The sequence below is a fragment of the Talpa europaea genome (genome assembly GCF_964194135.1).
Source record: "Talpa europaea genome assembly, chromosome: 4".
Lineage (NCBI taxonomy): Eukaryota > Metazoa > Chordata > Mammalia > Eulipotyphla > Talpidae > Talpa > Talpa europaea.
Window position 1 is genome coordinate 92,027,164 of NC_140070.1, and position 72,089 is coordinate 92,099,252.

General features: G+C 37.7%; 1 protein-coding gene across 1 annotated transcript; it reads right to left on the reverse strand.

Moving 5' to 3' along the window:
• Positions 1 to 11,993: 11,993 nt before the first annotated feature.
• Positions 11,994 to 57,386, reverse strand: CD47 (CD47 molecule; the record flags this gene model as incomplete). The annotated part of the gene is made up of 8 exons (XM_084231904.1): positions 11,994 to 12,296; positions 17,929 to 18,021; positions 19,367 to 19,459; positions 20,461 to 20,553; positions 22,072 to 22,179; positions 34,849 to 34,938; positions 45,351 to 45,698; positions 57,341 to 57,386. The coding sequence occupies 8 exons, from the start codon at positions 57,384 to 57,386 to the stop codon at positions 12,232 to 12,234; spliced, it is 936 nt and encodes a 311-aa protein (XP_084088030.1). The 3' UTR covers positions 11,994 to 12,231.
• Positions 57,387 to 72,089: the final 14,703 nt, after the last annotated feature.

Genomic DNA, 72,089 nt, shown 5'->3' on the forward strand with positions numbered 1-72,089 from the left:
CAAATGGTGTCACTCTGAGAACATACAACGAAGAAAGTAGAATGGAGGAATAAACCACAAAAGTTGGGATCAGTGAGAAAAAAGCAGATGTGGGGGAGGGGGTGCAGATAGATGATGCTCACACATCATTAGCAATTTTAATTTGCTGTGGCAGAAAACTGGGAACCATTACAAGTCTAATTTAAAGAGAATGAACTGGCCCAATGATGCCCAAGCAAGAGGACTCCTGCTGCTATGGTCCCTTTTCCAGAGAATCTGACAACTAGTGAGAGCAGGAGTTGATTTCATCTGGAATTTCTCCTGCTACCTCTGAGAGTTGTTAGGGCAGTGAATGCCTCAAAGGTAGGCAGCATTAAGAGAACACAAAGGATGGGGAAGTCTCAAGACTGAACCCCAAATAAATGAGAATTGACTACATATTAAAAGGTAAACTTTAGTTTATAAAAGAGTTTACTATAAAGATCGTCATACCTTTTTCTTGAGAGAATAAGAATTTAAATTTTTTTCAAGGTCAACTGTTTTTTTCCTCCTTTCATCAAAGCTGGTTTCTCAAGTAACAAATAATATTAGTAAAGTATAAATATTTTCAGAAGGAAAAAGAGCAACAGGAGTCATCTGGTTTTTATAAAGGAATATTGCCCATTCTACACATGCTATTATTTTGGCCAGCAACAGAATTAGGGAAGACTTTTTTTTTCAAGAAGAGCTGTCTTTTGTGTGTTCAGTTTTCTGAGTAACATCAACAGGTCATAAATTCAGGTTTGCCATGAGCAAACCACCTGGACCCATCATGAGATATGACAGTTAAATTTGGCGTAAAAGAGGCACATGGGAACACTCAGTGGACTAACAAGTAACTACTAGTAATGCAACTACAAATATGAATGTCTTATTATTACACAAATAGGAAGAATAATTAGTAGTTTTAGAGGGTATTGGTGAGCAGTCAAAAAACTGGGCAAATTACCTAGAAGTTTTTAATGATCAAATATAATTCCACCCAATAAAGATCTTTGTTTTTAAATGTTTTTACTAAAAGCATAAATTAACATTTGCTCTCCTGTAGGTACCCCACTTTTGTCCATACAGAAGATGCCTGTGCCTATCTTGTACATGAGCACATACGAACACACACCCACAAAGGAGGAAACGAGTGCTAATAATCTAAAAGTACTCCAGGCGATCACAACTGTCAGAATGTTAATTTTCTTCTAAAAGGGGTAGGAAACGTGGGGGTTTTGTTTTACCTTTCAATCTTAGAGTAAGGGGAGTACGAGGCAGGACTACAGGAGGAAAGTGATGAGTGTTTATCATGCAACATAGATACAACAGTAAGAAAACCACCCTTGCAAGGGCTGGCCCATTGGCCTGACGGTGACACACATTATGTTGCCATGCAGAAGACTCATAGTTCAAATCTCAATCTTGGTTTTTCATGCCCCAGATCAGAAAAGAAGTGAAGAAACATTATAGATTGTGCCTTCAAATCAGAGGAAGGGAATACATATGTTACAACCATTGCTACTTTTGCTGAAAAGTGAACATAGTTCTTTGAGAACAAGTCTGGCTCCTTTCTGCAATGATGCTACTGTGTCACTGGACCATGTTCAAAGAGGAGAAAAGGTTCTACGTCTTGTACAGCAGAAGCAAATAACAGGAGGACAAGACCGGCTTTACAGGGTTGTGCGAATAAAAGAAAAACACATCCATCGATAAAATTATCCTAAAAATCTGCAAAGGATCTGTTACACTGCAAGGTAAAGGAAGAATGGGAAAGGCAACCCCCAGGAAGGAAGACCACGACCTCCACATTGGTATCACATCACACAAAGGTGACGTACAAGATGTTCCAAACCAAATTCCTGTCCATGCTTAAGAGGCTATTGACCCAGAAGTGGCAGACACATTACTCAGTCAGCACCACAAGTGTCAAAGCTATTGCAAATCTGAGTCTGCTCAGGTTCACTGGAAGCCACTGTTTTCCATGGATATCTCGGTGTTACTGATCGGTCAGGTAATTCTCACCTTGAACCAATTTACACTTGTGGCCCAGAGTCAAGGGACCCTAGGATCTGAGAGACATCATTCTTGGGAGTTGCCCACTCTAATTTTTGCCCCTAATTGAGTAAAAATAACAACAAAAAAACTGGATCTCAATTGGGCATACACCACAGTCTTAATTCTTTTATTAACTAAATTACAGATGTTTTGAATAAAAACTTAACTGGAACAATCATTTAAGGGTCAATGATTTATATTATCTCACAGATGAATACCAATTATTTGTCTTCTTTTTTTCTCTTTAACAGTGAATCAAGGCCATGGTGCTTAAACACAAGAACTTTGATGTCTTACTGATCTCCATTGGGAGTCCATCACTTCAGTTACTCTGGAAAATTGAAAAAGGAACACATAATCATAATTTGTTTCTATTTTCTATGCATTAACAGGTTGATTCATTTTTGAGTTTTGGAATTGTCTCAGATATACAGTATCCAAAATTACAAAAGGTATTTACTCTTATATTTACAAGTCATTAGTCTTTTTTAGTTACAGTCAGTAGAAAACAATCCCAAATGAAAATGCAAATTGATTAAGTCTGATAATTTCCATTTCCTGGGTTAGCTGAGGAAAAATCAAGAAAGGCTGATTTTTCAAAGCAAAAGATATTGACCCTAGAATATTCTATCACATTTACTTTAGATACATCATTCATTTAATGTAGGTGAAATAAATATGTCATTAGGTGTGGTCCTGGGGTGGGGGGATGCTTTGAACCTTACTGACTGACAAAGCAGATACACTATGAACATCAAGCTGTTGTCAATAGGGAGACTTATTTTTAAAAAAAAAAATCAACAAATTCTGAACAGCTAAATATTAGCAAAATTAAGATAATTTGAAAGGTCCACATAGATTTCATATGCTATGAACACACAAAGACTGCCTTATAAAGTGTCTCCATATAGAAGGATTCAAAAAAAGTTACATCTTCAGGGACATGAATAAAGGAAACGACACTCAAGGTTTTTACACTGGTTTTCTGACAATGGAGGAAAGGAGTTTAGTTTCTTCATAGAAGTACAGAAGAATGATACCACGATAGGAAAAGCAAAGAACAAAGAAATAAAAAAAAATAGAACACCAGACTGTAAACATGGACAAACCACACCACAATTCCAGGTACCAATTACTTTATTAATGTCATGTAATTTGTTCCTACCAACTATGATTTTTTTTCCCAGAGGGCAGCAACAAGTTTAACGAAAATGCATTTTTGCAATAAAGGCTGTGATAAAAGCTTATGAAAGGATTTGTTTTGTGACCTCTGTTGAACACAAGCCTAAACATGTTTTAAGCACAGTTCACCAACTTAAACATGCTTTAAACTTAGTTCACCAACACACAATTGGCATGTTTTTAATCTTATGCAAAAAGTAATTGTACTCAGGGGACTATGGCCTCTTGGGCTAAAGGCTGCTCTTTACCATAAAGGAAAGCAGGTAGGTCACAGACTTTAAAACAGAAAAATAGAAAGCAAACTATTTACATGATAAGGAATGACTGTACATATTAAAGGTATGAAGACATGAGGAAAAAACTCATAATGCGGACAGAACTGAAGAATCACAAAGTTAAAATCAAAGTGAATACCCATGGCACTCAATATCTCTGATTGCCTTAACTTTCAGAAATAACAAATGTATGTCTTTGGAATATTCAATAAAAATTAAGAGTTAAAACCTTAGTGTTCCACCAAATAGAAAATCCAGAAATAAACCCACAGATTTATGGTCAACTAATCTTTGTCAAAGGAGCAAAGAATATGCACTGGAGCAAAGAAAGTTTGTTCAATAAATGGTGCTGGGAAAACTGGGTCGCTACGTGCAAAAGAATGAAGCTTGACTACTACCTCACACCATGCACAAAAACCAACTCAAAATGGATTAAAGAACTAGACATAAGACCTGAAACCATAAAATACATAGAAGAAAATATAGGCAAAACACTACATGACATGCACCTCAAAGACATCTTTACAGACATCGCCCAAAGCAGTGACAGTGAAGGCAAAGATAAACAGCTGGGACTACATCAAATTAAAGAGCTTCTGCACAGTAAAGAGACAATAACCAAAACAAAGAGAAACCCCACCGACTGGGAGAACATTTTTGCACACAACACTAATGATAAAGGACTGATCACAAAAATCTACAAAGAGCTGATGAGACTCAACAAAAACAAAGAAAATAATCCAGTCAAAAAATGGGCAGAAGAGCTAAAAAGAAACTTCACCAAAGAGGAAATTCAAATGGCCAAAGGGCATATGAAAAAATGTTCAATGTCACTTGTAATCAGGGAAATGCAAATCAAAACTACCATGAGATACCATCTTACACCAGTGAGAATGGCACATATTAAAAAAACTAGCAACAACAAATGTTGGTGAGGTTGTGGAGAAAAACGAACTCTCCTGCATTGTTGGTGGGAGTGCAAACTGGTCCAACCACTATGGAGAGCTGCGTGGAGATTTCTTGACCTACTAAACATAGAGCTTCCATATGATCCAGCAATTCTCCTAGGTATTTACCCAAATGACACAGAAACATTAATTCCAAAGGGAACCTGCATGCCCATGTTCATAGCAGCACTGTTTACAATAGGTAAGCTATGGAAGCAACCCAAATGCCCAAAAATAGATGACTGGATCAAGAAGATGTGGTACATATACACAATGGAATATTACTCACCAATCAAAAAAGATAAACACATGTAGTTTGCAGCAACATGGATGGCGCTGGAAGGGATCATGCTCAGTGAAATAAGCCAGAAAGAAAAAGAAAAATACCGGATGGTCTCACTCATAGCAGGAATTTAGAAAATTTAAATAAGAGACCAGGAAAAAAGACTAATGAATACAAAATCAAAATCAACAAGCAACTATAAACCAGACACACTACACTACGGGGAGGGGGGTTCAGGGGAGAGAGGGGCAGGGAGAGGAAGGACTAGAGTCAAAATAAGGAGGGGGTGCAATTGTATGGGGAATATAACCAAAATGAAAATGTATACATTGTCCAAAGATGAAAACTGATGTAAGAATTATATAAAATAAAATATTTTTAAAAAACCTTAGTGTTACAAACAAAAAGGTGAAAATTTGAATTGTTGAACATTTTTCTTTCTTTTCTAAAAAAAACTTCCCAAAATGTTAGAAGCAATTTTTGCTTGGCAAAGCAGAGACATTAAGTCCCCATGGTTTGAAAGCAAAAAAATCAACAACATCAGCACAAAAGAAATTGTGAACATGATAAAGATTTGGGCCAGCAAACCTATGTGTCTTATAAAAGGGATTTGAAAATTATAGTCACCTGGCACTGCCTCTAGAAAATGTTTTTTGGTTTTTTTTTTTTTACAAAGTGTGATTGCTCTTTGCTATGAGCAGCATGACTAGAAAGTCTAATTAGTGATGCTCTACAGTTTTTATATGACTAGTTTTGCAATTTTTAACAGAAAATTTCAATTTTATAAATTTAGAAATGTGGATGATTTGACAAAATCCCTTTGATTTAAAAGGGATTTTTATTGAAAATCCTTTTTATTCAAGAAACTGATTTCATTCTTTTTCATTGTCCATACTTCAATCAATTTATAACTAACTGTAGGTACATTTTGTACTTACCATCATTCATCATTCCTTTTGGTTCTTTAAATGCTAAGAATTAGTAACAAGCCAAGTAGACAGTTAGTAGGAGCACACAATTAGAAATCATTTCTAAATAAATAAATATGCACTAAGATCATGCCAACTATTTCACAGCTACAGAGCCAAATTAAGTTTAAGGCTTCTTTTGATTACAAAAGCATTTCTGTGAATCATATCCACAGCATCCACAAAGGAAACAAATTCAGTTGGGAATATAAATCCAAATTTAGGGAAAAAGAAAGTAAGATGTTTTGGTCTCACTTCATGCTAAGACCCTGTTTCTTTCTGAAATTTGTAAATCAGAAACTAAAATTAATTGAGATGCTTCTCTGTGGGATGTTACTGTTCATGTTGACCAATATAAAAAAGGCAATGGTCCTCTTGCCCAAGTATTACTTGACTAGTACAAGCCATGTGGGCAACACAGAACAGTGAGTGCATTTTGTTCCAGAGGTGAGAACATTATAAAAGTACTCCTCTTAATTCTTGATGAGTAATCAAGAAAAGATTGATCAAGATAAAAAAAATTAGATTTTTTCCCAAGGCATAGATGGAATCTTTTTACTTCTTGGGCCAGTTCAAATTATGATCTGGTAATGGATCAAGAAGAATACAAGTTTATAATAACCACATACCATTAAGGGGTTCCTCTACAGCTTTCTGGAAAATATTTAAAATATATTTACATAATAGAATCTTATTTCAAGTCCTTTTATACTAAAATTTATATATGCTAACATTTAAACTATATATCAAGTATGAATCCTATAGTCTAAAAATAAAATAAGACAGCAAAGGTCAAAAAAGCAAGCTTGCCAAGTCTACTTAATAGCTTAATAATAACTGTATTATTCTGTTAGTATTCTTTATGCAGAATTTCCCATCCCGCCCTACCTATGTTCAAGAAATTCTAACTTCTCAAATTATTAAAGTGCAAACATAAATAGCAATACAATAAATGAAAAATATAGTTAAGCAATAGATGAGAGCAAAGTAGAATCATTTGCAAGTCATGCAAATTGAACTTAGTTACAGGGAAAGAAAATGTGTTTAGGATTTAAAGGTCTAATGGTTGAATTATCTTTAACACAACCATGTTAAAAACTGCTGGCTGGCTGTGACCAATGTAGCTATGGCACCAGTCTTTTCTGAATAAACATCTGTAACAAGGCACACATCATTTGACTTTTAGTTGTGTCTGCTGAGGCTTGTTGGATTTAGGGGCACATGTAATCCTCAATTCCTACTACAGAGTCTTGCTTTGGCTTTCCAGATAGACCCATCATTAATCCTTTATAGTGAAATGAGTTCAATATTGTCCTTTGAAGATCTTTTCATCAAATAACTCTTGAATCTGTCCCATGACGAGTCTCACTTATAACATTTTTTTTCCACCTACCTCCCATTTATTCCTCTCAGTTTACCACCTAATTTTTCTTTTTTCCTTAGGATTTTCTCAGATAGCTTTTAAAGTTTCCAAGATACAGTAGTTCCCCCTTATATGATGTTAATGCTTTCTATGGTCTCAGTTATCTGTGATCACCATGGTAGAAAAGATTACATATAAAAAGATATTTTTGAGAGCGAGACTACAGTCACATAAAATTATTTCTTATTATAAATGCAAACTTTCATTATAGCGTATTTTTTATAATTGTTCTGTTTTATGAATCTTTTACTGTGCCTAATTTATAAATTAAACTTTAGTATAGATATGTATGTACAGGTGAAAACACTGTGTATATAGGGTTCAGTACTATCTGTACTTTTAGATCTCCATTGAGGGTATGCAAAGTATCTCCATGTATTAAGGAAAGCAATCAAGGCATCACGCTTGAGGCACACAATTAGAGGCTCCTCACTACCTTACTTTTTCAGGAATATACATTTTACTTGCCTTCCCTGCTCCCAGAATCTGGTAAAGGACAGATCCTGGAGAAAAAATGTATTGCAAACACCATATGGATTCACCATCCGGTGAATATGAGTAAAATCAATTAAATTTTTTGTATAAACTTTTAAGATTGGGAGGGGCATGGAAAACAATCCTATCTATCTATCTATCTATCTATCTATCTAGCTAGCTAGCTAGCTAGCTAGCTAGCTAGCTATGTATGTATCCAACATAGAGTATGTATGTATGTATGTATGTATGTGTATGTTGTATATGTATGTATGCATAACAAATATTAACAGATCTAAAGGGAGAAGTTGATAGTAACACAATAATAGTAGGGACTTTAACACCTTACTCACATCAATAGATGTATCTTCTAGGCAGAAAATCATTAATGAAACATCAGTTTTAAATGATACATTACACAAGTCAGACATAAAAGATATAAATACAGAACATCCCACACAAAAGCAGCAGAATATACATTCTTCTCATTTTACATAGTTCATTCTCAAGGAGAGATGACATGAACAAATCTCAATAAATTTAAGAAAATCAAAATAGCATTAAACATTTTTTCTGAACACAACCAGCTGTATGCCAACAAATTGGACAATCGAGAAGAAATTAATAAATTCTTTGAATTGTACAACCTCCCAATGCTGAAACATAAAGAAACAAAAGATCTGAACAGACTGTTCACAGGTAAGAAATAAAACAAACCTTCCCTGAAACAAAATTCCAGGGCCAGATGGCTTCATTGGTGAATACTACCAAATATTCAAAGAAGATCTAATACCCATTCTTCTCAAACTCTTCCAAAAACTCAAAGCTAGTGTCACTCTGATGCCAAAGCCTGACAAGGACATCATAAAAAAAATTATAGGCCAATATTTCTGATGAATATAGATGCAAAAATCCTCAAGAAAATACTGGCAAAATGAATTCAACAATAAATTGTGTTTGGCTTTTGATATTAAAAATCAAATACCAAAAGAAAACCACAAATATGTGGAAATTAAGCATCATGTTACTACTGAATAACTGTTGGGTCACTAAAGAAATCAAGGGCAAAATACCTACAGACAAATGGAAAATACTGTATACCAAAATCTTTGGTATGCAGCAAAAGCAGTATTAAGAGGAGTTATATGGCAATATAGGCTTATCTTCAGAAAAAGAAAAATCTCAATTAAATAATCTAATTATACAGCTAAAGGAATTAGAAAAAGAAAACCAAATGACTGCCAAAGTCAGTAGACAGAGGGAGATAGTAAAATTCAGAGCAGAAACTAAAAAAAAAAAATAGAAACCAAAACAAAATCAATGAAATGAAGAAATGGCTTTTTGAAAAAAAATTTTAAAATTGACAACCTCTGGCTAGACTCATTAAGAAAAAGAGAAAAAACTCAAATTAATAATGTCATAAATGAAAGAGAAGTTATAAGAGATACCAGAGAAGTACAAAGATTGTAAAGACTACTATGACCAGCTGTATGCCAACAAATTGAACAATCTAGAAGAAATTAATAAATTTGAATTGTACAACCTCCCAATGCTGAAACATAAAGAAACAAAAGATTTGAAGACTGTTCATTGGTAAAGAAATAAAAAAACTTTCCCCGAAACAAAAGTCCAGGGCCAGATGGCTTCATTGGTGAATACTACCAAATATTCAAAGAAGATCTAATACCCATTCTTCTCAAACTCTTCCAAAAACTCAAAGCTAGTGTCACTCTGATGCCAAAGCCTGACAAGGACATCATAAAAAAAATTATAGGCCAATATTTCTGATGAATATAGATGCAAAAATCCTCAAGAAAATACTGGCAAAATGAATTCAACAATAAATTAAGAGATCATATACCAGCATCATGTAGAATTTATTCCAGGGATGAATATATGTTTCAACATGTGCAAAGCCATCAATGTGACACATTACATCAACAAAATGAAAACGAAGGATTAAATATCATATGATTATTGAAATAGATGCAGAAAGAGTATCTGGTAAGACCAAACATACATTTATGAAATAAACTGTTAATAAAATGGGTTTAGAAGGAACAGACTTAAATGTAATACAGGCCATAGATGACATCATACTCAATGGTGAAAAATTTAAGGCCTTTTCTCTGATATCAGGAACAAGACACAGATGAGTACTATCACCAGCATCATTTAACAGAGTACTGGAAGTCCTGGTCAGAGAAATTAGGCAAAATTATAAAAGAATGAAATGTAACTACATTGGAAGGAAGACGTAGAACTGCCATTATATTCAGATGACATATTATACACAGAAAGCCCTAAAGACCTCTACACAACTATTAGAAATAATGAATACAGTAAAGTTGTAGATAACAAAACCAAAATACAAAAAATGTGTTGCATTTCTATATGCCTACAAGGTACTAGCAGACAAAGAAAAGAAAAATAAATCCCATTTAAAGTCACATCAAAAAGAATAAAATATTTAGGCATGTATTTAACCAAGGAAGTGAAAGAGTTATACACTGAAAACTATGAAAGTGTTGGGAGAAACTGAAGAAACCACAAAGAAATGGAAAGTCATTCCATGCTTATCGATCAAAAGAATTAACCGTGTCGAAATAGCCCTTTTACTTAAAGTAATATTCAAATTCAATGTAACACTATTACATTGACATTCTTTACAGAAATACAAAAAAATCCTGAAATTTGTAATGAACCATAAAAATCTTTGAATAACAAAACAATCTTGAGAAAAAAAGTACAAAAATGGAAGCATCGTGTTCTCTGATTTCTAAGTATAATATACAACTCTAGTAATCAAAAGTTTGATAATGAAATAAAAATGGGCACATGGATCAATGGAATAGAATAAAGAGCCCAGAAATAATCCCACACTACATAGACACCCGATTCATAACAAAGAGCCAGAAGCTTGCAATAGAGAAAGGAAAATATCTTCAATAAATGATGCTAGGAAAAGTACATAGTCACATGTAAAAGAGTGAAATCAGACTACTACTTTATACCATATAAAAAGTTAATTCCTATTGGTTAAGGACTTGAATAAAAGATCTGAAAACAAAACACACAGAAAGAAACACAAATGATAAGTTCTTGGACATTGACAATAACGATGTCTTTTTGGATTTGTCTCCAAAAGCAAGGGAAACAAAACATAAACAAATGAGACTATATAGAACTAACAGGCTTCTGCACAGCAAAAGAAACCATCATTAAAACAAAAAGGTAACTGAATGGAAGAAAATATCAGCAAAACATGTATCAGACGAGGGATTAAGATCTAAAAATAAAAAAGCAACTCAATAACAAAAATACAACCTGATTAAAAAATGGGCAGAAAATCCAAATGGCATTTCACCAAAGAAGACATACAGATGGTCAACAGACACATAAAAGGAGTTCATCTCTTAGCACTAGGAAAATGCAAACTGAAATCACAGTGAGATTTTACATTACACCTATTAGAACAGATAAAGAAGATGCGGTACATATATACAATGGAATACTGTGCAGTTATTATTAAAAAAACGATGAACTCTCGTCATTTGTGAGAACATGGATGGAGCCTAAGGAGATTATGTTAGGTGAAATCAATTAGAAGGAGAAAGACAAATACCAGATGACTTCACTAATATGTAGACAAAAAGGAAAAAAGCAAACCTGCAAACAAAAGGAACCCTTAGACACTGACAACTGAATGGTGGTTCCCAGAGGGGAAGGGGTGGGGGGGGTGGTAGAACATGTAGAGGGACTTGACTGATTGGAGGTGAATGGTAAGTGGACATGTGGTGAGGCACATACAGTTGACGAGGTGTGCAGTCTGAAACTTATACAGTGTTGTAAGCCAAAATTACCTCTAAAATAACAAATAAAAAGAAAGATAGTTAAGACTTTTATATAATTTTTAAGATTTGTGAGGTGGGTGTGGAAAACTATTTGTCTCGTGGCCATACTAGCAAAGCCTCTATGTAAGTTTCCTTGGCTCTATAAAACCATCACCTACCAACATGGAGTGGTGTGCTTTATTTCTTAGGTCTCCTCTTGCCCTCCACATATAATAGCCAAAGTCAGATTATCCCTGAGTTGTGGCCCAATACCCTGGATAAGGAGGGACTACTGTATTGTGAAAACCATAATGTAACTGGGAGGAAGAAAAATGCTTATAAAATGGGGGAATGATCATAATTCAGTACAGGTATTTTTAGCAATATTTACATTTGCTTAGTATATTATTATTTTGATAGACTCCATTAATGTAAATCAATTTAATATAAATTTCTCCTCATTTTCAAGTGTAACATATTTTGTATATGCACATCAAGTGGAACAACAGGTAAGGCAACATCATTATTAGCTTCCTTCAGCAGAGATAATGTCTCTGGGCAACAGACTTTCCAGCTCTGGGCAATAGAAGTCAGCACAATATTAAGGAATCATTCATTCTGTCTCAATGCCACTAAATGAACAAACACAGGTTTTAAAATAGAATTGTATCCATTCATGCAAAGGCCATGAAATGACTTCAATATGCTCTTAATTTGACATTACACTAAATTGATAGCTGAAACGTTCAATATCCCAATTACCACTTCTCAGTCTACACATCAAATGATCATCTCCAATTCATTAAGAAATTTGAACTTACCCTAGGAGGTTGTATAGATTTCTGATTGGAAGCTGATGAAATTAAAAAATAAGAAAGTGAATTAATAAATAAGAAAAATTAAGGCAATGTTAATATATAAGATAAAATGATCAGGGTTAAAACTCCATTTCAAGAGTTCCAGCTTAGACTATTTAAAAATACATAACATTCATGATTATATGCATTTATAGTATAAAATGCAAATAATATGCCTATATCAAATAACAAATATACATGGTCTCTCACTTGTGCATGCACATCCACATATCTACCCCTCACCCTCACCACCCCCTTACCCCCCTCCAATCAACACTTGATAATAGTTCTTGAGGGGAATAGGTCATTATTTACGGACCCCCATGGTAAAATCTACATCCCTCCTTATTTTACCCAGTTAGAATGTGGAGAGAATGTGCCAATAACCAATATCCACCCATACTTTGTTGTTGCCCACCCTTAGCTCATTGCTCTTGCTTTTTGTGACCCATTCTTTTCCCCCCTTCTTCCAACCTTCCAGTTTTTAAAAATTTCAAACTGCTAACAACCTAAAGAAAATATTCAGATCCCTTTGAGTTTGCAGAATTATTCTAGGTGGGTGGCTAGTTTTAGTTTCAATCATGTCCTTTTCTGTGTATGCCTTCTTAGTTTTCCAATTTACCCCTTTTATTGCTTCTGACTGAATTGGTTAATAAAGATAAAGGAATACAGGGTCAAAAGAAAGTGATGAAAGAGAAAAGACGTGCTCTAGTTGTACAGGGAAGGAGGAAGAAATTCCTTATAAAAATCAATGAGAAGGGCCCAGGGCAGCTAAAACTAGTTCTAAACACAGAATCAGAGTTCTACAGATACAAAAGCAGCCATGAGCAACATCCCCTGAAATACTTTGTAGGAGGGTGATGCTACTGGATAGAGCAGTCAAGCTCACTTCTATGGACTGGATGCTAGCACTGGATTCACACATTAGCATCTTGAGGCATGCCCCCAGAACTGCTCTAATGTGTTCTGGCATTTACTTACTACATTTGTCCATATTTGCTTTATCAAGATTCCAAAGTTAATGAGAAATGGGGTTAAATCTGAACCAAGGACTCTCTGATAGAAAATGACAACTGGCTGGCCTGGAAATCATTTCCCTTCCACTGGAATATGAAGAGGAATAATAGAAAGAAGACTAGAAAGTCTTCTTCCATGAGGACATAAAAGAGAGGACAAACTAATTAGCTAGTAAGTAAAGCACCAAAGAGAGAGGAACTAAATAACCATAACCCTCTTGTTATCAAGAGGGCAACATAATGACTTGGGTTTTAAGAGATGTATTAAATCACCCCAATTCCTAAACCACTTTCTGGGAGGTCCAGTTCTGTATTTGCTTTCATAAGATTCCTTTCTCCCTTAAGTGGCATGCATTGCTTTAAAGTAAATCTTCCCTACTGAAGGCACTTGGGCCATCATTTGGTGCTTGGAACCAAACCAGAAGGAAACCTCTTTTTAAGGAACTATGGAAATAGTGTGGGAATATGAGTGAGTGAAATTTAGCAGACTCCCAAATAAACCAAGCTAAATTACAGAACTTTATTAGTGACCATCACGATAGTCACTTGTGTATACGACTTCAACTACACTGTGCTGTACAGCAATGTTCTATCAAGGAAAAGAGAACTGATTTGCTATCTTAATGGTTAGTGAAAAGTCAGAGGTAAGATTTGAGTTAAAATTTTCAGCTCATAAATTTATTTATTAGAATTAGTATGAAGACTTGTCAATTCACTTCTTTTCTGCCCTAATGATGTGTAAAGAACAGTTTCTGAGTTCCAAATCTCAGGTCCAAGGAATGTCACATATGGCTAGTTCATTAAAAAATAGCTACAAAGGACCCAAAGCGGCCATATGTGAGCTCAGTTGCAATGCTTCTTCTTGATTTGTTCTTTTCTTTTTGAAATACTTAACCATGTGCCATAAATATACTTGTGTGTTTTGAATTTTCAGAAATACTTCTAGATGCTGATGCCAAATTAATCTCTCCCCAATAATAGGCAAGAAAGCATTGCTGAATTACATGCACATATACACACACATGCCTTGTCACCCTGCGATGACATGGCAAATACAGCTTCTGACTGCTTCTAGGTTGATTTGTATTAAAACACGATTCAATACCATTATACTGAACTAACTGGTAATGGCTTTAAATATATGAAAAAGTACTAACCTTCATAAAAACCCTATATAAATAGCAAGCCCAACTAGAGTGAGTTTTAGTAAGTTCCCTTAATCTTCTGTATTTTTGCATTGTTATTGTTCCTAGCCCCTATTTCATTTTACAAAATTTAAATGTGTTCAGTAAGAAGCAAATAAAGAAAATCCAACACAGTTAAAAAAGAAAACCATAGAAAAATGAAAGTTAAAATCTTACTTTTTAAAGTAACAATTAAGGTTACAAATTTAAACTTAGAAATAATGGAATATATAAAAGTTAAAATTCTTTTTGGAATGTTAACTTATTCTTAAAAAGACAGCTTAGTTTTAAAAGAAAAAAGTATCTGAGGATTTTATTGCATTTAAGTCAAGCCATATTCATTAGGCTTTCCTAAAACAGAGCATCGTCAATGGGTAAAAATTATTTTGGAAACATTTTCAATTTTTACAACCTACACAGTCAAAACTTGTAACCTTAATGTTACATATACTCAGATTTATACATTCAGGTTATATAAGAAAAACACATCAATTTTCCTAGTCTACCACATTATCTAAAGAGCAACTTTCCTGTACCTTTTCTCTTCTTGCCCTTCAACTGACCGAAGGTGTGCCTCTGAATTCTGACAAGTTGATTTGAAAAGTTAATTTAGAATATTCTTAAAATGTCAATAAAATTGGACTAAATTCTTATCTTACATAGTCTATTCTTACATGTTAAATTATAAATAAAGAAAAATAATTTTGGGAACTTTTCATGATTTCATTTTCACTTTGTTTTAATGTGAGAATAGCAGTTTGCAATTACACTTGTGTCACGGGTTTGGTAGACAGATAAGCAGTGGAGAAGACAGGAGGATATGGTCAAAGGGGTGGCAGCGAGACAATGCCTGTTTCACTTTAGTCAGCATCTCCAGACCTGTTGGTGACTATGCTAACATTTTGTTAAATGTAGTAGGCATGGGGAAGGAAGGAGAAAGAGAGACCATTAAGATAATAAGGGGGGGAAAAAGAACAAAGAACTGACCATCAGTCAAAGACACCTAGCACTACCTGGCACTGTGTGGGTACTGAAGGTCATGTGCTGCTGTCAAGCGCTGGTAGGGAGCAACATAATCAGCAGCGTCATCTCCAGGAATCAGACAAATGGTGATTAGAAGACTCAACAAAAATAGAATATGTATCAACATTTATAATGTGATGCTTATGATAGCTACCAAATGAATGCCATTTTGCTTTTAAAATCTTAATTGTGTTTCATGGATTTATGAGGCATAACCTAAGAAAATTTTACTGAGTAAACAACTCTAACTTTTGAACAAATAAGCTAAAGCTAGGAAGATTTTAGTAAAGTTGTTCAATTATTTCTCTAATAAGCATTAATTAAAGAGGGGAACAAAGAATATATAAAATATTGAGCTCAATGATAACTCAGCAAAAACTGAAGTTCAGGGATAAAAGTAAAATCTCTTTGAAAACAATATGCAAGTCATGTGGGAAATCACATTACTGTAACAATTCAAGGTTTACATTCACTTTTAGAAACATGGTTCACCTAAAGCAAAATAGAAACGTTAATTTTTTTACTCTATTCATTTGAGTAGTGTTTAAGAGTTTGATTTACTTCACAAATTAAAAAAAAATAATTTTTTTTGAAGGGGATTAATGGAAACTAAATGGTAGGTAACTCCTTCAGCTTAACTTTCATAATACAGTAGTTTTAGACAAAAATAAAAACTTATGTATATTGTCATGTCATTAGGAAATAGTGGTTTTAATTCTGTCCCAATCTGTATTATGTTTATATCTTTGTCTTGCTTAACTGCTCTAGTGAGGACTTCCATACTATGTTAAATAGTGGTAAGACTGAATCTTATCTTATACTTCATCTTAGAGGAAAGGTTTTCAGTTTCTCACCATTTACTATAATATTAGCTGTGGGTTTGTCATATATGGCCTTTATAATGTTGTGATATGTTCATTCTACCACCATTTTGAGGGTTTTATCATAAGTGGATGTTGAATCTTGTCAAAAATTTTCTATGAATCTATTGATATGATATGATTTTTATCTTTCCTTTTTGTTGATATGGTAATTTGCACTGATAGATTTACAAATGCTGAACCATACGAGTACCCTGGTGTAAATTTCATTTGGTCATGATGAATGATCTTTTTAATTTATTTTTGAATTCAGTTTGCTGACATTTTATTGAGGATTTTTGATCTAATTCATCACAAACAATGGTCCATAGTTTTCTTTTTTGTGCAGTTACGGTCTACATTTGGTATCACAGTAATGTTGGCCTCATTAAATGTATTTGGAAACATTCTCTTGCCTTCTATTTTTTGAGGACTATGAGAAGAATACATACTAGTTTGTCTTTGAAGGCTGATAGAACACACTAGTGAAACCATCTGAGTTGTTTAAGAAGGTGTAGTATATATACACAATGGAGTACTACTCAGCTATAAAAGAGATAAATTCTTGCCATTTGTAACAACGTGGATGGGACTGGAGGGGCTCATACTAAGTGAAATAAGTCAGAATGAGAAAGACAAACACCAGATGGTTTCACTCATATGTGGAACAAAAGAAAACAAAAGAAAGGAACAGATAATATAAAACAAAACAAAACTTCCAAATAGGACCAAAATTGAAGCTAGCAGGAGACAGAGGTGGGGAAAAGAAGAGGGAGGGGCCCAATGAACTGTGATGGACTGTGGGTGCCTTGGTGGTGGGTGTGGTGTGGTAACATACATCTGAAAAGTGCCATACTATGCCTATACTCTGAAGCATATGCAATGTTGTACACCAATTCTACCATAACAAAGCAATAATAACAATAGTAAGAATTTTTACAGAGACCTGTTACTTGAAAATGGCAAGTTAAATTCAAAGTGTAGAAATAGTAAGTTATTTCCACACTTAAGAAATAATTGATTTTTAAAAAGTGAAAGAATAAATTTTAAAACAATGTTTTTATCACATTGGCTTTAATCAAAAATATGTTAAAGTTAAGTGTAAGAGGACACTGCACTTAAATTTACATTTCAATTCCTGCTACTTAGGGTAGTCAAGATCTACTGACATTCTGAAAGAAGAGCAAGTGACAGGTTTCTGTGAAAGTTCTATCAACCATGGACTAGCTATGAATTAACATGAATCCTCAACAATCTCTCCTTTTACTTAGAATAAAAAATCTATACAGTATATAACAGAAAGCCATTTTATTTTAAACTGGTTTATAATCTATACATTTCATTAATTCATGTGACTCCTGCTCCTTTTCGTTACCCCCAAGTCATTCCAATTCTAAAAATACAGCAGCACTCATTGTATTTTCTCATTTTTGGTGTTATCAGTCTATTTGGAATTATCTTAACTATAAGAATAAACCAAAAGCATTTTCCAAATTATAAATTTGAAATTCCTTGCATAAGCTAACAAAAATAAGGGTGACTTACCAACAAATTTCATATAAACTAATCCAAGTAATTCTGCTAGAGCTATAATACCCAAACCTGTAATCAGAAGAGGGCCATGTATTGGGGTGCACTCTGTAAAAACAAACGAAATTTTGTATCAGAAACCCATTTTGTATCAGAAACCCACGTGAAGTAACGACTAATGATTATTTCAAAGCTCATTAATAACATATTAAAGCAATGCTTTTTAAAGACAGTAATTCTTTTTCTAATTATCAAGAAGCAAAAATTATCTACACATATTTATCAATTATTAATTCAGTCACTCAGTCAGCAAAATGACTCCAATTATTTTTTAAAAATGCTTTTATTGTATAACGTGTCATATCATGACTAGTTACATCAAAACTAGTGAAAAATGGTATATAAAACCAAGGCTCCAACCACTTGGGGCCTGGTAATTTTTAAAATTCTCCCACAAATATAGGCATAGCAACTTGGCTCCTAGAACAATCAGTCTGTAGCCAAAATTCTCATAGTCATATGGAAAGCACTATTCTCAGCAAGGTGGAAGTGAGAGTTAAAAAAGAAAATGCCAAACGCTGACAAGGATGTGGAGCAATGGAACTTCCATTTGTTGCTGGTGAGAATGAACAATGGTGCAGACACTTTGGAAAGTGGTTGGCAATTTGTTATAAACTGAAATATATTCTTAACATATAATCCAGGAATCATATCTCTTGGTATTCACTCAAATGGAGTTGAAAACTTATGTCTACACAAAAACATGTACATATTTTAGCAGTTTTAAACATTATTGCCCTGAACAGAGAGTAACCAAGATATAGGTAAACTGAGGTACAAACACACAATGTAATATTTTTCAGTACTTTTACAAAAAGGCCAAGAATCTGTGAAAAGATACTGCAAAACCTTACATGCGTATTAGTAGGTGAAAATAGTCAATCAGGAAAGGCTGCATGTCCAACATAAGAGAGTCTGGGAAAAGCAAAACTATGGAGGCAGTAAAAAGATCAGTGGTTGCCAGGGATTTAGGGCTGGGGAGGATGAATAGGCAGAGCACAGAGGATTTTGGGAAGGGTAAAACACTTCTGTAGAATATTATTAAATATATTTATGACTATGATACATGTCATACATTTGTCAAAATCATAGGACACCAGGAGTGAACCTTAATGTAAACTATGGATTCTAGGTATAATATGTCAATGTTGGTTCAACCTTTGTGCAACAAATGTACTGCTCTGCTGCGGGATGTTGACAGCTGAGGATATTACAATTGTCTATGGTATATGGGAACTCTCTGTAATTCCCACTCAATTTTGCTGAGAACTTAAGGCTGCTTTAAAAAATATTCCATATGTCAAAAAAACAAAACAAAACAAAACTCAACAACTTTGCCCAAGAAAAATTCATAGTAAAACAAGTTGGGTCTAAAGAAGGATGTAAGCCTTACCTGTGACACAGAGGCTTAGGCCAACCAAAGAGAGCACATAGCCCACCACCTGAAGGATCAATATGCCAATGGTGAAGGAGGACATCCCAATAGCTGGAGGAAGGAAAAGCATGTTGAGAGCATTTAATAAGCAACCATTCCTTCTTGTATTTTGTGCAATCAAGAGTATTATCTCATGAGCTTAGACTGATTCTGGAATTACTGGTCAGAGAGTCGATGCTTTCTCAGGGATCTAAACCTTCCTTTCTACTAAAATTAGTCAGCTCCAGATTCAGCAGCCTTCTATTTTCACAGCAGGCTGAGCTAGACTGACAGTGTTTATCCAAAAATCTTAAAACAATTCTGCCTTTGCCACACATGCATTTTAAAGTACGCATGGCTTTGCCACATACTGGTGGAGAGAGCCATTATATAAATGTACCTTTGTAAACATGATAACCTTTATCTTGTGTACCTAGATTGTGATTTTATGACAACTGTATAGTAAGTCAGAAGCTCTAGGAGCAAAGGTTAAATGTGCAAATAGAAAAATAAAACAACTCTTTAATAAGAACAAAAATGTTAGTGATTTACTCCCCAAATGCAGGGGAAATGACACCAACTATATTGAATAGCATTTTCTTTTAAAACTACAATACTGTTAAGACTAGTCAATAAATAAAAGAAAATAGGTTATTTACACTATTTGTGATTCATAACCCTATTTTATAGAACTAGTTTTGTTTTTTTTAAACAGGAGGCTTAGCAAAAGAAGTATATATGTTCAATATATACTTATAATTCAAAAAAATGAAATAAGAATATGAAGATGATCATTAATAAATCTCATTACAAAATTTAAAAAATCTGAATGGTGAGAAAGATATATGAAAATCACTTTTTACGAGATAATTGGATGCCATTTAAACCTAAGTTAGCCTTGAAATTAATCCATAAGGGGAAAATGTCACTAAGAATTGCTTGGGAAATTTATAATAAAATGACTTTTATTGAATTGTTAAAAAAATACATGAATACTTAAACTAGAAATGCTCAGCCTTTCATTTTTAAATGAAAAAGGTAGGAAAAATCATACTATGATAACAAATACTCACCTATCATAAATACACAGAACTGAAGTAATATTAATATCGCTGTAGGAATTACAATTAAACCAAGTCCAGAAGCATTTTTTGCTGAATATTCACCTGTTAATAAAAGCAACATTTAAAATCTTTTCCTGGGAGGTTAAAATATTTTATTAAATAAATTAATCTCAAAACTACTCTTGTAAACCATGAAATATAGGCATACTTCATTTTATTGCATTTTGCTTTATTGCACTCTGTAGATACTGAATTTCTCACAAATTGAAGGTTTGTGGCAACCCTGAGTTGAGGAAGCCTATTGGTGCACTTTTTCCAGCAACATATGATCATGGTTAATATTTTTAGCAATAAAGCAATAAAGCTTTTTACATTGAGGTGTGTACCTTGGTTTTTAGACATAATCTATGGCACACTTCACAGACCACAGTATAGTGTAAATATGACTTTTATATGCACTGGGAAACCAAAAACTGTATGACTGACTTTACTGTGACATTAGCTTTGTTGTGGTAGTCTGGCACTGAGCCTGCTGGCTCTCTGAGGAGTGCCTGCATGTTTTCCCTCCAGCTTCACACAAAATAGGTAGTTTTTTGATGGCTGAAGACCAAACTTAAGATATCTAATTGTCAATATCTAAGTTTTCTACTTGTTGAAAACTTGAATTGGCCCTGCCTTCTTACAGAATCAGAGCTGAGAAACTTTGGAGTCACCTCTATAATGTCCTTTCATTTACTATATTCAGTTTGCCGTCAGTTAAACAGCTGTTCTTTCAAATTGCTTCTGAATGTACCTTCTCTCTCCCCATGTCCTCACTAACTCCAGTTGCAAAGATAGCTGCCAAATTCCTGTTCCGAAACACTACACATATACTGTATTATGTTCACAAAAAAATAGTGCCTTTCTATGGTTTACACTCTGAGTCTCAGCCTATCTTTGCTGTTCTTCCCACATGCTCTGTAACCTCATTTCCTACTCCTGTGCGCCACCTCCAAATACTACTTCTGTTTCCCACAGCTCTGTTCTCCAAATTCACTCTCACTTCCACCGCATGGCTAATGAAGTTCTCCTCTGTAGTGGGTTGAATGGTGTCCCTTAAAATATGTCTACCTCCTAATCCCTATAATCTGAATATTAATTTCTTTATGGCAAAAGAGTATTATGGTATAGAGCAAAAGCTAAGATTAAGTCAGGATCGTAAGAGGAGGAGTTTATCCTGGGTTATCCAGGTGAGCCCTAAATGCAACAAGAAGTAACTCTGTGAGTGGAAAAGGAGATTTGACATAGACACAGACGCATGAAGGAGGCCATGTGACCAAGGAAGCAGAGATTGACCATATGCTGCCACAAGCCATGGAGTTGTAAAGATTGACACCAAGCACCAAAGTACAGAAGAGGCAAGCAATGGCGTCCCCCCTGCAGCCTCAGGAGAGAGGATAGTCCTGATGGCATCTTTACTTCAAACTTCTAGCTTCCAGAACTGTGAGAGAAATTTCATTGTTTGAGGGTACCCACTTTGTGGTCATTTATTATAGTAGCCCTAGGAAACTAATACGCTTCCTCCAGGAATGCCCTTAAATGCATCAATCTGGCTTCCCTCATAATAACTCTATATCTTACCTGGGACAAAAAGAATGGCTCCAACGATGACAACTATAGTGAGCACTAGTCCAGCAACGAATAAAAGAATGGCTTTCTCCTTTGTGTGACTGGATTTATATTTAAGTGCTTAAAAAAAAAAGAATTATATGAACTTAATCACAAGAAATAAAGTCAATTCTATAACATATAAAGTGTACAAACCAACTGTTAACTTACTAATTGAATAATCTTTGAAGAACAATTCCTTCACATCATGTTAAATCACATCAATTCTTTTTCATAACAAGGCAGTGGCTTAATAATGTCATGGTAGTAGGAATATGGATGCTAAATTTAGAGGTGATGCCTTATTCCCATTATACTTTAAAGAATGATGTTTATATATATCAGGATTTCTTGACTGAGGTATTATTAACACTTTGGGCCAGACAATCCTATTTGGGTGTTCTCTTCATTATAGAATGTTCAGTAGCATTCCTGGGCTCTACATATCAGATGCTAGTAATGGGCCCCAGTTGTGCAAAAATGTCCCTAGGTATTGTCAAATATGCCCAGAGGAGTAAAACTACTTCAGGTTTACAAGAGATATACATAACGCTGATGGGAAATGAGTGGTTCATTAGCAATCTCTAAAAAACGAAATAAGTGGTCCACTTTTTATGAAATTTTAAAGTGTATGGAAATCTAGATATTTTGTAGTGAAAGAGTAGAATAAACATTGGACAAGTCAAATCTTCTTGAAATCCTAATTTGGGGTCAGGGTGGTGGTGGTGGTGGTGGTGGTAAATGCTTAAATTGTTCAGCTAAAATAATTTCATGAAAATAAACTAGAAATACTCAACAGAACTCATTATACATGTTGCTGATTTTGATCTAGATCTACTGTTAAGTACCCAACATTTCCCTGAAAGAACAATGTAATGGATAAACCTAAAAAAATATGTTCCTTTAAATACATATTCACCTTTGGGGTTTTGTTTTGGTTGATATTATATATAATTTTTCACCAACAAAATTGTTAAAAGTAAATTCCAAGCAGACTGAGTAGCAGAGAGAGATGATGCACGATTGCAATTCTGCTGTGTTTCATCTACACATGATATTCTCTGTGCCACTAACCAACTGGTGACTATCAGGAGGGCAAATTTTTTAAAAGTTATATTTAGCATTTAATTGGCTTCCACTAAAATGACAAATATACCAAATATAGTAAAGACAAGCCTTAAGTGACCATGATAAAACTCTGTTAAGGTATTATACCTTAAGGTTATATAATAATCTATGGTTAAGGTATTTAAGGTAAAATATAGATACCTATTTTTTTTTAAATCTCTATCTACTCAAACTGTAAATTGTAACCTCAGCTTTATTCTCTTTAAGAGGATATGAAGAGTTACACAATAATCAGCTCTGAAGCTGAGTAACTGAAATCCATATTTATCATAAAAGAGAGAGAACCAATGTGGCAGGTTCCCCATGCTTTCATTTGATCCTTCCAGCCTTGGAAATTATTTGACTATGACTCAGCCACGTCCCTGCCTTCTTACAGGGCACAGATTTTTATAGCTATCCTATTTTCTAGGTTCATATAGTAGCTAAGAGGAAATTCAGTGTATAGGTTACAAAAGGCACGGCCACAGATAAAAAAGAAATTTTTCTAGACATATGTCAGGTTTTTCATTTTAATTCCATGTATACTGTTATCTAAATAGAGCTTGAAAGTTCTGCAAAAGGGTTATAAAATAGAAGCTGTTTCAAATGTACCTCACAATCAAACAACCACTCATAAGAGACTCTTCTAGTTTTAATTCAATACATAAAAAAACTACTGAGATCAAGCAGCAAAAATTCACCTTATAATATAGCAGACGTTCATACAAAAAGACTGACATACCATTCTTAACAAAAATAAGAGTTTGAACCTCATATAAAATTCAGCCTCTTCAGGCTTAGAAGAGGTGTAGCAGAAAAATAATGCCAACAATAGCAACAAAATAATGCCAATAATAGCAACAAAAATAAAATACCGAAAGACACTACTATTGAAAAATAACCTTTTCAAAAAACCTTCACATAAAAATACACTACATGTTGTAGGTAGTTTATTTTCTGTAGATTAGCTCAACTACTGCTTATTTTTAAGGCTACATAAATTCTTCCTTAAACTAAGCAAACATCTCTAACAAATATATTAGTGAGTTCTACTTAACAACAGGTAAGTAAAGTATCTTTCCATGTTTTCTTTAATGAACCTTTAAAAAGTTTCTTTCGGCAAATTTCTTGCTGACAATGACTACATTTTCGCAGGCCCCACAGCAAGCATGGAAACAGCATCTTGTTGCTAGGCCAGCTGACCATTATTTGAGTGAAGCTAGAGGGTCAGTGACCCGGTATAGATACCATAGAACCCAATCACATCAAAGATTTTTTTTTTAAGATTTATTTATTTTCATACAAGAACTGGCGTACAGGCCAAGGTGTGGGAGGGTGAGAGGATTCACCAGAGACAGAGCGGGGAGCAGAATAGGCAGACGAACCGAAATATACTGCTGAGGGGAGCAGTGGGTGAGATAGGAGAGGTCTGCCGTGCCATGTGGGTATCTCCCTGGCTGGCTAGGATTGAACCCACGCTGTAGAGGCTGCGGACAGCTTCACAGCGCTGCGCTCAACCTGCTGTGCCACCTGGGAGGCCCTCAAAGATCTTTTACTGGTGGTGTTTTCTTGTACATGTATCCTTATTTATGAAACCTACCAAAACTTTATATATATGAAAGAGAAAAAAGTCAAGTAATTTCCCAAACACTTAGCATTAAGATAAAGATAATTTAATGTGTTCTTAACAGCAGCAGGCTCTATAAAACTTCCTGGTATGATTTTTCTATCTGCTTGGCAAACAATCTATATAATTTTTAAAATACTGCATGCTTTAGAAAAGCACCTTCAGCAAAAAGTACTGAAATCAATACACAAAATGAAATAGGAGAAATAACAGTATTTGTACTTTTCAAACATAGTTTTATATTTACAACAAAATGGAGAGGGAGGTACAGATCGCAATTTTTTAAAAACCAGGATGAACCTATATTGACACTCGTAATCATTCAAATGTCATAGTTCACCTGGTTTAATCTTGGTATTATATATTCTATGGGTTTGGACAAACGTATAATGACAAGCCCATTAATATAATACAAGAGAATTTTCACTGCCCTAAAGAGTTTCTATGCTCTGCCTGTCTCCTCCTCCCACCCCTCTGCTAGCATTAGGATAAAGTAGACCACATCTTTTATTGTTTCCACAGTTTTGACTTGTCCAGAATGTCTTATAGTTGCAGTTGTATAGTATGCAGCTTTTTCAGACTGGCTTCTTTCAGTTAGTAATATGTATCTAAGGCTCCACCTCCATGTTTTTTTTTTCATGGCTTGATAGCTCATTTCTTTCTAGCACTAAATAATATTCCATTGTTTGGATATACCACAGCTTGTTTATCCATTTGCCTACTAAAGGACATCTTGGTTGCTTCTACACTTAGCAATTGTGAACGAAGCTGCTATAAACATCCCTGTACAGATTTCTGTTTGGACATAAGTTTTCAGCTCTATTTGGGTAAATACCAAAGAGCACAATTGCTGGATCATATGGAAAGAGTATATGTTTAGTTTCATAACAAATTGCTAAATTGTCTTCCAAAGTGGCTGTACCATTTTGCATTCTTACCAACAATATATGAGTGTTCTGGTTGTTCCACAATCTCTCTAGCATTTGGTGTTGTTCATATTTACTTTTTCAACAAAAATTTTCTTTCTGTTGCATGACACAGGAAAAACAAATATATGAGCAGACAAAAACTTATTTTTGTCAACAAATTAGGAATTCTAAAATTTCCCCTTCTCTATTGTCTGTAAAATAATTAAATCTAGCCAGCTTCTCAGAAACAAGTTAGGTTTGGTTCATTCATTTGCTCTACAAATATTTTCTGTATGCCTACAATGAATCAGGCACATTTATCAGTCCAAATCATACCACCTAAATCAAGGTACAAGTAGATTTCTTTATTCACTAATAATTGAGTACCACACAGAAATCACTTTTCTAAGTGTTGGCAATGAACAAAGAAAATACTCCTACCTCATAGCCCTTATCTTCGTGTGTGTGTGTGTGTGTGTGTGTGTGTGTGTGTGTTGGGGGATGGGGACAGAAGAGAGTGATTAGACGTATACTCCCCTCTCTCTGATCTTCTTCCCCAGTTAAATAAAAGATGTGGTCTACTTTATCCTGAGATACATAAAGGTATGCTTTATGTATTTAATCTTTCAAATGCATGTGAATGAAGAGGTGACATGTCCCTCTAGCCACCTGAAGAAACAGCTAATGTTCTGAATAAATTTTCTCATCTTGTGACTGTAATACAGAATGAACTTTGTGGTGGAAGAAAATAGTGAAATTACCAAGACAATTAGGAGATCAATAAAAATCTATCATCTTAGTTTTCATGATATTCCAAGAAGGGACTGATAAGTCCATATAGGCCCATACCACAAAAACCAAAAGTCAAAGAAATCAATGCCTCCTCAAAGACATGACATTTAGAGGGTCCCTTGCTAAATAATCTGTGAATTAGTGGTAAGACAGAAGGGCTAATAAGTGAGGCATAATGCATATCAAATCAAGAATAAATCATAAAGGCAAACATGTTTTATTTTATTGTTACAGAGCTATTTTCTGATAACTCTAGGAAAGTAATTTGAGAATCTTTTTGGTATCTATTGAGCGACATATCAATATTGCCTTTGATACAGAATAAAGCACATCTGATAACTTTTCAAATGAAATTATAATTTCAAATTTTTAATTATTTTAATTTAAATTACTATTTTAAAAATATTTAACATGCTCATTAAAAAAACAATGAAGGCTTTGTGAAACTAATGCTAGAGAAAAATGAATATTAATGCCAATTATAAATGGAATACCTGCCAGAAGGCAAGTAAATTAATTTATAATAAACTCTATATACTATCCAACTTGTTTTTGATGAAACATCTTTATCAAAATGAATATTGGTAGAATATTAGCCTAAAAGAATCTTAGAATCTTAGCCTAAAAGACCCAGAAATAAAAGAGCCCATGCTTTGTATAGCAAGTGCTTTGAATATAAAAGATTAAAGAAAAGGATGTCCAACACACTAACTTCCTTTCATAGGTTCCAAAGGTTCCCTCATCTTGTGGATGGTGCCATAACTTCAAAGAGTATGCAGGAAGTTGGGCTGTTTCAATTTGGAAAAGGTCAAAGGAATACCAACTACATTTCTACATAGTTTTACATAGTGCCTCCTACAATAAAATCAGCATATAAAAACATTTAATAACAGAATATAATAAATATGTAAACAGGACCAAGGGAAAGTGTTGGGAGTTCAAGATTATTGAAAAGAATTCAGAGCAAACTTAATAACAACATCCTAATAGAGGCCATTAGCAAAGTCACAAAATGATTATTTGCAATACTTATTGTAATATTTTATTTCTTAGATAGAAATTTCCTGGTGCAAGTTAGCATATGTCCTCATTTGTGCAAAATGATTTTTCTATTCTACAAAGAAATCTCCTGCTTCATTACTTATTTTCAAGGTGCTTTCATGGCCTTACTTTTAATATTAAGCTAACCCTTGATTGCATTTAAGACATAGTAGGATCTCAAGGTTGTTGTGATAGAGAATTTTTTTTCTTGAGTTACCAAACAATGATTTCTATAGGTAAATTTAATCAAATACCTCTGAGTAGTAACCAAAATCCCTGCAGACTAATCTTGGGCAGGGACTGAAAAGTTAGGAAAGAAGATGAAAGATGCCTGTAATACAAAACTTGAAATAAATTACACTGGTTCTCAGTATAGTTTTCATATACATGAAATCCAGTTGCCAATTAATACGAGTCACCCCCTTCCAAAAAAAAAAAACAGTTCAAATATCAGTACCACAATATAAAACGGAGTAATTGTATAGTGTATAAACTCACTGCTATCTCTACAGACCACATATCATGATGCAAATAACAGATATACATTATAGTCATTGACCAATCACAGAACTATTTTCAGGGACTGTCAGTGCTTAGCCTCTGTATATATGTCACTCAATTCACATACAGAAAGCAAAGCATGTGTGTTGTTATCTCTGTATACCAATGATAAACCAATGTGACACTTTACAATAGAAGATGAAAAGAAGAAAGTGGCCAACAAAGATGAAGAGTGAAGTAATGAAAAGTGATAATGTGGGAAATGAACTTTGAATTGAACATAAATATCACTATAGAAGGAAAAGCTGACTATAGGAATGTCAACACTACTGACATTCAAAAGACTCTAGACAGGCAGGGAGAGGGACTGGGTAAAAGTGAACTTAATGGCATAAATGAGAACTTAAAAACAAAAATGAGGAGGATGTGACAAAAAGAATGAAGATATCCCAGAGGAAGTGACTCTGGCACAATACTTCACATGAAAGGAATTTCTGGAGCTATTTCATGCTTTGTAAGCACAAAAGATAAAATGGGAGAAGAAGATCTGAATTTAGAAAGGATTATGCCAATTCACCAAGAAAGATGCTTGTTCTGTATTCAAATTCACACAACAGAAAGGCAAGCATTAGTCAAACTTTAACCTTAAAGTTTTTAATGTTCTAATTTACATTGAAAAAATATTGTTTTTACTATAATTTTTCATTTTAAATACAGCTATTGCTGATAGAGTTTTCAATGTTTTTGACAAGAATTATAAGTCATGGAACATTAGTAAATGTTCACATTAATTATTACATTGCTTTGTAGAGTTTCAGCTTATATGGTCAAGTTTATAGTCTCTCCATTCTGGTAAAGTGAGGGCTTCCTGTATAAAGTATACAGGTGACATTTCTGGTATACAAGTTTGAAGGATAAGTAAGAATAGATAAAAATGTCTCAAAGAAGTTCAGAGTATTAACCATTTCCTGATGCAGAGTTAAACCTTAGTCCTATTGAAACTAGAGTCCTAGGTTGGCAGAACTTGAAATCATTTATCAAATATCTAAATGATGGAGAGTACCTATTATTTTGTTAAAGAATGAGGAAGAAAACCTTGAAAATCAGCAGGAAATTGTCAGTGGAATGGGAAACTGTCAGCTGGTTAGCTTTCAAAGTGCCTAAAATGCAGTACTATTAGAGATTTGTTACTTTTATTAAGCCTTAGTATTTGAGTCTATTTATCCCTGAGCTGTTTGCCAAGCATAAGAGTCTACTGAAAAGTTCATAAATTAAAGCTAAAAGCAAAGGTATTTAAGTACATCTCCTTGTAAGAGACCTTTTCTTCAAAATGTGGCCTAGGGCTCACCAAGTCCTGCTTGGCTTTGGGAGTTTAGAAATCTTCTCAGGCTTCTTCCTCAGTAGGATTGATAGCATCCTAAGATACTGTTCAAGATACAATTCTGGTAAAAAGATAATTCTGGTATAAGTACAGAATGTTATCCTAGGGAAAGTCTAGGTTTCATCTTGGATAACCAAAAGACAGACATGGAGAGCTAGAAAAGAGTTACTTCCCCCCTGATCCTGTCATGGTCAAGTACAGATTATAAATGGTAATCAGAAAAAGTTAAGAACTAGAAATCCAGAAAACAAAAACCATGGGTCTGAGTTACTATTAATACTTTGAGGCCTGCAAAATAGTGCACTCTAAAAAACATGTTACCAATTAGTGAGTGTAAAACAGAAGTGCTCTCCTGCTTGGTGGAATTCCCAGGCCATGAACAGGAGGCCTCTTACAAAGGGGACAAAAGGAGATTTAGCTCCATATATGCTAAAGGTGTGACAGAAGGCACAGAGCATGCACATTTACATGTCTTCTCAAATGAAATGTGGGTGCTACAAAGCCAGGGGCAATATGCATTTCACTCCACATCTCCAGCCCAGTGCCTAGTAATCAGTAGGCACCCTGTCAATACACATTTATTGAATAAATAAACAAAATAGGTCAAAATTCTGCTCTATTAATAACAGTTCCATCTACTCAGTGTGTGTACTTGGATACAGGTTCACTCTTCATGGAAAAAAATTCAAAATAAATTCAAAGACACGAAGGCAGCATATAGTGATAAATGGCACTGGTTCAAATTCCAAAACAACAGGAAACAGCAAGGTAGCTGTGAGAAAATTACTTAGCCTATTTGTGCTTCAGCTTTTTATCTATAAGATGGGAATGATAACAATAGCACCTCTATTACCATAGAAGTTCCTGGGGAAAATAAATGTGATTTCAGATATACAGTATTTTGAACAGTGCAAGAGTTCCACAAGTGCTTAGCTACCATTATCACCAAAAGTTTTCAAATGTGAGCTCAGATTGAATGGGTCAAGTATATAAGTACAATCTATACACACACAAACACACACACGTTCTAAGATGAGCCTAAGTAAAAAATTGCCATGAAACTTTTTTTCAGCTCATAAACACATTCCTTAAAATATGACCAGTGCATGTTGGTGGGAGTGCAAACTGGTCCAACCACTATGGAGAGCTGTGTGGAGATTTCTGGACCTACTAAACATAGAGCTTCCACAGGATCCAGCAATTCCACTCCTAGGTATTTACCCAAAGAACACAGAAACATCAATTCCAAAGAACACCTGCACCCCTATGTTTATAGCAGCTCTATTTACAATAGGTAAGCTTTGGAAACAGCCCAAATGCCCAAAAATAGATGACTGGATCAAGAAGATGTGGTACATATATACCATGGAATATTACTCAGCATTCAAAAAAGATAAACACATGCAATTTGCAGCAACATGGATGGCGCTGGAAGGGATCATGCTCAGTGAAATAAGCCAAAAAGAAAAAGAAAAATACCGGATGGTCTCACTCATAGCAGGAATCTAGAATACTTAAATAAGGGACCAGGAAAATGAATAACTATAAGAAAGTGAAAATCAAAATCAACAAAAACTATGAACCAGAGACACTTTTTGGGGGGTGGGGGGCGGGAGGGGAGGGATTGGGGTCAGAATGGGGGGATTGCAATTGTATGGGGAATATAAAAATAAAATTTATTAATTAAAAAAAATAAATAAACAAACAAAAAAAATATGACCAGTGCAATAAATATAAAAAAGAACATTCAACTCCATTAACACAAAGATAAAAACTAAAACAAGATGTTTTTTTCACCCATCAAATTAAAATTAGCAAAGGTTTTAGAATAACAGTGCTGTCAGGACTGGGAGGTGAAAGACAGCTATTCTCATTTGCAACAATTGATATAATTTTATGGAAAACATTTTGGCAACATGTATCAAGAGCCTTAAAATATTTTGCTATTCTAGTCTTATGTAACTTTAGCAGAGTTACTTCCATAGTATTTAAAAAAAAAGGAAATAGCCTTAATATCTATCCATATAAGCATTAGGTAAATTATAGTATATCTCCACCAGTAGAGCACAGGCAACTATAAAATGTCTTCTGAAAATACAGGGTAAAATCAGGTTGTACATGTATATAAGCCATATGAGTCCATTTATGGGTTTTTTTTTTTTTAAGAAAGATAACAAAAATACATAGAAATAAAGAGGGAGGGGAAGCAGAAAATTCACTAGACTATACCAACTTTATTTCTAGGTTGGGGGGCTCTAGATAATTTTTGTGTTTTCTCTATAATATCCTATATTATGTAAGATATTCCAAAGTGATATGTATTACTTTTTTTTTAAGTCAGGGAAAAAAATGTGTTACTTTATAAAAGTATGACTAACAGTGAACACTCACCCCTGGTTCAGTCTGTTACTGGATCCATCTGGTAATTCTTGAGAGTGCACTCAAGAATGCAATGAGGATGCAAGACACAGAATGGGAGTGACAGCACCAGGGTTTATTGAAAGAGAACAAGCAAGAGACAGAACTCCAGAGAGACCATGTCACAGAGAAGCAGCTCTCCAACCAAAGGCTCTGTCTGGTCTTTTTTTTTTTTTTTTTAAAGATTTATTTATTTATACAAGCACTGGGTATAGTCAGAAGCATGGGAGAGTGAAAGAATTCACCAGAGCCAGGGGCGGGGAACAGAACAGGCAGACTGACGAAATACACTGCTGAGGGGAGCAGCAGGCGGCAGGAGAGGTCTGCATGCCATGTGGGACTCTCGCGGGTGGCCGGGGATCCAACAGGCGCTGCAGAGGCTGCGGGCAGCTTTGCAGCCCAGCATTCAACCCCTGTGCCACCAGGGGAGGCCCTCAGTCTGGTCTTTTATTGAGATTTGGGTCTTTGGTGGGAAAGGGTCACATCACATCTGAGAGGTCTTTTTCTTGTGTCTTTGGGGTGTACTTTTCATCATTGTAAATGCCTTGTAACAGGACACACATTCACAAAATGGAGGCCAGATCCCACAAAGGGGCAGAGATATTAGTCGTATAGTGAACCTTCAGCTATGATAGGTCATATTTTGCAGTTCTATACAAGTCCTGTGTTCTGGTTTGTTTCAGCTAAAGTAAGGGGCTCAACAGCTACTCCCTTTTCTACCCACGGGTTTCCATGAACTGTCATGATAGATTTAGAGTGACTCACCAGGAAAGGTTAAATCAGTTTAGCAGGGACTTTCCAAATCCCAGGCCCCTCCTGTCTCAAGTCCACTAAAAATAACGTCAGTAGTGACAATGCCATGATCAGCAAACTTCAATCGATCTAAATGCAATAAATGACACCCCCATGAAATCATTCCAAAAGCTTACAAGCAAAAGCTACTCCCTACTCAAATCATGATATAAGCCTTAAGGTTTACATGTCCCAACAGGGTTCAAGATTTCTCTAACAGTGAAGACCGAATAGGTCTTCATGCTATATACTATTCTTTTTCTTGATATAAAAGGTTTACTGAAATTTAAAAAATTTTTTCCACAAGTATAGAAACTGTTTTGAAAGAGCTGTGACTTGTCATGACAGCCGTCTCTGTTAGTCTTTTCTTCCTTTTTTGCCTTTCAGACAGAAGTTGAGAATAGCTTTAAAATCACAAAGATTTCCAGAACTAGAAGAACCCATAAAATATATAACCAGTCACTGCCTCCCATTTTTATAACATTTTGGATATGCACGACTTACACTACTAAGTAAAAGCAAAATTTATGAAATATACAGTAGCCACTACAAAATTTTACTTGATTTCACATTTTTAAAGTTGCAGAATGAAATCAGCATTATCTACTGTTGTGCCTTGAATAACTGGCCTTCAATGACTATGTCAGGGACTACATGGAGAACAGAATCAAATGTTACCTTTTGAAAGTTTAGATTATCATCTCAGAACTTCACTAATTTAGCAAATTTCCTTCACCAAATTGGTATGGAAACATGGTCGGGTATAAACATGAATCAGAAAGTATATTAGCCTATTTACCTAGTAGTGACAATTCTACTGTATCTTTTTAAATTATGACTCCAGTAGTTTTAATAAAGAGTTTGTAAGTTGAAAAGCTCGGGGTTTTTATTCAAAGTTAACCATTGTTATGCTCTTGGTGCTAAGCAAATAGCTTTCATAGCGTCAGTTTTCTCCTTTTAAAGGAAAAGTGAAAATAATGATGCTTTTTCATTGGGCGGAAATACTTACAAAAAAAGACTAAAATGTAACTAGTGGTATGGTTAAGAATATCTTATGGTGTAAGACAGAAATTCTGTAGTTTAGCATAATATGCCTCAAATATCTCTGCGTAGCTTGTTTCAGTTAAGGCTTTTAAATGTCTTTTTTTAATATTTCCCAATTAAAAACACATTTATTGAATGCTTTTCTGCTTACAAAATAATACATATTGTCAAAAACTCAAAAACTGCAAAGAAGATAGAATAACAAATGTTCTTGTTCTCCACCCCCACCCCCAGCTCACCATCCCTTGTACACCCTTGTCCCTTCCCCACCCCCCTCCACATTAGTGATGCTAAACTGATAAGGCATCAAGATTTGACCTGAGCAGTTTGGTCCTGTGATTATTTCAGTGAAGCATGACGGAAGAACACAACTGTCCCATAGCCACTTCCTTAGACACTGTATAATAGCAAGGTAAGGATGACAAGATGTGTTTCAAGCTGGATTTTCCCATAAATGAACACATGCATACAGAGGAGTTCAAACTGGGAAAATAAAGGGAGGGAAATCTTAATGCTCAAAAGTACAACCTTCTTCTTTTTTTTTTTTAAAGATTTATTTATTTATTTATTTATACAAGAACAGGAGTACAGGCCAGATTCTCAGGAGGGTGAGAGGACTCACCAGAGACAGAGCAGGGAACAGAACAGGCAGACTGACAAAATACACTGCTGAGGGGAGCAGTGGGCACAACATGAGAGGTCTGCCAGCGCCATGTGGGACCCTTGTGGCTGGCCGGGATCGAAGTGGCGCTGCAGAGGCTGCGGACAGCTTCACAGCGCTGCGCTCAATGGCTTGCGCCACTAGGGGAAGGCCCCAACATTTTATCTTAACACTAACTGGTCTGTGATGATTTCTTTCTCAAGATAATAGTATAAATGTTTTGAAAACTTTAAAATCTATATCATAAGTTTAAGATTTTGTTATTACTATCCCTTATTCAGTATTAAAGAAGTTAAAGAAGTTAATTTAGCAAATTATAGGAGGCAATAATTTATTTCAAGGCGAATAAGAAGATAGTATATTCTTATTTATCATATTTTATACTTCCTAATACAACTTAAATATTTCACTAATATTGCCTACTTGAAATTACAATTTCAAAGCTAAAGCATAAATCAAAACATAAATAGATACTTACTCACAATACCAAACTGTCCCCAGGACAGAAGTATAGCCAAAATTGGAAAAATAACAGCAAGGATATTTTCATTTGGAGAAAACCATGAAACTAGGAAGAAAAATAAAATTACAATTAGTGCTTACTTTAATCACTTTAAATTCTGCCAATGAATGGTTAACAATACATTTGTAATATATTTCAGTATATAATGGAAAATAAAAATAATCAATCAAAGCTGTGATCTTAAAATAAACAAGTAACAGATTACATATGTAATTAATTTATCAATATAACGTAGTCAGTCATGAAACAAGAGGCTAGTTATTTAAATGTTCTCCACCACATTTTCCCTAACCTAACATATCATTTATAAAATGAGGCAATTTGGCGCTGGATCTGAGAACAAGACTCTATAGCCATCATGTGAAACCCAATGTAACTTACAATCTTTGTGACTTTGCACAAAAATTCTTAACACCTCTGTTTTATGATGTCCTCAATTTTAACACCAGTATAACACAATACCTACACCTTGAAGGATTGTTGTTCTGACTGCTAACGAAGTTAAATGCAAAGGACTTAAACCAAAGCTTGGCACTTTTCACGTGCTCAGTAAACATTAACTACTATTATTATCATGTGCTCCTAAAATGAACACCTTTATGTGCCATCCACCAAGAATGCTCTGTAAAGCAACAATGAACTCTTCCCGTGAAAACTGACTCAGGGAACAGAAAGATGTTGTAACAATGGGTCCCTTCACCTTATTGTGACTAAGATTGAGACCCATATGAGACCTGCCTTTTCTCAAACTTATTCTAGAACAGAAAACATATTTATGCATAAATAGGTTTCAAATGATTGTCTGCATGAAAAGCAGCATGAAGGTTTTGAGGTGTTGAGGAAGTTTCCACCACACACTCACATGTCAATGAATATAGAGCAACATAGTCTATATAAAAGACCTCATAATGTTAAGACTTCAAATAAGATTTGTTGAGAAAATTAAGCTAAATGGCATCTTATCAACTCTTCACAAGATAATCTATCAATTAAAAAAATTTTCCAATAATAAAATCAAGTAAATAGCCTGAAAACATTTCAAAAAATTTGCCTGTACAGGGGGGATTTGCAGTCCGAAAAACATTTCTGAATACTGCCCAAAGTGAGCACTTGAGTTCTCTGAAATCAACCCTGGTCATTCAAATTTTCTGCTGCCCTGCATCTCCATGTCAGAGTGTGAAGACTCTTGTGTACTTTCATATCATACTGATAGCTATGCATTTATTGTGTTAAGCTTATACTGTTAAATTCTGGTAAATGTTCACAATAATTCTGAGACTACAGAATTATATATAATTTCTATCTTTTCAGGATCTAGTATTTTGCCCTACTTATGGTAGAGACTCAAGAGGTTTGGTGTTGCAGATTCTAACAGTCTTAAAATAGTTTAGTGAGTGAATGATAGTTTTTTTTTTTAATGCTCATATGGTGGTATATCTCTACAAAGAGATAAATGTTTCAGATACTCTGAGTCAATACCTTAATTTCCAACTGTATTATGGAATATCTTCCCAGACCAAAGAAAACGCATTTGAATTCAGTATAAAATTCAACCAGGAAAATCTTTATGAATTATGCTTTGGTTTTTATATGAAATGTCCAAAGGATTTGATAAAAGGTCTGTGATCTAATGACTATTCATAGATACATATTTAGACACATATTTCTTCCTATCCACTTTATAGTTTTGTTCTCAGTTGTGTACATTAATTCCTCAAGTCTCACAATTAATTCATGAGGAATGATTAGCCCTTCCTTAGAGTGAGGAAACAGATACTATTAACTGTGGATATTTAGTATCTTAAATAATCATATCCCAAACTGACTCCTAATACACCCCTGCCCACCCCCACACCTATTCTCTGTTTTCCCCATTTCAGTTATAGTGACTCCATTTCACCAGGTGCTCGGACTAAAAACCCTGGAGTCATCCTTGACTTCTTGGCTACTCTCACATCTCACATCTGTTCCAACAGCATCTCCTGCAGGTTCGACCTCAGTATATAGCCATCATCTGATCTTTCATGTTCAAGATGAGCTGACAATAAAATATATTGTCATTGGTCTCCTTCCTACACAATAAAACAATCTTAGGATATATTAATAAAAGTGATATTAGGGAAAATAAGAGGTGTATTTGACTCTAGTCTGACACATGTTTTTCACTTATTGTGCATTTCTGGAATAGCCCACCATTGGTAGGGTACTCTTCTAAGTACTTGAGTGCCAGTAGCAGAAAAGGCATGTGAAGCCATAAGCCTGAGGAGGGGAGATGAACAGACTCTTGTAGGTAGTAAGGAGTGCTCCTATGGAAAGAAATTGGCTCAGAGCCTTAAATGGGAAGGAACTTGCCAAGCAGGCAAAGAAAAGATGTCAAAGGAAGTTTAAGCAACTGAATGATAGCTACTGTGGCTGGAATTCAGTGATACAAGACTCAACTCAAAGAGTTAGCTAGGGCAAGATCATGTAGGGACCTAACAGTTTGCTAAGAGACTTTGAATTTTATTTTGAAAGGAATAGCAAGGATTGAAATGTCTAAATAGGGAAGAAAAATGACCTTATATATTTAAAATCTTCTTTGGCAACCATGTGGAAAGCAGATTTATAGAGAAGCGGGACCTGTCAGAAAGTTATGGCAACAGCCAGGAGTAGTGGGAAGGTGGGAAATGACCCACAAACACCTCCTCATTTTACTCATCACATTTAGGAACATAACAAGGAATCATTCTGAAAGAAGGGAACCAGAATGGAGATACTGAAACCATGAGCAATAGCTGAAAGAGCTGAGGATTTTTACCCTACAAAATAATCTTTGGAGAAAAATATAGCCCTCCTAGTGAGTGAGGAATCACAGAGTTGTAAGTTTTAGCTTGATGTAAAGGTAGACCTGATAATAACAGTCCTGATAATAAAAAAGACCAAGATTCGTGGAAACAACAGAGTCTCATGATGACATACATTTAGGTAATAGGTTTGCACGACCAACTACATGGGCTTTGATAGAAGTAAGTCATGAACTGGATGGCAATATAGACAGGATGACTACTAGATGCCTCCAAGCTTCTACACAAAAATAAGACATGTAAAAGACATATCAATGGCAGAGGGTAGGATCACATACCAAAATAAAAATTTTTGCCTAAGGTTTTGATTCTTAACTGCAGCTTATCAGAATTCCCTGGAGGTTTACTTAAACTTCACATCCTCTCCTCTCAGCTACACCCAAGATTTTAATATGTTCCCTACTGAGTGTGTGTGCCTGTGTGCATGTGTGTGTTGTGTGTGTGTGTAGTGGGGGGGGTAATGATTTCCTTGATTTAGTTTGTAATGACCTCTGTAGAACTGTTGATTTTACCTCTCTCACACTGATATGAATGGGTAATCTTTCTTTAATTTGTTGAGGTGGGATGGAGAGAGTTTGAGGATCATTGAATTGGACATGTAAGACCCAAATGAGGTGCAGGGGGAAAAAAACCAATGTTTTATATAAAACCACTTATCTTCCCATTAAGCAATTGATTTATTATGGTAGTACTGTCGGAAAACCTTAGCTCTTGTTTCCCAATAGGAAAGGGAGACAGGGTATCTTCTCTAAGGTGTCTTCCTACTCTGAATCTCTACAGCACAAAGAATATAAATTTAAACTGGAGCAAGAACAACATTAGATATTCTTCCACCTCAGGGTTGAGAAAGATATCCAAGGTCATCCACATTCTTGTCTAGTGCTGCCCATTACTCTCCCCCAATTCCTGATCAGGTAGAACGGCTCCTAGGAAAATGTTCTTATTAGTGGAAAAGCAAAGAAATCATACTAAGGCAATAGTGGTGGCCCGGGGGTGAGCATTTATACTTTGCTCCCAAGCCTAAGTATTCTTCTTCTATCATTGTTTACAAAATGGAGCAACCTGAAGAAGTGAGGGATCCTTCCAGGTAATTGTGTCTCTCCTTCATATAGACACATGATAAACCTCCACAAATACAAAGAATACCAGCTTCCCCAAAAGTTCACAATAAAATTTACATTAAAATTCATGCCAAATTTTTACTTGGTGATTCGGAATTGTGATGACTTTTTGATGTGTCAGCTAGGCTAGGCTATCATCCTGCTATTTAATGAAACTCAGAATTCTTTTATTTTTTTAAATTGAGATAACATTGGTTTACAATACTATGTAATCCAGAGGTATAGGATTGCACCTCCTCAGTAGCACACCACCACACCACACCCACCACTTTATCTGACCCTTTGGTTTCTTTTTTTATATTCCACATGTAAACGATATTCTTTGGGGTTTGTTTTTCTCCTTCTGACTCCGGTTCCATTCATTTTGGTACAAAAGTGAAGAGTTTTTCCTTTTTTCATAGCTGATCAGTATTACAATGTGTATATGTGCCACATTTTCCTAATCCATTCATCTATCTTTGGGTGCTTAGGTTGTTTCCATAGCTTGGCTATTGTAAATAGTGCCACAGTGAAAATAGGAGTGCATATATCCCTTTGAATAAGTGTTTTTGCAATCTTCAGGCAGATACTTAGAAATGGAATTGCCAGATCATAAGGTAGACCTATTTTAAATATGAAACTCAGAATTCTAAAATAACTCTCCCAGATCCCTGCCCAAGGCAGTAAGACTTTTATAATTCCCTCACTCCAGGGACGGCACTGTAAATATGACAGATTTCAGTCCCATGATTGTGTTGTGTCATGTGGCAAAAGGGTTTCTGATGATGTAATTAAGATCCTCAATCAGCTGACTTTAAGAAAGTGAGAACATGCCTTGGGGAAAAGGGGGATAACTTAATTAAAGTAGAGCTTAAAAAGGTCTGGGCTTTCCCTGGCAGAAGAAATCCAACCTGTGAAAGGGATTCAACAAGAGAGGATCCTTCTTTTCTGGTTTTAAATGTGGACAAGGACATATGGCAAGGAATGGGGACAACCTCTAGGAGCTGGGAGAAGCCTCTGGCAGACAAGCAACATAGAAACAGAGAGCTATGTCTTACAACCACAAGGGAATGAGATCTGCTACAATCATGTGAACTTGAAACAGGAACCGCAAACTTCAGATGAAAGCACAGATCAATGTTTTGATTTTAGCCTTGTTAGACTGAGTGGAAAATTCAGTCCATGCCATAAATTAGATTTGTGACTGCCAAAATATGTTGGTTTAAGTTGTTACATTTGTGATTGTTTGTTACACAGCACTAAAAAAAACTAATACAAATATCTTGCAATGAGTTAATGTTAACATTAGGAGCATAATGTATATTGTGCCGATAATGATGGAAATGGCAACTGTGCTGAACTTGAATTGACCTTTTAAAATAAATCCTTGTAATTTACATGAGAAAAGTAAAATTTTAAACTTCCAAGTTTTTGTATTATTAGCAATACAAATATAAATAACATTTTATGACTATTACTATTTATATTTAGTATTTGGTTGTTTATAAAGTGTTTTCACAGAAACCACTACAGTAGTAAATGCACTGGGTTTTAAAGACTCAGTTAAAATCCCAGTTACAACTCTGACCTTGAACAAATACCCTAAGTTTCTCTTGCCTCTTCATCTGTTAAATGTTAAGACCTATATCTATCTCCCAGAATTCTTGAGAATATCACAGGATGCAGCAGTCATATACTATCTACCATATGCTCAAATAAATGTTGGGTTATTTTTCTGTTCTTATTTGTACTGCTACCACTTCCTGAAAACACCTTAGTCATCACTGTGTCCACAGTGCCTAGCACAGTGCCTGGCACATAATAACATTCAATAAATCCTTTCAAGTAAGAGAGATACTAACTTATTTACCACAACTGAGTGCCAGACAAGTTGAGTTTATTACCCAAGATTTCTTAAACTAGAAAATGGCAAAGTACAGAAAAAGTTTTTAAATTTCAAATCCTGTGCTCTGGAAGGAGCATGGGATAGTGCCAAAGTATGGCACTATGCCATACATAGGCATCAAGGCATATAAAATTATATTTCATAGACAGTATTTTCCACATATTCAGTCTTAACGCTCCAAAAAAAGGACACAAAGAATGGCCACCCTTAATCCACATTCCCCTAAGTGGAATTTTCTATTAGTTAATTTCTAGTCTTCATTTATGCCCATATTTGGGAAAAAAAAAACAAAACAAAACCACAAAACAGTAAAAATGACTTCCATTGCTTAAATCTCCAAAGTCCACATAATGGGTATCACTATCACAATAAATTTGTATTCCACAGTAAGAGTCCCGCCCCAATTAACCATTTTTTTTTTCTGAGGAAGTGGATTTAGGTGGATTTTTGCTGTTATCAAAAATGGACAAAATCAGTGCAATGCCAGAGGCTGGCAAGAATGTGGACACACTAGATCACTCACATGTTCCTGATGGGACTGTGAAATGATACAACCATTCTGGAAAAAAGTGCACACAATTATATACAACACAGTAATTGCACTTCTGAACATTTATCTAGATAAATGAAGACAAAAACCTGTATACAATTGTTCATAGCAACTTTATTTGTAATAGCCCCAAACTAGAAACAACTAATATGTAGGCAATAGATGAAATGGTTCAGCAAGCTGTGATATACCCACACCAAAGACTATTACTCAGTTTAAAGAGAGTAAGCACTGAGAGCAAGAACAGGAAGGGGGGACATACAGCAACTTGGATGGATCTCCAGGGCATTGGGTTGAGTAAGAAAAAGTCAATCTCAAAGGTTACATACTGTATGATTTAATTTATATAACATTGTTAAAATGACAAAATTACAGATAAGAAGTACAAATTAGTGCTTGACAGATTAGGGATAGTAGGGGTTATGAATATATAAATGGATAGCATGAGGGAGATTAGTGTTAATGGAATAGTTCTACATCCTGAATAGTTTTATATCCAACCATGATGACAGTTACATAAATATACCAGGGTGATAAAATGACAAAGAAATACACACACATTATACCATTGTCAACTTAACGGCTTTGATACTGTCCTAGAGTTACATAACATGTAACTATTGGGGGAAAATGCGCTAAGAGTACACAGAACCTCTCTGTTCTATCTTTGCAACTTCCTATGAATCTATAATTATTTCAAAAAAGAAAATAGGTACAAAAGCAAATGTCTGAGACCTCCTCTGGTAGACTTTTCTATATTCTCTATAGAAAAGCAATACTCTCTCATTTTAATGGCCCCAAAGTAAGCATAATTTATATTTATATATATATTTTTTTATTTAAAGAACAGGTTTATTAGGAAGAGGAGACTTAAGAATGAAGGACACTTGTACAGACACAGATGGGCAGGAAGAGCTGCCCCGAAAGGGACAGGTTTGCTGAGAGATGCCTGCATGATCACAGGCAGGCGGCCTTGAAAAGAGCTGCCTCTGCTGAGGGAGGTCAGTGCAGAGAAGCCCCGGCATGGTACAGGTCATGGGCAGGCAGGAAGGCTGCTGCCCTGCAGAGGGACAGAGAGTTGGAGAAAAGAAGCACCTGCACAGTCACAGCTGGGTGGAAGGACTGTTGCAGTTTTTATTTTTATAGGAAACTTTGAAAACAAAGAAAGATAAAACAATCACACTTAAAATGATAAACTTTGACTTCACCTTAGATACTGGTATTCCTTTCTCATCCATTGTCATTCCATCCTCTGGCCTTTTAAGTCTCATATTTTGCATTATTACACTCTAAAATTATTGCTCCCTCATGTCTTAATGTCTTATTTTTTTCCATTCCCATGAAACAATATATCCCCTCAGAAAACTTGTAATAAGTATTATAATCAATTATTAGATTATCTAATTCCAGTTACTCACAGTGCAAATGATTATATGATTAGCCTCCTTCTGAAAGTTGAACTTAAAAAAAGTTCCCCAGCTCTAATTAACATGAAATTAACAGAAGTTACAATGTTAGAGAGATTTGGGAGTAAAAGAGCCTTCCAAATTCTACTAGCATACTCTAAGCAATCTGCTCCCCATTTCTTAGTGTATGAAAATTCCTCTCAAAACACTCCTGGCCACATATTAAAAAAACTAGCAACAACAAATGTTGGTGAGGATGTGGAGAAAAAGGAAATCTCCTGCATTGCTGGTGGGAGTGCAAACTGGTCCAGCCACTATGGAGAGCTGTGTGGAGATTCCTCAACCTACTAAAGATAGAGTTTCCATTTGATCCAGCAATTTCACTCCTAGGTATTTACCCAAAAGACACAGAAACATTAATTCCAAAGAGCACCTGCACCCCTATGTTTATAGCAGCACTATTTACAATAGCTAAGCTTTGGAAACAACCCAAATGCCCAAAAATAGAAGACTGGATCAAGAAGATGTGGTACATATACACTATGGAATATTACTCAGCATTCAAAAAGATAAACACATGCAATTTGCAGCAACATGGATGGAGCTGGAAGGGATCATGCTCAGCGAAATAAGCCAGAAAGAAAAAGAAAAATACCGGATGGTCTCACTCATAGCAGGAATCTAGAAAACCTAAATAAGGGACCAGGAAAAAGAATAACTATAAGAAAGAAAAAATCAAAATCAACAAACAACTATGAACCAGAGACACTCTATGGGGGCGGGGGGGTGGGGAACGGGGGGATTGGGGTCAAAATAAGGGGGTTGCAATTGTATGGGGGATATAAAAATAATAATAAAAAAACACTCCTGGCCAGTTTCAGCAACTTGATATCTTACTTCATAAAATCAACATTTCAGGAATACAACTAACATTTGCAAAGCACTTTGGTTTACAAAGATCTTGCACGCAAGGGATCTCATTTGATGCTCATTAGATGGTGGAATACTTAGAAGCATGGATCTATTTTCAACTCCATTTTAGAGATGAATTGACTTGCAGTAATAAAGTAACTCCTTGAGGTGATTAGTTAAGTTGCAGATTAATGATTCCTAATGTCAAAATATTCCATAAAACTATATTCCCAATGAAGTAAAAGATATTTAATAAAAGCAAATGCTAGACTAGAAAGCATGCACAGTCAATCTAATCCAACTGTCCTGATCCCCTCTATAGCAAAAATTCTCAAATCATGGTCTAATCCTGAGATCAGTAATATAGCTGGTGATTCCAAATAGAGCTTTTAAAATAGAAAGTCAGAATGCACTTGTACATGGCTGAAGAAATCAGCTGGCACAGCAAAGAACAGAAAAACAACTAACATACTGCTTTATGCAGTTCACCAACCCAGGTTTATGAAGAAAGAGCAGATCATGGTTTTATAACCAAGACTGAATTAAAATAAATTAAATTGGATTCTTAGTTCTTCACAATACTGACCAAGGAAAAGAACATCAAAGGCTTAAGGACAGGAAACCTCAAGGAATCATCCACAGTAACCTGATTTTTAATCTCCTGATTCTCCTTCCAATCTACTCTTTCCAGAGGAAGCATGGCTCACACTTGTCAGCAACCCGGGACCAAAGTATAAGGTTGAAAGAAAAAGGCTGGAAAATTAATCACATGAAAGAAAGTACTTTTGATAGCAGCAAAGAAAAGTGTAGAGTAGATGACCTCTGGACCTGCTCACTCAATAAAATAGTCCTTAGACTAAAAGTTTGAGAAGCACACAATACACAGATTATTAAACAGGAAATACTATAAAAAAAAGGTACAACTCATAATCTTTAAAGTTGCTAAATGTTACATCCACATTTGGTATTAATAGCCTGCTTTTTTATGTTTTAATTTTTCTTTTTAAGATTTATTTATTTATACAAGAACTGGGGTACAGGCCAGATGTGCAGGAGGGTGAGAGGATTCACCAGAGACAGAGCAGGCAACAGAACAGGCAGACTGACTGAATTACACTGCTGAGGGGAGCAGCAGGTGAGACAGGAGAGATCTGCCACGCCATGTAGATTTCTCCCTGGCCGGCCAGGATTGAACCCGCGCTGAAGAGGCTGCAGACAGTTTCACAGTGCGGTGTTCAACTGCCTGCGCCACCAGGGAGGCCCTGATAGCCTGCTTTTTGATTGAAAGGAGTTAACAGCCTAATTTTGCTCCCTTCTAATAGGATCAGGTGAAATAAAAAGGGAAACTTTCACTTACTTGTTTTATTTAATTTTTGCATAGACAAACTGGGGTGTAGGTCAGAGGTGTGGAGGGGAAGTGAGAGGATTCACCACAGACAGAGTGGGGAGCAGAACAGGCAGATCTACCGAAATACACTGTTAAGGGAAGCAGGAGGAGAGACATGAGAGGTTGGTTGTGCCATATGTGGGTTAACTCACTGGCCAGGTATCGAACTTGGGACATAGTGGTGATAGCGCTGAAACTTAACACCTAGGCCACCAGGGTGGCCCACAGAGAGGGAAACTTTTAGTGTTACAGCTCTTTTAGAATTTGTCTAGCAGGTTTTCTGGTCCTCACCAGAAGACCCCCATGTTAAAAAAAAAAAAAAAAAAAAAAGGAAACTTTTATAGAAGGCTTACCAACACGATATTTCAGTTCCACGATGGTTTCACCTTCTCTGCTTAATTCTGTTACTTCACAAGTGTAGTTTCCAACAATAGCGTCACTCTTACCCATCTCCAAAGAGGCAATCCCATTCAATAATTCTTTTGGTAAGATTTTTGCACTCTTAAAATCATTGCTGGTGGAAGTCTCATTTTTATCTCCATCAAAGGTGAGAATGTCTTTTCCTTTAAATTTCCACTTTACGTACATTTCTTTAATGGACTTCGCTCCCACATTATTAACAAAGCATGGGATGACAACAGTTTTATTACAAATGGTGTATTCTGTTGATTTTGTGACATTAAATATTAATTGAGCTGAACCTAGAAAGAGAAAAAATGTTTCATTTCAATATAGAATTCTATAAGATCTTAGGTATGTTACAAATCCTTAAATTTATAAAGAGCAATACTTCAATTATTCACTAGAGCAAGCAGTACAACTATAGAGAAGACTGGAAAGGTTAGAAAAAAGATAAACTAATTTAATATTTACATGCATAGCTGGCAGACAACACTGTAACTTTTCCTTATTCACGTTCAGTAACACAAAGTATATATTACCATACATCTTGGAAATAAATTCAGCAACGATATTGGAACATGCAGGCGTAGTATCTGATTTTGGAAGCTTTAAGGTAATCATTGCTGCCTACTGATATATCTATCTATCTATCTACACTGATTTATGGTATATATATATATGTGCGGTGTATATACATATATATATGGTATGTGTGTGGGGGGTATATATATGGTGTGTGTGTAAACCATATATATATATATATATGTGTATACATATATGGTTCTTACCATATGGGAAACTTTTAAACAGAAAATCAAACTAAATATTATATTCAGCACTAACTTCTATACATTTCTTCCTAATAGAACTTGCTAAACTGATATGAAGTTTATCTCTATCCCTATGTTGCATTTACAAGATAGGTGGCAGACTCTATTGTATTTTATTATAAAAGGCAAATCAGATGAATCACATCACCTCTTTCCACTAGGATGGAAATTCTTAGAATGCTAAGGAGAAAAGAAATAATTCTCTGTGGCTATTTTCCTATGGCAAAATACAGACAAGAATAGATATTTTGTATGCAAGTATTATAAAGGAATATGTACATTTGAAAGGCATTTTCTCACTCCCATATTTCACTGAAACTACAGAATAATTTTCAAATGTATATTACAGCCATTTCTTCCACCTAGAAACCATAAACCAATCAAAATAAGGCTAAGAAACCAGTTTAAACCAAGAGCAGATGCTGCCAAAAAGAAGAGTATATTCTATCAGCTCTTCTCAGTAGGATAAACTACTACGTTATTGCCTATAAAAGAAAGATTGGGAAAGTAAATGCAATCATTCATCTTTCATCTAAAATGTGCAAGAACATGGGAAATTATAGTTGTCTTCCATTTTCTTCAGCCAATTATCAACTTTAGTTGGTTTTTCCCTCAAGAAACAAAACACTAATATAAATAAAATATCAACTTTAATAGTTCACCATTAAGGTTTCCTTCTGCTATACAAACTGGGAATAAAAATCAGGGGCACAGGATGTTATTATTTGGAAACATGACTATTATTAAACAAATGCCTATTTCATTGAATGCTAATGCTAAGATGCAAAGTGGAATATGAACTGGACAATTTAGAAAGTCTGAGTACTATTCAGAAATTCTATTTCTGTCACTTATCAGTTATGTGACCCTAAGCAATTCTCTTAACTTTTCTATGTCTTCATTTGCTGGGCAGCTTCACAGAATTGCAGTGAGCATCTAAGGAGAAAATACATGGGCAAGTGTTCTCTAAACCATACTGTGCTATAAATACTCAGGGTGATAGTATGAAAACTAGGCAATGTGGCTTTTTAATATAATGATCTGAACCTTCTCTGACTGGCAAATCCAGGTTATATTTCTAGAAACTTGCTGTCTGAAACAATCTTCTGGGTGTCACAACTCACCTCTATGCAGTTTTACACATTTATAGCCAAATACTGGGAATTCCCAGGCAAAATCTGGACCACTAATTGCATCCTTCAAAACCTTGGAGTTGTAAATTATTTCCCCTAAGCAAACATTCAGGGCAGACTACAGTAAAAAACAAGGAAAGAAGAAAGTACTGCGATTTTGGAATTAGAAAGGAGGGAAGATGTCAGAAAATATGGTGAATGATTTTGAAGTGGACAAAAAGATTACTGGGTGTCCTTTCAATTGAGTAGAAGGCACTGTCTAATAGATTCTTTGGGAGTGCATCTACAGGGGCCTGTGATTTCTGCCATATTTTACTGGGATGTTTTATAATTTTGTAAGTTGTACCAAACTGATGGTGTTGCAAATGATTAGTGTCCACAGAGATACAAATGAACTTTGTTCTACATTTGATTTTTACCTGGTGGAAGAAAGGATTTTAAAAAATTACATTTCATTGCTATGAAGATATTGACCAATTTTACATCTATTAGCAAATTCATTTCAGCACTCCTGATTGCCTACAAATGTGTCTGTTCTTCCAAAATTTTGAAAACTAATATGATTTTACTAACATGTTGCCTTGCTTGTTAATTAATGCATGAAATAAAATCTTTAATGTATGGTTCATTTTATATTTATTTGAACCAAGATTTTACCTTGTAAATATTATCTTTTAATAAAAGAGATGGATCAGTGAAGAACTTAGTCATCCTAGTAATCATTTTTAAAAGCAGGTTCTACTTAGTAGTAAGTGGTCAACAGCACTTTACAATTTCATAACTTATGTTTAGAGAAGAAATCTTCCTAAAGAATACAGAAAGCACTAATTGTATCACATTACTTTGTTGTAACAAAAATTTATAGTTAAAGCAATTTAAGGAGAATACTGTCAATAAATTCAAGGTAAAGCCGATCTGCACAAATCATAACTTGACTAAGCCAGGCGCAAATGATTTTAGGGTGGCCCCAAAATACAATTTTGTCAGTTGTTAACTACAATTTTATCTCCTACAAACATTTACTTTAAAACTATCAAGTAGCAAATTATCTGATTTGACTTTTCTCTTTTGCTTGTGCCTGCTTATAAAATAGCAAAGCAAAGATTTTTAATCTAGAGGGCAAATAAAGGCACATAGATAATGAACAAGAATAAGGAAATTCTGAATAGTCAAGATATGCCTATAGCTATTTAAATCACATAGGAATAGACAAATTTAGCCATAAATGATGACAGCTACAAATAAATTAACAAATTAAATGAGGAATATATTTATTTTAAATGCCAAAAATACTGGTCCTTACAATATCTGTCAACACAGCAGACCCAACCCAAACCACCCTAAATCACAGTCCTGAAAGTATACTCTATATGTACTTGCAGAGAAAACTCAGTATGTGGTGGTCACAGCATACAAGTACAGCTCAGAAATTTTAAAATGTAACAGATGTTGATTGAGAATTACCTGATCTGAAAAATCGTGATAATGTGTAGGGATACAATGGTGGAGAAAAAATGTAGGAATTATTTTAGATGAGAATGATAACTACTTTGCATAACACAAGGTCATAAGTGCTATCCTTCTGGCATAAACAAAGTGCTATGGAGGGGCAGATAATAATTAGTCTTAAGATTTCTAAGAAAAATTTCATTGCTATGAAGGAAACACCAAAAAATTGCCATAGTTCCCACCCATCCAGACATTTCTTTTCATATATTCTGTGTAAATTTTCTCTCCTTTAAAAATCTTTGCAATCGCCTTCCTGTGTCAAGTGCTTATCCTATCCTTTCCAAAGGAGGCCCCCACTCGCTTTCCCTTTCTTTCTCTCTCTCTCTTCCCCACCCCCTAGGCTGAACACAAATTGAGTACCTTCACACAAGAAGCTCAAAGCTGCCAACCCTTCTTACTTATAACTTCACCTGCAACCCCAACTATCCCCATCTACCCACCTCCCACTGCAAATTCTCCTTTTCAGGAATGAATCCCTTCATCTAGCAGTAGTTTCTATTTCTGCCTTGGCATGCATCTATCTCCTTAAGGACTTTCCCTGGTTAATTTTTAGCTTCCTACGTCTCACTATTTCACTTACATAGGTTAAAAAAATTTTTTTAAATGCTTGAATATTTGCCAACTTTAAAAAAATTCCACACGGTTGTCTCTCTCTTGCCTAGCATCTTAAAATAAGTCTAAATGCATTTCTTCACCTATTCACTTCTTAAATCTATGCCACCTCACCTCCGCCTCTTTATCTTTACCTTTTCACTACAACAGCTCTTGCCAGAGTCACCAATAATCCCTTGTGAAAAATCGTACATGGCTCACTTTCTGTTTTGACTTCTCCACAGTTCTTGGGTATAGGGGCAGCTCCTTTCTGCCCCATCCCTTGGCTTCTATGGTATCTCTTGACTCTGAATTTCTTCCTACTACTTTGTCCACCCCATGCCAGCTTACTTTCTTTATTGAAATACTAGATTCCTTGACTCACAATAAATATCAGTGTTCCTAAGGACTTCATATCCAGTGCTGCCTTCTTCACTTTCCCCAACAACACTCCCAAGGCCAATATTTTCCCTTACCCCATGGTTTTAACTACTTATACACTTTTTTTTAAACAGGCACATTTCTCCTTAACTTCAGATCTTGGAAAGCCAATTGTCTGCTTTGCATTGCCATTTGAATATATTATACAAGTTTCAAAGTCAACATGTCCAAAACCTATTCATCTTCTCCATGCCCTCCTCCCAAACCTCACCTCCCTAAAGCATTTTGTATTACCTAAAAATCAACTAGCTCTGGACCTAAATAAGAATAATGCTGGATAAGCCATGAAGAATTCTTGGTAAATTCAACCTATTCATCCCTAAATCCAATGTGTCATGTATGAATGAATTGGACAGTCATCATTTCTCCATTGAACTGTTGCCACAGCCTCCTAACTAGCTCCCTGCCTCCAGTCTCAATGTTTCCCCCATTCCAGCCCCAATGTACTTTCCACAGTTCCCAAAATAACTGTTCTAAATGCAAATGTGCACTCTTTTGCCTAATATACTTTAAAAACACTCTCCCCCTACCTTTTAGGCTAAATTCTAAGTGCATTGGCAGGAAACACAAAGGAGGTCCTTTGAGATCCTTTCCAATCCCAACACCTATATACCTTCATTTCCAATCATAATGACCTTCCCGCAATTTCATGAATATCCATATGTACTCTTATCTCCAGGCCTTTGCACATGCTGTTCCTCTAACCTAAATTGCTAGCCCATACCCTTCTTTGGATGTAGAAGAGGACACTAGCTGTATGACCTCAAACAAGTTACTTATAGTATATGCCTTACAGAAATTGTGTTAGGATTTAGCAAGGTAATAGACATGATATACCTGTTGTAGTGCCTTTCAAATATATAGCAAATACTCAATAAACAGCAGCTATAGTTTGCTAACGTTGGCTTTTCCTACTAAAGCACAATTTAAATGTTCAATCCTGTTTCCCTCCCCTACCACTACTCAACTGTATTCATTCCTTCCTGATTGCTCACATTGCCCCTGTTCAAATGATGTCGCTATACTTACTATCAAATCCTATAATTACTACTTCACTTAGCTGATCTTTTCTTTAGGCTCAAAGGGCAGAAAAGGAGGACAATGTTTTCATTTGGTATCTTGTGGATATAGGGTTCAAGTAGGACTCAATGCTTTTTTTTTTTAAAGATTATTTATTTATACAAGCACTGGGTACAGTCAGAAGCGCAGGAGGGTGAGAGAATTCACCAGAGCCAGAGTGGGGAGCAGAACAGGCAGACGGACCGAAGACACTGCTGAGGGGATCAGCGGGCGACAGGAGAAGTCTGCGCACCATGTAGGACCCTCGCCTGGTGGCCGGGGATTGAACTAGTGCTGCAGAGGCTGCGCGCCACAGGGGAGGCCCTGCATTCTTGTGAATGTAAAAAAGTTTAAGTATGAATCCCAACAAAAGAAAATTTAAAAATCTTATCAGAGAAATTTCACTGTACTTCCACCTTTCAAAAGAACCCTCTATTTGTTCTCACTTCTATAGATCTGATTATGGAATCATGAAGCTACATATTTTAATGGGAAATCTCAGTTGCAGGTTGAGTTCCTTAAAAATTATGCTCAGTGAAATAAGCCAGCAGGAAAAAAGAAAAATATCGAATGGTTTCACTTATAACAGGAATATAGGGAAACCAAATAGGACATCAGTGTAAAAACATAATAATTACAGTACAAACCACAACAAAGCAGAAACAGACAATTGTAAATCAGAGACATACTACAGGGGAGGAGGAGGAAGAGGGATCAGAGGCAGGGAGAGAGGAGCACAGGGGACTGTGGTGATGGTGCACAGGTGCCTTGGGGAAGGAAATTCTAAGGGGACTCAACCTGAGGGGGTGGGGGGAAGCAAATATTATCTAAAAAAATGTAAAAAAATTGATAAATGTTAAAATAAAAAAATAATTTAAAAAATTACTTGACTGTGCCTAAGAATGATCTTCCTAAAGGGTGATGTATAAACTGGGTCCTAAAGGGTGAGTAAAAGTTATAGAAAAGGAAAGACTTTCTAGGTACAGTTAGTAAGATGTACAGAGGAATAAAGAAAGGGAATAATTGAAAGCAAAAGGTTCTTCAGGTGAGCTCTAAAAATAGGAGTAGGAAAAGAGGGTTAAAATATTATAAAGCCTCCCTTGAATGTCATTCTGAGGAGTCTAGACTTGGTAACACAGGCAACATCAAAACACTAAGATTTATTTGCATTTGAAAATTAAATACAGAAGTATGAAGGGTGAACGGTGGGGGGGGGGTGGAAAGAAGGGACATGGAAGGAGAGTCCCAGTAAAAGATCACTGCAACAGGCCAGTTAAATAACTACTAGAGAGATGGCCCAAAAATTTCACCAAAGTAAAAAACAAAGATCTAAGATCAATCTAAGTCAGATGAGGAAAGGGATGGATAAAATGAGGGAAGAATTGAAGTTGCTAATTAAAGTGTATATGTAGCTAACTAGTTAGACTGAACTCACTATAAGAGAAAGGAGATTTAGTATATTTTAGGGGAATATTCTTTCAAATATTTAACAGGCTGAGTATTAAAATATCTGTGGTATAATGAACTGAAGATGTCCAGTAGGTGCCAGGATATAAGGATTGGGATTTAAGAAGATCAGAGTGACAACGACCTAGGAATAACCAAAATATAACTGGTGTGTGGGTATAGACAAGATTTCCCAGAGAGTCTTGTGACTAAGACCAGCAGGAATTAGAGGATAAAATGTTGGGGAACACTAATATTTAAGGAGCAAACAGTTAAAGAACTAAAGAAAGAAGTGAGAAAAAGAAGTAAAATGGGTGAGGCAATAACAAACACCACTGCAGACACTATGGAAGAGTCTCAATATGGACAAAATAGATGTTAAATGGCATGAATAAAAGCACCCCTAGGATGGAAACTACATCATTAGCTTCTTTATCTGCAACAATGTCAATAGACTAATGGGATCAGAAGTCAGACTGCAACTGGGAAGTGAGTGGGAGGGGAGAAAAAAGAGTCAGTGATTATCTTTCAATAAACTTGGCAGCGTAAGAAGACGATAAAACAAAGAAACTGGAGGTCTGGAAAGGGTAAGATTTTTGGTTCTTCTTGTTTATTTTTAATATGGGGTAAAACTTGTGTATGGCTACAATTTAAGGTAAAGGATCCTATGGAGAGGGAAAGATGTAAGGCACAAATCTGAAGAATTAAATTGATTGGGCAGGTCTCCAAGATGCTGGAAGTTAAAGAGCTGGAGATAGGTGGTCCTTTCCTTGGAAAGGTGGATAGATATTCTTCTGAAACTGGAGCAGGGGAGAAAATGATTGAAGGTTACCTAAGATATTATAGATAACTACAGTAATGGTGGGAGGGAAGTTGAGAGAATCCACACCACACATCACTATTTTTTGCAGTAGAGTAGGATGTTAATTATCTGCTTAGAATGGACATTCAGGAATGGGGTAGGAAGTCCCAACAGTCACTAAGGTAAACAAAGCAAAGCTCATGAGTAAAGATACCTGTCAGAAATGAATCCTTCCAGTTTTTACCCTCAGACTTCAGACCTAACCCCAGCTATGAATCCGGCTAGAATTAGAGACAAAATGGAGGATTTATTCAGATTTCTTCTCAGAAGGTACCACATAAGTACTGGGGTAAAGTGGGCTACTCGCAAGTTATTGAATTCTGACTCAGAGGAATCCCCTCCACCAAATTTGAAAGAGGCCTTATAAGAATGCAACCTAGAATTACAGTGGGAAGGACCGTTTAAGCTCAGTGACATTCAGAAATATAGTCTTATCAAGTACTTAAGATATATTAAGTACCACTGAGGTATAAAAATAAAAAATCCCTACTCTCTATAAACTGCATGCTAAGTAATTGAGAGGCATGCTTCCTGAAATGTTTTTTTTAAAAAGAGATTTATTTATTTATACAAGAACTGGGGTACAGTCAGAGGCATGGAAGGAAGAGAGAATTCACCAGAGACAGAACAGGGAGCAGAACAGGAAGATGGACAGAGGACACTGCTGAGGGGAGCAGCGGGCAAGTCATGGGAGTTCTGCCGCGCCATGTGGGTATCTCCCTGGCCGGTCCAGGAAGCGAACCAGAGCTGCAGAGGCTGCAGACAGCTTCACAGCATGGCGCTCAACCCGCTGTACCACCGGGGAGGCCCCATTCTGAAATATGTTTATATACTCATGAGGGTCATGCAAAGTGCTTAGAACATAGCATGGATTCAACTTGCTTGAAACAGAAAAAGCAATTTTGACAGAACCTGCACTTGCCAAATCCCTTGCCTTGCTTTTAAATCCGCAAGTGTGATAAGTATTCAAATATGCACATTTATTCTCCTAATCTAAGTCTCAAATCCTGAGGTTCACCAGATTCTGAGTCTCATACAACTGCTCTGTAGATATGGAATGAAACATTCAGAAGAGGGTGTAGCATCCAATACGTGTTTCATCTCCATGTAACCAGACAGAGGAAAAAAGCAGGTTCTGTTATCTTTGTCTAGGTATATCAGAGTCAAATTTCCTGAATGTTCTGTATTTTCTTTAGTATTGCAATGAGTTTATGAAAGCTGATCTTACATCATTATTATTTTTATCACAGGGTAAATATCTTCACTGAAACTCAAAGTTAAAGTAGCTTTATAACAGCCAAAGACTGCATCATATTAGGCTGAGACCTAAGATATACAAATAAAAATAATTTATCTTGTTTAAAAAGTTATACTAACAAAAACTTAGACAATGGGTAAGATGGTTATATGAACATTATGTAACAAAAAGGACCTTAATGAATTAAGAATAATGCATATACATTAAGGAAGGTAAACTCATTTTTAAAGATATTTTGGGTAGAAAATTTATCAATTTGGGGAAAATATTTATTATTTAGCTTTAGAACATGTAATTTGAAAAATTATCACTAAGAACTCAGTGATAAAGATGAAACATCTGCCAAAATAGAGATGACAGCATGAGCAAGTATCCTAATGGTAGGCATTTAGTGTAACGCTTTAACACATTGCCTCTAGCCTGCTGGGGTGGCCCCATAAATAAGTACTTTTAAATAGGCATTTACTTCCTTAAAATGGCCACTTGTGTTTAAAAGTAATATATTCTTTAGGATGAAATAAAACATTTTCATTTAAGCAAGCCAAATTACCACCAGATTTGGGGTTGGGGGAGACATTTTAAATTAATCATGTGTCCTTGATTTTAAAAACTCACTTTGAACAAAAATCATTCAACCACTGAAAAGGCAGTTCATATTGCTGTCATTATTTGAGTAAGGTTTTATTTGCCAGTTAATGAATACCACTGAAACTGTTGATATGCTTTTAAGCAAACTATAATTTGACATATGGGAGAGGGGGTAGGAAAGGAGCATAGTAATTCATTCTTCATCTTCTCAAACAATACTGGCAGTTGCAGTTAGCCTGTACTTGGAAGGAAAGGCATTTTAAATAACTTATTTTATTACAGGGTTAACAGAAACTGTAGAGGCTACTGGAAAGTGGTTTTGGTTACCAGTCATTCATAAATACGCCGAAAGCAAAAATCAGACTTCAGTACAAATGAACATACAAATTTGTGACTTTCTTATTCTAGATTCTAAATTCAGTCTCCCAAATATCTTGGTTTACAACTACTGTGTTTTAAGACTGTTAATATCTCTTCATACATGTCCTTTTAAAATTACATATTAAAAACAAAAAAAATCATATCTTATGACAAACACTATCTTATATTCAATACTCAACAGAAAAATGCATAATGCCTGTTTTCTTTTTTCAGATCATTAACTAATTACAATAAAATACCACACATTTTTAATCCTATGACTGTAGGGATTTGTGCACATTAATATTGTATTTAAATGACTGCTAATTTAATGTGATCCTAACTATTACTAAAGGAGGCCTAATAGAATGCCTATCCCCCAAAGCACCATTCCAATAGTTCTTTCTAATTTACTTATTAAAAAAAAAAAATAACAACAGAATAAAATATACACTTTCTGCTATTCAGACTTGCTTTCATGCCCCTGGTCTGAGAATTAAGGATATTTTATTACAAATTTATAAGCTGGCACAATAAGGAGGTTCTCTGATCATACAACAGGTTTCTGAGAGCAGTATTATTTAAGCTACAGGGATAGTAATGGAAGCAAACCATTAATGAAGATGACAGGAAACACTACCTTATCTAATCAAACCTTTAGATGAGAGAGGTAATGATTATTAACAGCTCCAAAATTCTAGGCTGTTTTCAGAGTGGGGTAAGTGGTAAGCAGGGACTTGAGTACATTTTGGAAATAGCTTGAAGTCACAAACGTTTATGAACAGCACAGTAAAGCTAATAATTTAAAATCTAATAAATTTAGCACTCTAGGATTAAATGTAAGAATTGCTTGTTACTGTTGCTCAAGTTCAATTTTGAATCTTACAAAAAGTCCACAGAAGGCTCTATAAATGTGAAGTATGACAAGCACTGTAGAACCACGAAAATTCCTATTCCTTCCTCAGTTTTACGAGACAGGCATACGTTATAAAAAAGCGAAATGGATTCCAAAGGCTTGTGTTGGGGAGTGGGGTGGGGGTGCAAAACGCCTGTGGCATTGAGGGAAACCAAATCCCACTCTGCTCAAAAGGGTAATGACTAGAGGTTATTGTTTTTCTGTTTCATGCAAAATCTGAATTACTTTAAAACGGCTCCCCCAAATAAAGTAGGAAAACTTGGAACGCGCAATTAGGAAATGCATTAAAGTGGCTGATGGGTGGGGATATCGTGAAAGAGTTTCCAGGAAGCTTATTTCCAGGGTTAAAATAAGGGGTGGGGGAGGAGGAGCTTCTGACTAAATGCTGGGTTGGAAATGAAACTTAATTGTGTCCTTAACTCCTGTGCTCATGTGGGAGGGCAAACAGGAGAAACCCCGTCTTGCAGACTTCGCCAAAATGCGCACTTCCCTCTCAAGAGGCCCGGGGCCTCCCACTCTCTCGCCTTCACCCCCCAAATGCGTGGATGCACTGAAGGGGAAGATGGGTGCGAAAGAGAGGAGACCCTAACAGATGTCACCCCCTCACCTCCTATCGCGCCTTTTCTCTCTACAGTTCATTTTTACGCGAGCTGGAGGGTTTGGAATCTTCTTCGGTGTGTGCGTCTGAAGCTGGGAGCCGAGGGGAGCCCAGTTCTCACCCCGGGGGAAGAGGAAGAGGAGGGGAATAATGCAAGAGGGAGCTCGCTGGCCCGCGGGGCCTTGGCCCGTCGGCACTGGGGGGTGCAGGAAGGAGAAAGTAGCCCTTCGGGGTGCCGGCGGAGGGGGGAGGGAGGGGACATCCGGGGTGCAACCCACACACCCGCGAGGGCGCCGTGAAAACGCCGCCACGCCGGCTGCAGAGCCCGAAAAGAGAGAGAGACCACTCACCGCAGCACGCCGAGCCCAGCAGCAACGCCACCACCAGGGGCCACATCGCGACCGCCGCGGGGTCGCCACCGCCGCCGCGGGTGTCTGGAGCAGCCCGCACAGGCAGAACCCGCCGCCGCCGCCGCCTGTCAAAAGCAGGACCAGACGCCCAGGCTGCCCGGGCGCGCGCGCGCGCGTTCCCGCCGCCCCACGCCCGCGCGAACCGCGCACGCGCACGCGCCCCCGCCCGTCACCGCGGCCGTTGACGCGTCGCCCTCCCCAGCGGCGGGCCCCGGTGCCAGCGCGGCGGCCGCTCGAGCGCGCTCCCAGGCGGGGGCGCGCCCCGCCGCTCCGACCCCCGCTCCCCCCACGCCGGGGTCGGCGTCCCGGCCGCGCACTGGAGGCCGAGCGTGTGTTCCCGCCAGAGACCTCATGGCCCCGCCTCTGTCCTCCGCCCTTTCCCCGCGCCCTCGCCCCGCCCCGGGCCCCAGCGCTCGCCCCTCGCGGGCGCTCTCCTCGGGCCACCCCTCCGGCACGCGGCTGGGGCCCCGGCACGCCACCCTCTGGAGCCCAGGGTCCCCGCTCTCCTGGTCCCGCGGGCTGCCGGAGCGCGGCGACCCAGCAGCAGCAGCAGCAGCAGCAGCAGCAGCAGCGTCCCCTTTCACCGCGTTAATTTCCTCCTGAATCCGAGTGTAGACCGCGTGGGGGCGTCTCTACACTTCCCGCGCCGTCAGGGAGCCCGAGGGAGCCGCGCGGCGGCGCCATGGCGGGTGCCTGGCCGCAGGGAACGGCCACTCGGCCCGCCCGGGGCTCGAGCGCGGTCTTGGACCGCCCGGTTTTTGGTTCCGCAAAGGTTTCTCTCTCTCTCTCTCTCTCTCTCTCTCTCTCTCTCTCTCTCTCTCTCTCTCTCTCTCTCTCTCTCTCTCTCTCTCTGTCTGTCTCTCTCTCTCTGTTTCTGTCTCTCTGCCTCTCTCTCTCTCATTTTTGAATGTTTTCTTTCTGTGTACAGGGCTCACAAAGTGCCACCCTGGTGGTAAACCGTTTGAGGTGTGGTTGACGCCGGAAACCTCAGGGGCTTGAGGCCAGCAGCCGACGATGAGGCGCCATAGCCAAGGCATCTCCTCCAGCCACTGTCCTTGTGCCTCGTTTGTGACCTCACCAAGTACCGTCCTCAGCTCTGGGGAGGGGGGGTTTGCTTTCTTGGGGGGGGGGGAAGGTTTTAAAATATTCCAAGCCACAAGGTGGACAAGGCCTTTGAACAGCTCACTTTGCCACATCATTTATCCCCAAGCAAAAGCCCTTTAAGAAACGACCTTTAACATTTTCCAAAATGAACTCTCTTCCAGAAAATCAGGCTCTGGTGGCTGCTCTAATGGGGTGCGTATCCTGCCTGCCCCCTGGGTGCTTTGCTCTTAACTGCTGGGGTGGGGGGGTGGAAGCAATTTCCTAATACAATATACCACTTCTCCTAAACTCTAACCTGGGTGTCTTTTCTGTTGCATACCATTCCCACAGTAACAAAAACCAGGAAATAAAATCACCACACAGTGAAACTCTGAAGCAGGCTACTATATAATATGTAACTTTTCCCTAAAACTGTGTTCCCTTTAAGCCTTCTTCACCACAGAACCAGTTCTTTAAAATCAGAGGGTATTTTAAGTATTCCCTCTTCCAAGACATACCACTGAACTAGGCAAACAGAAGGGGTTTAATAAATGTGTTGATGTGACTGGAGGCAAGCTTTGCTCCAGTGAAATTTGATTGTTTTTAATGATTTTTAAAAAAAAAAAGAAGAAAGAAAAAACTATAGCTGGCAGATACTTCACTAAAACAATGGTTAATAATTATGGTGGTAATGATTTAAATGGCAGCCTTGACATCCCGAGGCTACCAAAGGGAGATCGATTCTCCTCCAACTGCTGCTTATATGGATACAAAAGAATCATCCACCAGACTTTTGGGACATTGTGTATCACAGAGCAGCTGGTTGGCTAAATAAGGCTGTCAGCTGTCCCTGAGACCAACCTTCCCCCCTAAAGCTGAATAGTGACTAGGAAGGACTGTCCCCAACCTTCAGAGGTAGCGACTGAGTAATGCTCTAATTTATACAGGGAACTGCTGAGGTTATGTCCTTAAGTGACTTGATATAGAAAATGGAGGAGGCTTAAGTTAGATAAATAAGAGGTCCTCTTGGGAATTTAGCTGGCATTTGTTTTGATAGTGGGTCAGGAAGAAATCTATTCCAGAAGCGACAATGCAACACAATGTGCCTAGGCCTGATGATCTTTCTGAGATAACTTTGGACTACTTTCTCTACTATCTAACCACCTTACATTTGTTTCTTTGTTTGACGTCTCCAAGCATTTTTATTTGGAGTTTGAGCTCATCTTTATGTAAGGTGTTTCTTGGATGAAAGGCAAGAGAGTAATGCATATTAGAATGTTTTGAACCGAGGTGATATCCATTTGATAGATTGCCTAAATTAATCTTCCTAACTGATTTGGATAGGCATTATGATCTTGGTAGTAGAGATGAAGAAATAAAGGAAAGAGGGGTAATGAGCACCCCATCCATGATACCATAGGATACTTTTGTCTCTTTCATATATGTCTATAGCCCTTGTCCTCTTTTCCTGACTTTTTTTTTTTTTACCCATAACATCAAAGATGGCACAGTTGCTCCTTTACTATCAGTTCACCTAGGACAAGTTACTTGAATTTTCTGATCCCTAGTTTCCTCATTTGTAAAGCATATTAATAAAACTCTTGAAATTAACTCTTCAATTTGCCTTGAGGATTTAGATAACACTTTCACAGTTATACAGAATAGTGCCTGGTGCGCAGTAAGCAAACAATATCAGCCCTTATTATTACAATCTCCTTATAGTGACCTGGGTCTCCTGTAAGGTCAGTGAAAATTATTTCCAAAAGGTTCACCAATTGCTGATGTGAAGCCTTGAGGGAATACTGTGAGTTGATGAAGTGTCTACACTTTTGATTCAAGCTAAAGGCACTGTCAATCGCCTTACTCCTCTCAATCTTTTGCATACTTTGTTGGTGATTGAACCCCAGGGACTCACATATCTGACATCTGGCTCAGGGCCAATATTCTAGGGCATTAGTTCAAGTTTTTTTTTAATTTTTTTTAAAGATTTATTTTTTTTGTTTATACAAGCACTGGGCACAGTCAGAAGCGTGGGAGGGTGAGAGAATTCACCAGAGACAGAGTGGAGAGCAGAACAGGCAGACTGACAAAGTACACTGCTGAGGGGAGCAGTGGGCAGCAGAAGAGGTCTGCGTGCCATGTGGGACCCTCGCCTGGTGGCTGGGGATTGAACTGGCGCTGCAGAAGCTGCGGGCAGCTTAGCAACCCAGTGCTCAACCACTGTGCCACGGGGGAGGTCCCATTAATTCGAGTTGACCCAGTTAACACAGTATAGAAGCTCCAGTCATCAAATACAGCAGTGTAGCTATGGAGGACTGTGTTCCTGAATAAGGACTGGGCTTGGGTGGTAGGTAATTGGAAGATACTGATGTACTATTGAAAAGATGGGTTTGACTTAGGGAAACAGAAAGAACATGCCAGCATCATGAAATAATTTTCTTCCTAGACTGTGCTTCAACTTGGGGCAAAGATTAGAAACTGCCTCACAGTAGCAGGGTAATAAGACTAAAGATTTCTGGTAAGGGATATCTTACCAGAGTGATGACAGTGTGGTGTGGCATGGTTTTCCTTCTGAATGTCAGATGTACTCAGGGTTCCTTTCACCTAAGTCAGGAAGTAGCACAGCATTTGCTAGACTTCCTCCTGCCACTGCTGCCAGAAGCTACACATGTAGGGGGCCCCACACTCAAGACAGTTTGAGAGTACTAGAAAAAACCAGCTTCTAGGTTACCTTGTAAAATCACAGCATGCTTATTTTTTTGAGAGTACATAATGTTTGGGCTCCTGGAAAGGCCCTTTGTGTGTGGCCTAACCTTTCCTCTTTGTAAACAGATCACGTGCATGTAGTGGGTCTATACTATGCATGAATACACCATGCTAGTGTATTAATTTTCTATTCCTGCAAATGTACGGATTTAAAAGACTACCCAGTGATTACCTCATAGTTCCATAGGTTAGAAATCCAGTGCTCTCAGTTCTCTGCTGGCCTTATAAGGCCCAAATCAAGTCATTTTCTGACTGTTTTCTCTTCTAGAAGCCCTAGGGAAGAATTCTTTTCCAAGTTCCTTTAGCTGGTTGGAAGAATTCAGTGCCTATATGACCACGCTTCCTGTTTCCTTGCTGGCTGTCATCTGGAGGGTCCCCTTAGCATTTAGAGGTCTCTTGGATCATTGAGTGTGGCTGCACGTAATCTTCGAATGTCCTAGAACTATCAATGGTATATTACATCCTTCTTGTGTTGATGCATCTCTCTGTCTCCCCTTCTCTTGCCACATTTCTATGACTGACTTCTTTCTTCTACTTTTTGGTGCTCAAATGATTAGATTGGGTACCTCCAGTAATCCAAAATAATCTCCCTATTTTAAGGTCTGTCATCTTAATCACATCCTCAAAGTCTCTTTTGCCCTTCTAACATTTGCAGATTTCCAGGCATTTTAGGACTGGGAAATCTTGGGGGGGACATTATTCTGCCTACTACAGTTAGGTTCTTTTCATATTTATCTCCCTTAATCCTCATTACAGTAGGAAGTATTGTTAAAACCTTTGTCTTAGGGCCTCCCTGCTGGTGAAGCTGTGAAGCTGTCCACAGCCTCTGCAGCACAGGTTTGATCCCTGCCAGCAGGCGAGAATCCCACATGGCGCAGCCGACCTCTCCTGTCATGCCCACTGCTCCCCTCAGCAGTGTATTTCAGTCAGTCTGCCTGTTCTGCTCCTCACTCTGTCTCTGGTGAATCCTCTCACCCTCTCATGCATCTGGTCTGTATCCTGGTTCTTGTATAAACAAATAAATCTTTAAAAAACAAAACAAACAAACAAAAAACAACCTTTGTTTTAGTGGTGAAACTGAGGCTCAGGGAAATTTATATTATAACTAATAAATGGTGGAACTGCAGTTCAAATTTCACCTAGGTCCTCACCCTATTTCCTCTGCCAGAGAGAACAAATAGTGGAAGCAAAACAATCTTATGATCCGGGGCTCTTACTGCAGTCCCCACTATCACTTCACTGGTTCTGCTTTTCAACTTAATGAGTGAGTACCACTGTGCTCAGCAAATTTCCAGTGCTCCTCCTAGGTACATGATATATGTATCCACTGGTTCTCAGCAGAAAATAGATGGCAAGTTCAAATAGTTATTTAGAAGAGATTAATAAGGGGACTATTTACACGGGTTAAGGGAAACCAATGAATAATGATGAAACACTGTGAGCGGGCAGTAGTTACCCCCTTTGTTCCCAGTCTGGAGGTGCAAGGGGAAGAAATGTTCATCAGAACCCGGAGAGAGAGAAAAAAATGGAAGCAAGGCAAGGGCTGCCTGGCAGGAAGTTGTCTCTTTGATAGAACATTGCTACTACCACCAGCCTAGGGGAGGAAATGGTGAACGAACTATTCTGACTTCACTCTCCTCCGGCCCCCTCTCAATTCTGAACTCTTGTTAGGGGCAAACCACAACCAGAAAACAGAGAGGAAGGAGCTTATGCAGTTCTTGCAGGTAAGTTTTCCAGGCTCAGAGCAGAGTATGGAGGATGGAGGTGAATCTGAGTAACAGCAGCCTGGACTGCCCCTCCCTTGACACTGGATATGATGACATGATTTGCTTTACTTGTGTATTAGTTTCCTAAGCACAGTCTTATTATAAGCAGTAGGTGCTTAAACCAAGAAAAACTCATTCTCTCATAGTTCTGAAAACTAGAAATCTGAAATCAAGTTGTCAATAGAGCTATGTTCCCTCTGACGCGCTTCCCTCGCTTCTTCCTAGCTTTTGGTCAATTCCAGCAACTCTTGGACTGCTTTGGCTTGAACTGCAACATTCAAGTCTTTGCCTCTGTTTTCACTTGACCTTCTTCTGTATCACTTCTTATAAGGATACCAGTCATTGAATTTGGGGTCCACCCTAAACTCAGTATATCATCTCCAGATTCTTCACTAAGTGCATGTGTGAAAAGTTTATTCAAATACGGTCACATTTTGAGGTTCTGGGAATGCACATGGATTTACTTGGGCAAGCCATGAAACAAGATGTTACTTCTGGGCAAAAGCATCAAGAACAAGAATGCCATTTGCTACTCTCTCATTCCTTCCATCATGGCAATCAGCAATTCTCCAGATAGTGACTGCTCCCTCAGCCTAGGTCTTGAAGTGAGGATGAGGCAAAGCAGGGCCCCAACTGACCTACAAAGGAAACACAACAGGAACAGAAATTAATGTGTCATCTCTCTTGACAGATACCATCTACAGCATATAATGACCTTAGTTCAGCCCTTCAGAGATATTCCCAGCAGCTAAGGCAACTCTCCACTTCCTTCTTGACATGCGAAAACACCTTCGAATGATGCTTCTTCTTTCCAACTCCACTGGCATCATTTTTCTGCACTACAGTTCCTCTTTGGGGTCAAGGTAGAGAAAGAAATAGTAATCTTAAAGGGGAAGTTTTCTAGAAAAGAAAGAATGAAGGGCCTCCCTGGTGGCGCAGCGGTTGAGCACTGGGTTGTGAAGCTGCCCGCGGCCTCTGCGGCGCCGGTTCGATCCCCGGCTGCTCCTCGGCCACAGGAGGAGGGTCCCACATGGTGCGCAGACCACTCCTGCCGCCCGCTGCTCCCCGCAGCAGTGTACTTTGGTCCTTCTGCCTGCTCTGCTCCCTGCTCTGCTCCCTGCTCTGGCTCTGGTGAATTCTCTCACCCTCCCGCGCTTCTGACTGTACCCAGTGCTTGTATGTATAAACAAACAAATAAATAAATAAATCTTTAAAAAAAAAAAAAAGGAAAGAAAAGAAAGAATGAAGACTAAAGCATATACAAACTCTGAAATTAGCTGCAGTGTAGCTGTCTGCACTTCAGGCTAACAGTCTCACCTCTGCACTCAGCACAGCGGTAGCACTCAGGCATGTCTGATGAGAAACCTGGGTTCCCTGCCTAAACCCAGGCTCTCAAGGTGCGCTCTCCCCTGCTCTACTATGACCACGTGTGCAAAATCACTCAAGACACTGGGCTTTATGAAGTTTGTTTATTGATGTTATGCAAGTTCTCGGGGTACATCTGCCAACCTACTTTTCTCTAATACTGGTCTAATTGTTATGGGTGTGGGCCAGCGGACTCAGGCTATCATCAGATGGGCTTTAAAAGTGAAGAGGATAAACTAGGATCAAACTGCCAGGCAAGACAGATGTACATATTTGGAATCAAGAGAAAGGTTGCTGGATTCCACGTGCCTTAAACTTCACTTATCCCACTGTCTTAAATGGCAGCCGGACTTGAAGACCCCCTCATGCTCAGCTGCAGCCTCCATCCTCTCTTCCCCAACTGCAAACCCCATGCTCCACGACAGTAGGAGGGAAGGACAAAGGGATAGAACCAGTGGGCTTAGGGGGTGGTTCTCAAAGTGTGTTAGCTGGATCAGTAGCACTGGCAGCACCTGGGGACCTGTTAGAAATGCAAATACTTGGGCCCTGCCCCAAACCTACTGAAACAGAAACCAGATGGCCTGCCTAGGAGGTGATTCATCTGGGTAAAAATGTCATCAGCTCTCTGTGCCCTTCAATTTGGTGGAAAGACACACCTACAGTGGCGAGTGCCTGGCAAGCCCACTTGTCTTCTGGCCCACTGGGCACTTTGTATTGGCTATAGGACACAGGTGCCAGTCGGGCCATGGCGGCATCCACGAGACAGAATCATGCCAAAGAGAAGAGAAGTCGCTCAGGTGGAAGCAGGCTCTGTCTAACATCTCATGGTGAAGGAGCACATATCCTGCATCCTTGCTGTTAGAAACCAATATGTACTTCATAGCGGCTTGAGGGTCTCTCTAGTTTTATATTTAGTGGGTTTAGAAGTAGGTTGAGAAACTGTTTTCACTGAGGTTTACAAACTGCCTTTTAGTGTGTGCATCAAGATACTTTAATCTGAAATCTGCCCTAATCTCTTGTGAGTTTCCACTTGCAAGATGCCATTTTGATAAAATGCAGAAATCCTCCATATAGTTATAAGTGCAACTCTTTGTCTAGAGAATGAAGCAACAAAAGGAAACCAGGGGATTCCCTGGAGGACTGACAGATCAATACCCATTTCATCAGCTGACTGATTCAGAAGCACCTGCATGGCAGCATGCAGAATCAGAGGGGACGAGTTATACTCTGTCATAATGCAAAAGGATATGATCTGTTCATTTGCAGCAGCTGCATGGACCAGACTCTCTGCACCTGGTTCTGGTAAGTTAAGCTAAAGGGTGTGTCGACTGCCTATGTGGGCTAGGTACATGGTGTTCCACGTGTGTGCCGTGTGTGCTTTCCTCTGGGAGGTAAAAGGGCTCCTAATGGACAAATCAGTCAGATTTGCTAATAGATATGTTGTTCTTCTTTGCTTGTTTAGATGTTTCCCATCATTTGTTCTGGCAGTACTAGATTGCCTGAAAAAGGCTAGTGGTTTCCTTGCACACCACAAATTTTCTGCATCAGGAAGTTTTTTTCTTGTCCTTTTTTGGTGAAAAGGTTGCACATGTCAGTCTTTCTCCTCTCCACTCTCAGAATCCTCCATGTGTTTCGGAGCGTGGTAAGAGTGACCCACAAGGCCAAAAGAACAAGTTCTCTGTCTCGCTTCTTTGGGGCCTGAGTCCTATGCCAACCCAGCTTCCTTTCCCTTCCTAAGAAGTGGCTTTGTGCCAGAGGGACTGCAAGCTAGATGAAAAGTTATCAAAGCACTAAAGGAAAGAATCGATAGTAATATATGTAAGTGTGTACATACATCACAAGTGACAGGCTCATTTCCATGCAACTTAAGATGGCCTCAGTGACACTCTTGCATATCTGCGTGCAAGCATACGCTCTTGGACTCAAACATGGCTGGGCTCACCCTGCAGGGACCAAGTGGACAGCTGCCCCGGGCTGTATTTGATTCCGCTGCAAGGACTGCTCCATGACCACCCCAGCTGGCCCAGGCCTTTTGCCTGCTGGGAACTCCCATATCACTGGCCTCTTTGGATTCAGGCACTGAAAGTTGTTTAAATGCAAATTATTTTCTAGGAGGTAGAGACATTATTATTCATTAATATTTGGACTTTAATGAGTTTATCAGCTTAGAAGAGAATAGGCCAAAGTCTTTTTGTAATAGAAGCCAGAGAGAGATATTTTAATAATGATAAGTGGAACAGAAAGAGTGTGATCTGAAATACTACAGAAATTATAGCCACAGAATCAAAGAATAGCATGAAGATGCTGGTTATATGGCAAGAAATGAGATGGAAAAAAAAGAAAGTGGGAAATAAAGTGCCTCCCCAAGTCCACAGTTAATTTCTGCCTGGAGTTATTAGCATTTTTTTCTCTAAGCAGGGGTTTTTATACAAACTCTTGCTGAGACACTGAAGCATTTTGCATTTGCTATAATATCACTGCTTCTAAGGACGTATTTATTTAGTCAAAACCAGTTATTGAGCATCTAGTTCATGTGTAGGTGCTGTAGGTCAGCAAAGCAAAAGAGACAAAACCCTTGCCCTCCATCATGGAGCTTTTATCTTTAGTGGGGTGGTGGGGAGAAATAATACATATAATTATTAAAGGATATATGGTAGTATAAATAGTGATAGGTGCCACGGAGAAAAATAAAACAATAAAAGAATGTGCCACTTTAAATAAGGTGACCAAGAAAGCTCACTAGAAAGTGACTTTTGAAGAAAGTGAGCAAACCAGGCAGATGTCACTATAGAGTTCATTTCAGGCAGAGGGGTGGTGTATGTGAAGTCCTATATCAGGAACATGTGGGCTTTGTTTGAGGAGGAGCAGGGGTTGGTGGGAGGCAGAGATAAGGGGGTGGAGAGTAGACAGTGTGGATAGCTGACAGTGAGAGTGGGCAGAGGGGGAAATTAGAGGGGATAAGATCAGAACATCATGGGAAGCGTAGTTCACTCGGGTACTTACAAGATGTCACTCTTATTCCGAGCAAGAAGCTTTTGAGAAGGGCAGTGATACTTTTCAGGTTTATTTCAGAGGTTACTGCAGGGTCAACCAGAGACAATAAATGTTTTTTGCAGGCCATGAGGTCTCTTTTGCAGCTCCCTTGATACAGCTGCCATAGCATCGGCCAAACTCATGAATGTGGCTGCTTGCTAAAAAAATGTTATTTACAAAACAGGTGGCTGGGCAGATTTAGCCCATGCTGATCCTTGGACTGTTGCAATAATCCACAGGAGAGATGAAGGTGGCTCAGAGCAGGGGGGTTTTGCAATGGAAGTGTTAGGAAGGGGTTGGATTCTGGCTACATTTTGAAGGTTGTACCTGCAGGATTTGCTGTTGGAGCAGACATCCGGTATGAGAGAAGTCAATCAGTCAAGGGTGACTCCAAAGTTTTAGACCTGAGCACCTAGAAAAACAGCTGGAAACAGAGAGGGCCCAGATTAGTGGGAGGCAGGAGAAGGGTATCAGGAGTCAGTTGGGCACTGAAGCATTTAAGATGTTTATAGGGTGAAGAGATTGGATTAGACATTCCCTAACTCTCCTTCCAGCTCTAATATTCTATGATTCCACAACTGTGAGAGCATAAGCATCTACCCTAGTGGCTTCTGCTGTGATCACTGTCTTCAGGGGTACCTTCCACACTGCATTGCTCCATCTCTTCCAAATGCAATTGGCTAGAGATCAGTTGCTGGAAGGAAGAAACACTGGAAGGAAGGTAACTGCCAGCTGAAACTAGCAGGGGGACTTGGAAGCGTTGCATACATGGTGTATGTGCCTGAGGAGGCTTTAAGGGCTGGAGGCAAATTCCTGTGTATCTTAGTTTCCTGGAGGTTATTCTTAATGGAGGGTTGTCAGCCGACCAGCTAAGAATGTTCAACTCATTGTCGGAGAAAAAGGAAAGCAACTTCTGCAATTGCACCTCTGCTCCACTGTCAGAAAGGCCACAATTCAGACCCGCTCACTCTGCACAGATAGCCCGGTGCCACGTGATCCTGGGGCCCCCCTGCAACCCACAGGACACAGAATGGTCTCTGTCACTAACTTCTCCAGGCGGCTTCCTCCCTCTTCTTTCTCATCTTGCTTCACTGGGAGATAGGTCTTTTGTCTGCCCAAATTCTTTCCACCCAAGAAATGGCTCTGTGCCAATGGGGTTGTTTGCTGTGTGGAGAGCCGGCAAACCACTTTGGGAGTGAGCTGATAGTAATATATTTAAAATATGAGCATTTATCAGAAGCAGCAGATGGAGGCAGCAGAGTGGAGCTCCCAGAACTGAGGGCAGGGAGTGTTTCATTCCAGAGAAAAGCACACACTATCTAGACTCAGCTGCCACCGGCTTGTGAAACCAGTGAAGAGAAGGAGGAGGACCAAAAAAAGCCACCTTTGTGCTAGATTCTGGAGGTCACAGCATTCCCTGACCAAGAGTCCTTGCTGCCTCAAAGACCACATTCACTCCAGGATGGGAAGGAAAATCCTTTCTGGCTTTTTCCTTAACATGTTTGACTTCCCTAAAGGCTAATTTTAATAAAAATTCTGAAGCTCAGAGTTAATGGAAATATAGATCATCTCATTTATGTATGCTTATCTTAATTCATTCCACAAATATTTACTACATGCCTCAGACATGCCAGGAACTGTAGAACACTCGGGGGCAGAGTTTCAGGCAGACAGATATGTTATAATTCTAAAATATTAGAGCAGTCAAAAGTATTTCAGCTTGGGCCTCCCCGGTGGCGCAGCGGTTGAGCGCTGGGTTGCGAAACTGCGCGCGGCCTCTGCGGCGCCGGTTCGATCCCCGGCTGCTCCCCGGCCACCAGAGGAGGGTCCCACATGGCGCGCAGACCTCTCCTGCCTCCCGCTGCTCCCCTCAGCAGTGTACTTCGGTCCTTCTGCCTGCTCTGCTCCCTGCTCTGGCTCTGGTGAATTCTCTCACCCTCCCGCGCTTCTGACTGTACCCAGTGCATATATAAACAAAACAAACAAACAAACCAGCAAACAAATAAATAAAGCATGCCTCTATAAAAAAAAAATAAAATAAAAGTATTTCAGCTTTAGTACTTTATACCATCCCCAAATCTATACCTAAAAATACAACCATATCAGGATGGATTCTATTTATTATTTGAACCACAGAAGTATATCTTTTAGTGGTAAATTTTCACAGGGCAATCCCAAGCTTAGTACATTCATGGAGGAAAAAAATCCAATGTTGTTCATTTTGAGTCATCTGTTTGAGAAGAGAACTATGACAATAATATCCCTCTTGAAAACACCAATTTAAAGTTGCTCTTGGGGCAGTAGAAGGCCCCCAAGTCACCCAACAAAGGGCAGATGGGTTATGCTCATAACAATGAACCTTTGAGAAAAATGCCTGCTTTGCCTTCAGGTTTTTTTTTTTTGTACAGACTTTGAAAAGTGTATCAATGAATAAATCACATTATTTCTTCAGATTCCTTTTTAGAGGATAGTCCCAAAATATGAACCTTTGTGCCATTATATATGGGAGGTGTATATCCCAAATCTCCTGATGAGAATTAATCACTCCCTCCCTTGGTGCCACCAGGGAGGCATAAATTCACATTTCAATGTATCAGGCTCTGTCCTTAGCTGCTTCTCATGATGTATTGTGAATTCCTCAAGGGTATGTGCAGCACAGTGCCTGGCACACAATGTGCAGGGAATACAATGAAATAAGAAATAAAGCCTGCAGAAGTTATTGAGGTTATAAAGAAGAAAAAAAGGAACAAATACAAAGTGTGCACTTTTATCATGTTATCTTTAAAGTAAGCAGATAAATTAGAAACAACTCATTGTTATGAATGATAGTATCTCTACTTGTTCCCAAAGTTGCTCTTTTTATTTTATTTAATTTTTAAAAGTTGTTTATTCAACACCCTTTGTTGTGTATTTACTCAGTTTCAAATTGTGCAAGTCCCTGGGGGAGGGATTACAAAGATTAGAAGACATTATGACCCTAAAAACATGCCCTTCTACACTATAAAGGGCTGGGTCATAACTATGTTCAGAAGAACAAGGAGAGCACCCTGGGGAGAGCCAGGGAACACAAAGGATGAGAAGGGGGCTATCTAAGGGTGATTGAGGCTTCAGGGAAGCTAGAACAGATCTGACAGATCAACAGCTGTTGAAGGGAGAGCTATCGTCCCCTTAGGAAATTTAGAAACTACAGGAAGTTTAGAAACTTCAGGTCACTGATGGGAAGTCACCCCTGAGGGTGGTCAAAGATGCTGCAGGCCCTACTACTCCCTCCGATATAACAAAGTGTTACAGAGCAGCCCCAATATAAAACGGGTTGCCTGGCTGTGGGTCCTCACCCGGTGAACTTAAAAGGGACTTATTAATACTCCACTGCAGGCACACACAAAAGGTTAATAAAAGGTTTATTTACAAGGGAAAGGGAAATGAGGAAATGTACAACTCAGGGAGAAAATAGGGAAATAAAGTCTTTAATGTCCTACCCGATCTGCTGACCTGGAAACCCAAAGGCACTCTCAGAGCTGGCCAAGCGCTGCGAGCTGGCGGAGAGCCAAAAGAGACCCCCCCAAAGCCCATGTGTCTGGTTTTATACCAAACCTGGCTGCTTAACCTCACCCTCAGGTCCCAGCAACCTTCTCTTTGGTGGTGACGGGATTTGTCTCTCCCAATGTCTTTTGGCTTTGGTCTGGAGTGGGGGTGGAGTCCACAAAGCCTGTATGGGATTAGCTTTAGGACATCCTTTTCCCCCTAACAAAAGAAGCATCCTGCATCCAACATATGTCTGAGTGTCCTTCTAGACATTCATGTAGGTGAATATTTTGTTATAATTATCTGAACTAAAGCCCCAGTCATGTCTCATATAAGCACAAAGCTGCTTTGCAGAGTTTTAATAAAAACTGCATTTTCCAGGAATATGACTCCCTTGTGAGTCAAAGGAAGATTGGATCTTGTTCTCTTTGGAACTTCGCCAAGAGTCATTCACCATCTTGAAAAGGCACATCACTGACTGTCTCATTGCTCATGGTATTTGTGTCATCAATGCAACACACCAGAATCTGTCTTCATTTGTATCTATCAATCCCCAGTGATTCTAGGTAAACATTTGACTGTCTTGTTTTGTCTCTGAGTATACTTGTGCCTAAGCATTTTAACACATACAAATATATATATAATTTCATATTATACTGGGAGCCATGCTACTCATGTCATCTGACAAAGGTCCATCATAGGGCAGATTCCTGAAAAGTCAGGAATCTTGTTAGCTGACTCCTGCTAGTTTCTCCTCATTTGTTTATGGCTAGTTTCTACCATTGTTAAAATACGCATTTAAAAGTAAAATTGCAAATGCTATTTGATCAATTACTGAATAACCAATTTGATGGCAAATGGCACTGCGTGATACAAATATTACATTTTTTTATAAAATTAGTAATTCTCTGCCAAAAGGCAGTAATTCAACATTAGGCCTTACATTAACAAGTGAAAAAACTTCTGGGAACAAAAGGCTGTAAACATCCCTTAGCTAAGTCTTTAATATGGATATGTGGTCTTTTGAGGCAAGGGCTAATTGGAGAAGGAAATTCTTTTACTTTAAAGTTAAAGGTAGCAGTTGGGTGGCAGACATGAGCCATGCTCCAAGTGTAAGAAAATTCCTAATAAGCCAGGAGGCGCTATAGCGG